The 72,089-nt window shown below is 37.5% G+C and overlaps 1 protein-coding gene, 1 long non-coding RNA gene and 1 other non-coding gene across 4 annotated transcripts; 2 read left to right on the plus strand and 1 right to left on the minus strand.

Annotated features, from left to right (window-relative positions):
* Positions 1-21,430: 21,430 nt before the first annotated feature.
* LOC141707901 (pentatricopeptide repeat-containing protein At3g22150, chloroplastic) lies at positions 21,431-28,135 on the plus strand. Of its 2 annotated transcripts, XM_074511344.1 has the most exons (4): positions 21,431-24,463; positions 24,832-26,990; positions 27,116-27,262; positions 27,508-28,135. In XM_074511344.1, the coding sequence occupies exon 1, from the start codon at positions 21,491-21,493 to the stop codon at positions 23,954-23,956; it is 2,466 nt and encodes an 821-aa protein (XP_074367445.1). In that variant the 5' UTR covers positions 21,431-21,490; the 3' UTR covers positions 23,957-24,463; positions 24,832-26,990; positions 27,116-27,262; positions 27,508-28,135. The 2 variants fall into 2 exon arrangements, with proteins under 2 accessions (XP_074367445.1, XP_074367444.1); XM_074511343.1 differs by having other exon boundaries at positions 24,832-27,262.
* Positions 28,136-29,467: 1,332 nt separating this feature from the next.
* Positions 29,468-29,574, minus strand: LOC141710021 (small nucleolar RNA R71). Its single transcript, XR_012570564.1, has one exon. It is a non-coding gene; the product is annotated as a small nucleolar RNA R71 (small nucleolar RNA).
* A 10,094-nt stretch (positions 29,575-39,668) lies between these two features.
* Positions 39,669-41,032, plus strand: LOC141707902 (uncharacterized). The gene is made up of 2 exons (XR_012569213.1): positions 39,669-40,292; positions 40,777-41,032. It is a non-coding gene; the product is annotated as an uncharacterized LOC141707902 (long non-coding RNA).
* The last annotated feature ends 31,057 nt before the right edge of the window (positions 41,033-72,089 follow it).

Raw genomic sequence — 72,089 nt, forward strand, 5'->3', positions numbered from 1 at the left:
AAACTCTGATGGCTCTGCAATCTGTCTGTTAAGTAGAATATCAATTGAAGAAAGCTGGAATTGGCTCAAGAGACTCTCTCATTTAAATTTCAACAACATAAATGAGCTAGTAAAGAAAGATTTTGTGAGAGGACTGCCAAAATCAGTATTTGCTCCTGATGGCCTCTGTGATTCATGTCAAAAGGCAAAACAAAGAAAATATTCATTCAAGAGCAAAACTGAATCCTCAATTCTTGAGCCTTATCACCTACTACAAGTTGATCTATTTGGTCCAGTCAACGTCATGTCTATTGCAAAGAAGAAATATGCTATGGTTATAGTGGATGAGTTCACAAGATACAGTTGGGTGTATTTCTTACACAAGAAGAATAAAACTACATCTACTCTAACTGATCATGTCAGGCAGCTGGATAAGTTGGTCAATGATTCTGTTAAAATAATAAGAAGTGATAATGGCACTGAGTTCAAGAATTCAATCATGGAATTCTGCAAAGAGCATGGAATTAAGCAGGAATTTTCTGCACCTGGAACTCCACAGCAAAATGGAGTTATAGAAAGAAAGAATAGGACTATCATTGAAGCTGCACGAACTATGCTTGATGAAGCAAAGCTACCAACCTACTTTTGGGTTAAAGTTGTGCAGACTGCTTGTTTTACACAGAATGCTACACTCATAAACAAGCATGGAAAAACACCATATGAGATGGTGAAGAAAATGAAGCCAAATCTGAAATACTTTCATGTATTTGGATGTAAGTGTTTTGTTCTTAAGACTCATCCTGAACAGCTGTCATATTTTGATCTAAAAGCTGATGAAGGAATTTTTGTTGGATATCCACTTTCCACAAAAGCCTTCAGAGTCTACAATTTAAGAACAAGGGCCGTCATGGAATCTATCAATGTATCTTTTGATGATAAGAAGATTACTGGACTTGAAGATTTCAATGATCATGATCAGGTGAGATTTGAAAATAAAGATTTAAATTCTGATTCTATAAATTCTGATGGTTTATATCCTTATCCTGTAAATTCTGACGGGTTAAATTCTGATGTTATTGAAACTGTGGTAACTACTCCAAGGGAAACTGCACCTGTTCAGGGGAAGCAAGCTGAAGATCCTACCATAACTCAAGACTCTCAAGAAGCATCAGAACCTATCACTGGCTCTTCAAGTTCTGATTCATCAAGTTCTGATGAGCCAAATTCTGATAATTCTGGAAACTCTGATTCTTCAAATCCTGAAGGATCCAACTCAAATTATGAAGTCTCAGAGAGCATATCTACAGGGGGAGCATCAGAAAATGCTGATGGAGACAGCATGGATCATGGGGGAGGATCCAGTTCTAGAAATCAACTTCCATTTGCAAGGAAATGGACCAAATCACATACACCTGACTTAATAATTGGAGATCCTGAAGCAGGTGTCAGAACTAGAACTGTAACATCAAATGAATATCTCTATCATTCATTTATATCTCAGACTGAACCAAAGAAAGTGGAAGAAGCTCTTCAAGATGTTGATTGGGTGCAAGCAATGCAGGAAAAATTGAATGAATTTGAAATAAATAAAGTCTGGACCCTAGTGCCAAGACCAACGAATAGATCAATTATTGGCACAAAATGGGTATTCAGAAATAAAACTGACAGTGATGGCATAATTACAAGAAACAAAGCAAGGCTGGTTGCTAAAGGCTACTCTCAACAGGAGGGTATTGATTATGATGAAACATTTGCACTAGTTGCTAGATTGGAAGCCATAAGAATCTTTTTGGCTTATGCTGCTCACAAGAAGTTTAAAGTCTTTCAAATGGATGTGAAAAGTGCTTTTCTCAATAGAGAATTGGAAGAAGAGGTATATGTTGAACAACCTCCAGGATTTGTAGATCCAAAATTTCCAAATCATGTCTACAGACTTGACAAAGCACTTTATGGCCTTAAGCAAGCTCCAAGAGCATGGTATGAGACTTTAACTCAATACCTTCTGGAAAGTGGATTTCACAGAGGTACAACTGATAAAACATTGTTCTACCTCAACCATGGAAAAGACTTACTTTTAGTACAGATATATGTTGATGATATCATATTTGGTTCTACAAATGCCAAACTATATGAAAGGTTTGCAAAGCTAATGCAGTCAAGATATGAAATGAGTATGATGGGAGAACTTAGCTATTTTCTGGGACTTCAAGTCAAGAAAAATGAAGAAGGTACTTTTATAAATCAATCCAAGTACACCAGAAATTTACTCAAGAAAATTGGAATGCAAGACTGTTCAACTGCATCCACTCACATGGCCACTGCAACCAAGTTTGATAAAGATACTGGTTCATCAGTAGATATTACTAATTACGGAGGTATGATTGGCTCTTTACTCTATTTAACTGCAAATAGACCTGATATCATGTATGCTACCTGTCTTTGTGCAAGATTTCAGGCTGATACAAGAGAACCTCATCTAATAGCTGTGAAAAGAATTTTCAAGTACATCAAGGGTACAGCTGATCTAGGATTGTGGTATCTAGGAGAATCAGATTTTAAGCTAATAGGTTACTCAGATGCAAAATTTGCAGGATACAAAATAGACAGGAAGATAACTGAAGAATCCAAGACAACCTCTGACAAAGCTCAAGTTGTTCAGAGTGAAAAACAGCAAGTGTAATAACCCCAAAAATTTTGGACTTTTTGTAACCCTTATGAATAGTGATTTTGCTGATTATGCTGAATAAGAAAACTTTTCATGCCACACTATGTGGCAGTTCTTTTATTGATATTCTGAGATCTTATTAGTACTCTATATGGTATATAAGTGTATGTAAAGATCGTCAGAATCCAAATTCGAACACTTTGATTTTTCCTGAAAATCCACCAGATACCGAAGGAATTGAGTATAAGGTAATGTGATTAAAAGGAATTAAATTCAAGGATTATAAGAGAGGATCATAAAAGGAATATAAAATATTGAGAAAGATTTAAAGGAACCCAAGTAATAAGATCCTGAGTATGATCCCTCAAACTATAAACGAGAACGAAAGTTAAGCGAACCGTATAACAGATAAGCGTTCATTAGCCAAGTAACTAAGGGTTAATCAAAGAGGTTAGTGGATGATGATGTCATCACACCAACAAGGAGATGACATGAGTTAACAAGATGACTTAAGCATGGTGACATAAGCATGACAAATGGAAGGATTGGTTGGTTGATTGTGACCCATGCATTTTTCACCATGGTAAAAATTAATGAACAACAAAAGGGTATCAACGAAGCCAAGGAAAATCATAACATAAAATTGAAGTTGACTTTCATTTTAAGAAGAGAAGCTCTCGGCTTCTTCATCTTTTCAAGGAGAGAAAAATCAAAAACCAAGATCTAAGCCTTGTTAATTTGTAAGGTAATTATCCAAGGTCCCTTATACTTAGATATGGCTATCCTAGGAATCTAAGCTTCCATTTCCTTCACAATCTCTTTCAATAAATCATTGAAGAAGAGAGTGAATAGTGTTTTCAAGAACTTGAAATTTTTGATCTTGTGTTTTTGTTTAGATATAGCTTTTGTAAGGATTTTCAAAGGTGGTTTCAAGCTCCCTAGTTACTTCTGCTCACCAAGGAAGGTTAATCTCTTACTCTAGCCTTACTATTGAATATTTAGAGCTTTTTATGATTGGTATAGTTCATGGGAAGCATGATTCATGTATATTTAGAGTTTGGTTGGATTTGTAGTGAGTTTGAGTTGTAAATCTTGGTTATTGATTAATGAACTTAAGTATAGATAGTAGTTCTTGTTTGAGGTAGTATAAATTAGAAAATCTTTAGATGTTGGGACTGATGTAGTGAGGTTTGGATGGAGTTTGGTTGTAATGTTGGTTGTGAGTTGGTTTATGATTGATTTGAAGTGGTTAAAACTTGGTAATCGCGTAAACATAGCCGTCGTAATGCTCGTTTTTATACAACTGCTTGTTCTAAGTATTCGGTATAGAAAGCTAACTGTTGAATCTGTGACTTTGCCATGGTTAGCTAGATTGTGTCGTAAGCTTTGTTTTGATATGTGGTTCTCTTGAATCCGATGTAAGGTTTAGGAGAAACGACCGTTTTAAGTAACGGCGTTTCGCGAACGAACCATTTCCCCTCGCCTTACTTTGAAACCTTGATTAAGGTCCTTGATTGCTTTTCAGTGGACATAAGGGCTAGATCCCGGACTATTTGGAGTATGAAATAATTATTTAAGGTTAAAGGGTCAGTTGGTAGGGTATTCGCGAAAGTGTCGCCTTAATATTCGTAACAATTAATTTATTAAAAATGGTGGAGCCGAGGGCACTCGAGCGGCTTATGTGAATCGTTTAGCGCAAAAGCGAACGTTAGAGTCTAATTGGTAAAAGTCTAGTTTCTTAAGCGACTGTGGTTTAATTCTAACTTATATGTTGTTTATAGGTTATCAGACTCGTCCCAGGCCTTTTACCACCCCCAGTCGCTCAGGCAAGTTTTCTACCCGTTATACTGTTGTTGTGATGTAATTTATTGATGCATTATCTTAAGATAAGTGCATGGTTATTATTAGAAAAGTCTTGCGATATATTGGAGCATGTGATATGATATTTATATGCATGCCTGTATCGTAATCTTGATATTCTATTGACAATTCAAATGCTTATAAGTTGCATAATACCTATGCTAGAGATAATCAGTAGTTTCGTATACCCTTAATATAGGGGACCCAAAGGTGAACATTTTTCTAAACCGGGAGTCGATGTTCCCGAGTATAATATATATATATATAGATCTATATATATATATATATATATATATATATATATATATTTCTATAACTATTAATCGAATAAGGTATATTCGATAGTTTTTGAATAATAATCAAACTTATTTTCGATTATTCAAATAAAGATCGTACTTTCGTATAAGTATATCTTTGGTTATTTATTATACATTTCAAGTAGGAGTTTTAAAACTTCTACTTCAATTATTATTATAAATATTATCCTTATGGGAATATTATTTAAATAATAATATTCAGATATTTTCTAATATATCAGAATTGATTTATTTTATTAAATCATCATTACTCTAAATATTCTTTAAAATATTTTCGAGTCTCCAAAATGATTTTAAAAGTGAGAGTGGATCCTGATAAGTGGCATTTTATACCACTTAGAACGTCTTAAAATGGCTTAAATTGGTGTCTTGAAATCAAGTATTTTGTGTATTTGAAGCGTTTTTCTAGTGTTTGAGCGTTTCAGGATAATAGTTGCATTTCGGGGGAGTAATCATCAATAATAAGCCTTGGCATGTGTCTAGCATCGCGAGAGGGAAGAAAGGAGCAGATTACAGCGAAGAAACGGAGCAAAAATCAGACATTTTCCAGTAGGGGTCTGAGCGCCCGCTCAGCTATGCTGAGCGGCCGCGCAGGAAGCTGAGTGCCCGCTCAGCTATGCTGAGCGGCCACGCAGGGACGGGAAATTAAAATATTTATTTTAGACTTCTACTTCTGTTTGGTTTCCAATTTCTGTGTAATCTGAGTTTTATGGGACTTCTATATAAGTAGATTCAGAGACGTTTCACGTGTGTTGAATCGTTGTATTAATCGAGGAGCGAAGGAGATAAGGAAGAAGATCGTTTTAGCACACCGCAACGAAGAGGAAGCATATTTTCTTGTGATTCTTTATTTCGTTGTAATGTTGGATGCTAGTTTTCTTTGCTTGAATCTATTTACTCTTGTGACGTACTCTGGTTTAATATAATTAGTTTAGTTATTATTCTCTTGTGTTTATTTATCATGTTTTCATATGAACCCATGATGACGATAAGTGCTATCATGGGTTAATCGTGATCATGGGGTCGTAACGGATTTACTATAGAATTCTTTAGTTAGTTGTTTAATACCTTAGTGTGTGATGATTGTATGATATCTAGTATTGGTTGTGCGTATTCGTCTTATGTGCGTCGCGAACATATAAGATAGGGTGTTAATCTCTTGTGAAGCGACGGTGGATCTCGAGATTTAGAACTTGCCATGCTAGCATAGGTTCATGTATGATGTTGCATGATTAGTGGGTAACTCTTACCGTTTTATTCGCCCTGTGTAATCAAAAGGAATAACTTGTGCTTAAATCATTATGTTGTCAATTTCTGTAGACATATAGGGACTCAATATAATTGATGCATATTCAACTTCTATCTTAATTGTGGATGTTTGGTAGAATGGTATTAGTACAATGAAAGTTGGCTTTTATCAGTTTCGTGTTATTCGATTAATATCATCAGTATTGCATGCTAAGGGTAATAACAATAACTATTGAAGGAAGTAGTAATGAAGTTGTGATCTCATGAGTGTTTTAATATTGTTAATTCGAAGTGTTAATTAAGTGGTTAAATTTAGTAGTTAATTGTTGTTCATAATTAGTTAATATTATTCTAAGTGTTATTGTCTTAACATTGAGAAGTAAACATACATTGGTGAGTGAGTTTAAGTGAACATAATTTGTCCGAGTCTCTGTGGGAACGAACTAGAAAGTACCAGGCAGGAAGGAAGCTAAAGAGCAAGTCAAGGCTATTACCTTAAGGTCTGGGAAAGTTGCTGATGCTGAAAAGGCAAAAGAAGGAGAAGCTGAAGTTGGAGATGAAGAAGCTAAGCAAAAGGAGAAAGCGGCGGAACCAAGGAAGACTACTGTTGAACACACTCTGCCTGAGGGTAATACAGGGGAGAAACAACTCTATCCTCCACCACCTTTCCCTAAGAGATTGCAATAACAAAAGCTGGATAAGCAGTTTGGTAAGTTTCTGGAGGTGTTCAAGAAACTTCACATCAATATACTTTTCGCTGAGGCTCTGGAGCAAATACCTAGTTATGCAAAGTTTATGAAGAGTATTCTTTCAAGGAAGGTGAAACTGGATGACCTTGAGACCATTGCTCTAACGGAAGAATGTAGCGCTGTGCTGCAGCAAAAGTTACCTCCAAAGCTTAAAGATCCAGGTAGCTTCACCATTCCTTGCACCATTGGCAAGTTGTCGTTTGACAAGTGCCTTTGTAATTTGGGAGCAAGCATCAATCTGATGCCGTTGTCGATCTTTAAAAAATTGGATTTGCCTGATCCAAAACCCACCTACATGTCTCTATAGTTGGCTGATCGTTCTATTACTTACCCAAGGGGCATAGTGGAGGATGTGCTAGTCAAGGTGGATAAGCTCTTCTTTCCTGCAGACTTTGTTATTCTGGATTTCGAGGAAGATAAGAAGATTCCCATAATCTTGGGAAGACCTTTCTTGGCTACTGGCCGTACCTTGATAGATGTGCAGAAAGGTGAACTTACTATGCGGGTGCAGGATCAGGATGTGACCTTCAATGTATTCAAAGCAATGAAATTTCCTACAGAAGATGAGGAGTGCTTAAAAGTGGATGTGATTGATTCTGCGGTTACTTCAGAACTCAATCATATGCTAATGTCTGATGCATTAGAAAAGGCCTTAGTGGGGGATTTCGACAGTGATGATGAAGATGGCAACGAGCAATTACAATATCTTAATGCTTCTCCCTGGAGGCGAAAGCTGGACATGCCGTTTGAATCTCTTGGTACTTCTGACCTCAAGAATGCTGAAGGAAAGCTCAAACCATCAATTGAAGAAGCACCTACCTTGGAGCTTAAGCCATTACCTGAACATTTGAGGTATGCTTTTTTAGGTGATGCTTCTACTTTACCTGTTATTATTGCATCTGACCTTTTAGGTATTAAGGAGGACAAGCTCTTAAGGATTTTGAGAGAATTCAAATCAGATATTGGATGGACCATAGCAGACATCAAAGGGATTAGCCCTTCATATTGCATGCATAAGATTCTGCTAGAGGAGGGTAGTAAGCCAACTGTTGAGCAACAGCGCAGACTTAATCCTATCATGAAGGAGGTGGTGAAGAAAGAAATTCTGAAATGGCTGGATGCAGGCATCATTTATCCTATTTCTGACAGTTCTTGGGTGAGCCCCATGCAATGTGTGCCTAAGAAAGGAGGTATCACTGTGGTAGCAAATGAGAAGAATGAGCTCATTCCCACTCGAACAGTTACAGGATGGAGAGTATGCATGGACTACCGAAAGTTGAACAAGGCCACGAGGAAGGATCACTTCCCTCTTCCATTTATTGATCAGATGTTTGACAGGTTGGCTGGTCATGAGTATTATTGTCTTCTGGATGGTTACTCCGGGTATAATCAAATTTGTATTGCACCAGAGGATCAAGAAAAGACTACCTTCACTTGTCCATTTGGCACGTTTGCTTTTCACAGAGTTTCGTTTGGGTTATGTGGTGCACCGGCCACTTTTCAGGGATGTATGATGGCTATATTCTCTGACATGATTGGAAATAATGTTGAGGTGTTCATGGACGACTTCTCCGTCTTTGAATATTCGTATGATGAATGTTTGAATAATCTTCGTGTCGTGCTCAAAAGGTGTGTGGAAACTAATTTGGTGCTCAATTGGGAAAAATGTCATTTTATGGTGCGTGAAGGCATAATTCTTGGGCATAAGGTCTCTAGCAAGGGTCTTGAGGTGGATAAAGCCAAGGTGGGAGTCATTGAAAATCTTCCACCACCTATTTCTGTGAAAGGAATTCATAGTTTTCTTGGTCATGCGGGTTTTTATCGGCGGTTCATCAAGGACTTTTCGAAGATATCTAAGCCGTTGTGCAACTTGCTTGAGAAAGAGGTACCTTTTAAATTTGATGATGAATGTTTGACGGCATTCGAGACTCTTAAGAAGAGTTTAATCACTGCGCCAGTTATTACAGCACCGGATTGAACAGAGCCTTTTGAGATGATGTGTGATGCGAGTGATTATGCGGTAGGTGCAGTTCTTAGGCAACACAAGAATAATCTCTTTCATGTGGTCTACTATGCTAGAAAGACCTTAAATGGGTCCCAAATGAACTACACCACTACTGAGAAGGAGCTCTTAGCTATAGTCTTTGGTTTTGAGAAATTTCGATCTTATCTGCTTGGGACAAAAGTGACAGTATTCACTGATCATGCGGCCGTTCGCTATTTGGTTTCCAAGAAGGATTCGAAGCCGAGACTCATTTATTGGGTGCTCTTACTACAGGAATTTGAGTTATAGATCAAGGATCGGAAAGGTACTGAGAATCAAGTAGCTGACCACCTCTCTAGATTGGAGAATCCCGAGTCTACTTCACAGGATAAGACATTGATCAACGAGTCTTTTCCGGATGAGCAGTTGTACGCAGTTCAGGAGGAAAAGTCATGGTTTGCAGATATTATAAACTATCTTGTCAGCAATATAATGCCTCCTAATTTGACCTCAGCTCAAAAGAAGAAGTTTTTGCATGAGGTGAAGTGGTATATGTGGGATGAACCATATTTGTTTAGACAGGGAGCTGACCAGATCATCAGGAGATGTATCCCGTTCTGTGAGACAGAGGGGATATTACGAGACTGCCGCTCCACAGTTTATGGTGGACACTATGGTGGTGAGAAGACGGCAGCTCGTATTCTGCAAGCAGGTTTTTTCTGGCCTACTTTGTTTAAGGATGCTCATCAATTTGTTTTAAGGTGTGATCGTTGCCAACGAGTGGGAAATTTGATGAGAAAGAATGAGATGCCGTTAAATGTGATGCTTGAAGTCAAGGTCTTTGATGTTTGGGGAATCGATTTCATGGGGCCTTTTGTCTCGTCCTGCAACAATCAGTACATCTTGCTGGCAGTCGATTATGTCTCAAAATAGGTAGAAGTCAAAGCTCTACCGACAAATGATGCAAAGACAGTGTTGAATTTTCTTCATAAGCAGATTTTCACAAGGTTTGGAACGCCTCGGGTAATCATAAGTGATGAAGGGTCGCATTTCTGCAACCGTAAGTTCACTTCTATGATGCAGCATTATAATGTGAATCATCGAGTTACTACTGCCTATCATCCGCAAACAAATGGTCAAGCGGAAGTGTCTAACAGAGAGATCAAGCGCATTCTAGAGAAGGTTGTTTGTCCGTCAAGGAAGGATTGGTCTTTAAAGCTCGATGAAGCTGTTTGGGATTACAGAACAGCATACAAAACTCCACTTGGTATGTCCCCGTTTCAACTGGTGTATGGTAAGGGATGTCATTTACCTGCGGAGCTTGAGCATAAGGCCTATTGGGCGTTGAAAAAGTTGAACCTGGATCTAGATGCAGCAGGAAAGAAGCGAATGCTTCAGCTTAATGAACTTGATGAATTTCGACTCCAAGCGTACGAGAACAACAAAATGTACAAGGAAAAGGTGAAGAGATGGCACGATAGGAAGCTACATCCTATGTTATTCATGTCGGGGTAACAAGTTCTCTTATTCAACTCTCGTCTCTGACTTTTTCCGGGGAAGTTGAAATCAAGGTGGTCTGGACCTTTTATTGTCAAAACTGTGTTTCCACACGGAGCGGTGGAGATTTTTGAGAATGATTCGGACCAAGCATTCAAGGTTAATGGTCAGCGTTTGAAGCACTACTATGGAGACACGGCAAACCGAGAAGTGGTTAGTGCCGTTTTATTGTCAACTTGAGGAAGGTACGCAACGTCAAGCTAATGACGAAAAAGAAGCGCAGCGTGGGAGGCAACCCATGATTTATTGTTACAGGAACCCTTAGAAGTTAATAACCTATCCAAACCACAAAAAAATCAGAAAAACCTGGCTGAATTTTTTTTTTCCAGTGACCCCCTGAGCGCCCTCTCAGCTCTGCTGAGCGACCGCTCAGGGGCCGGCTGAATGAAATTTTTTTTAGTCAAGAAAAATACAAAAAAAAATCAGAAAAATAAAATACAAATTTCAACCCATAAAACCCACGACCTATTCCTCATTTTCCCATGATTTTTACCCATAAACCCACTCCTAATCAAATTCTACCCTAATCCATTCCCTATATATACATACACCTATCACACATATCTCCCACACAACTTCTAGACTCAAACTCTCTCCCAAACACAAAAACACAATTCTCAAGCACTTTTATTCAGATTCAATGGCACCCAAGAGAGCAAGGACTATTGATAGCAGCAGCACTGTGCCTACGACTGATTCTTCGAGGGGTACTACTGTGAGGCCTCGGTTGAATGACAGGGCTACGGAGAAGGAGTACACTAGGCTTTTGGGGAAGCCGATTCTAAAGGAGAGGGGATTTTTACCATCGGGGAGGGATGGTGAGTTGTTACCTATGATTGATGAGAAGGGGTGGATAGCTTTTTGTGAGTCACCTGAAGCAGTGCCGATGGGCGTGGTTCGCGAGTTCTATGCGAACGCGAAGGCCGAGAAGAATGGGTTTTCTGTGGTCCGGGGGATGACGGTTGATTATCACCCAGCGGTGATTCGCCGTGTGATTGGGCAGCGAGAGAGGAAGCCCACGGAGGAGAACTGGAACGAGAAAACTGCTGAGGATTTTGACTTGGATTTGATTTGTGCTACTCTCTGTAGGTCGGGCACAGGTTGGACCTTCAAGACAGGAACTAATGAGTATCGTCACTTTCCGGCAATCGTGATGAACAGGTATGCCCGTGCATGGAATGCATTTATTTATGCTAATATTCTGCCTTCTTCGCATGCACATGAGGTCACAGTTGAGAGAACACAGTTGTTGTGGGGAATTTTGAATGAGGAATACTATGTGGACCTTGGTGAGTTCATCTACCAAGGAATTCCGAAGTTTTTGAGGGGAGCTAAGCACATGAACATCCCGTATGCATCCACTGTTACTAAGATTTGCCGAGCGGCGGGAGTGAACTGGCCGTCTCATGAGCAGTTGTAGTTGTCGGCCACTCCTATTGATTCTGGGACTCTGAATGTGATGCAGGAGTGGACCGGTGGTGAGCCCGAGGAGCATGGGTTGGGTTATCGTCTTCCAGGAGGGCGTCCAGTACGAGGTGCTACTATGGCGAGGCCTAGGCGTGATGAAGCTGGTTCTTCGAGAGCTCAGGAGGGTGTTGGGATGGCTGATGCCCAATATAGGAGGCTATCGCGGAGGAAGGATGCTATGTATGAGACGCAAAGCAGGTTTGCTCAGGAGCTCACCCTTGCGCTAGGGACTGCTTTTCGGGGCCTTGGAGCTGACATCCAGTGGCCAGTTTTTGGTGAGGACTCTGCATATCCGCCTCCTGATACACCACCCACTGAGGGTGATGATGATGATGACTCCGAGTAGGTATACCCTGTGTTCCTTTCTACTACCTTCATTGGGGACAGTGAAGATTTTAAGTTTGGGGGTGGTAGTTAAGGAATATTTTGTGTGTGTGTCATATAGCTACATATTCATGATAGTTAGTTCATATAGTTGCATAATTTTTGCCATATAGTTTTTTTTATATATAGTTTTATTTGTGTATCATATCATGTAGCTCATGCATATACCATGATCCCTTTTGCGATGATTTACCGACTGATTTGTGATGTTGATGCGAGTGTAGTGATAGCATTAAAGTGATGTTGAGTCATGTAGGTTGATATGCATGCTAGAAACACTTGTATTTTCACTAAGTCTTAGAGAATGCTTAAGGACTAGATTGTTGTTATGATCTGATTGTTTTCGAGGTTAATCTATTTATTATGCTTAGAATTTTACAATATGTTCTTAGTGATAAAGGCATGAAAAAGAAAAAAAATGGAGTAAAAAAAATAAATGGAATTTGTTGCTAATTGTGGCTAGGCGTCAATTGGCTAGTAGCCGGCTCGTATGTTTATGCGAGTAGTCTAGGGTTTAGCAAGATGGAGCGAAACGCACTTGCTCAGAAATTTTGAAAAAAAAAGAAAAAAAAAGAAAAAAAAAGAAAAAAAAAAGAGTATGCATAATTGATCACGAGTGGGCTCTTTGGTATTCGAGTTATTAAGTTCTTAGGGGATTTTGTGCCTAGTGACCTAAGGGTTTTAGAGTCTGGGATCCGCTAACCTAACGCTCGCTACATGGATACCATTGTATAAGTCTTTTGTGGACCTCACTCATTGCACGGTCAAATAAGCATTACTGTTAGGAATAAAAAGCATGATTCCGTAATAAGCTCCAGAATTCTTGTAGTGTTATAAGTCACTTTGTGCCTAGAATTTTTATTCTTTGTATAATCATGTGATTGCCTTGATGATAGTTGAGTCATAATAATGGATTTAGTTCCGGAGCATATCTGTTAAGCATCTGCACACACCACATTTCTGGCTGTATGTTAGTTGGCATGGTTTGATTGATCTTTAGTCGCCTAATTGCATTTATTGAGATGTTGTAAGTTGGTTGGTTTGTTCGTAGTAAGGGGGATCGCTGCATTTCATATAGATTGCATTCATGCATGTTTTTATTTGTTTTTGAGTCAGTGACGCTTGAGGACAAGCATCAATTTAAGTTTGGGGGTGTGATAAGTGGCATTTTATACCACTTAGAACGTCTTAAAATGGCTTAAATTGGTGACTTGAAATCAAGTATTTTGTGTATTTGATGTGTTTTTCTAGTGTTTGTGCGTTTCAGGGTAATAGTTGCATTTTGGGGGAGTAATCATCAATAATAAGCCTTGGCATGTGTCTAGCATCGCGAGAGGGAAGAAAGGAGCAGATTACAGCGAAGAAACGGAGCAAAAATCAGACATTTTCCAGTAGGGGTCTGAGCGCCCGCTCAGCTATGCTGAGCGGCCGCGCAGGGACGGGAAATTAAAATATTTATTTTAGACTTCTACTTCTGTTTGGTTTCCAACTTCTGTGTAATCTGAGTTTTATGTGACTTTTATATAAGTAGATTCAGAGATGTTTCACGTGTGTTGAATCGTTGTATTAATCGAGGAGCAAAGGAGATAAAGAAGAAGACCGTTTTAGCACACCGCAACGAAGAGGAAGCATATTTTCTTGTGATTCTTTATTTCGTTGTAACGTTGGATGCTAGTTTTCTTTGCTTGAACCTATTTACTCTTGTGACGTACTCTGGTTTAATATAATTAGTTTAGTTATTATTCTCTTGTGTTTATTTATCATGTTTTCATATGAACCCATGATGACGATAAGTGTTATCATGGGCTAATCGTGATCATGGGGTCGTAACGGATTTACTATGGAATTCTTTAGTTAGTTGTTTAATACCTTAGTGTGTGATGATTGTATGATATCTAGTATTGGTTGTGCGTATTCGTCTTATATGCGTCGCGAACATATAAGATAGGGTGTTAATCTCTTGTGAAGCGACGGTGGATCTCGAGATTTAGAACTTGCCATGCTAGCATAGGTTCATGTATGATGTTGCATGATTAATGGGTAACTCTAACCGTTTTATTCGCCATGTGTAATCAAAAGGAATAACTTATGGTTAAATCATTATGTTGTCAATTTCTGTAGACATATAGGGACTCAACATAATTGATGCATATTCAACTTCTATCTTAATTGTGGATGTTTGGTAGAATGGTATTAGTACAATGAAAGTTGGCTTTTATCAGTTTAATGTTATTCGATTAATATCATCACTATTGCATGCTAAGGGTAATAACAATAACTATTGAAGGAAGTAGTAATGAAGTTGTGATCTCATGAGTGTTTTAATATTGTTAATTCGAAGGGTTAATTAAGTGGTTAAATTTAGTAGTTAATTGTAGTTCATAATTAGTTAATATTATTCTAAGTGTTATTGTCTTAACATTGAGAAGTAAACATACAATGGTGAGTGAGTTTAAGTGAACATAATTAGTCTGAGTCTCTGTGGGAACGAACTAGAAAGTATTCTATATTACTTGCGAACGCGTATACTTGCGTGTGTTATTAGCGCGTGTTTTCGCCCTAACAGGTCCCAAAACTCATTTTTGGATTTAAGATCTTCCTTTCGAATGGGATTTAAATACTCGCTCAAAATCTGAGGGATCCGAATCTGTGGTGTATTTTATATTCACAACGAGGTTGCTGTTTTGAGAAAACATTTTGATTACTTGCCCAACGTTCGGGAAGTAAGTCCATCTATTTGAGTCGGCATAAGCAATATGGGCTCAGTGGACGTCCATGATACTAAAATGATATAAGTATAGTGAAGTAATTAGTAACTTCATCTACCTTTAAGCTTATATCCAGTAAGTAATTATCTTACGCATAATAAGAATTTCCAGTAAGTTATCTAGTTAGATACTTGCTTTATTGATTATACTATATATTATCTTGCGAGCTATAATGCTCACTCTTGCTTCATTTCTTTATCACACAACAGTTAGGAAGGATGGCCAGACTCAAGCAGACCCAGCACAAGAGCGTGTGAAGTGTCCCGGGTCTTCCCGTTGATATCGTAGCTGCTATAGCTGCAGAGGTAGATCTATTTGTAGATCAGGCATTCTACTTTTGGGAATCAATTATGTATAATTATAACTTATGGCGGATAATGGCAATTAACTGTAAACTTATTAAGTAATCACTTTGGGTTGTAATAACTTTTAAATTGTGGATTCAAGGACTTGTACTTATTTCAATTTCATCTCTGAGACTATAACGTGTTGTGGTGTGTGTTAGTGTGGGGTCACAGCATGAGGTTATTTATTATTAATTAATTTAAGTGATTATAGAAAGAAAGACCGTGACGACCCAGATCCCCAACCCCGGATCTGGGGGTGTTACAGCAAGCTACAGAAGAAACAACAAATTTTGATCAAGTCATCAAGAAATCAACCTCTGACAGTGCTCAAGTTGATTTAGACAAGATGAAAGTTGCTGATAAGAAGAAAATTCTATGGAAAAATGTCAAACCATCAGATCCAAAGAAAAGCCAATTGTTATCTAATTTCATGACTGTTGGATTGAAAGCCAGAGAAGCAAGGGACAGAGCTGGACTAGGCTGATGAAGCTAAGATCAAGACAGGAGTTGAAGTTGCTACTAGAGATCCATTTTTGTTAACTGACAGACCTCTTGAAGATGTTACACAGAAACACCTTGATAAGGTTATCTATGTTCAAGTGGTACTGGATGCTCATGATAAACATAATGTCAAAGAAAATCTGATTCCATTTCCTGAAGATGGAAGAACATATCAAATGTCAGAATCAGATGTGCTGAACAAATCTCTGAAAGAACTTCAATTCTTTCATTATCTTTTAGAGATAAAGTCTGATATTACCGGGAGATGGTCAAATTTCATATTGAAGACCATAAGAGATAAAGCAAGAATTTCTGGTTCAAGGGTTACATAATTCATTCCTAACATAGTTGAAGATGATGGAAGTGAAATTCCAATGAAAAAGGATTCTGCTAAACTTAAAGTTTTTTTAAAGAGAAATGTATGTGCTACAATGAAGATTCTTCTCATCCAAGGGTAATAAGATTGGGTGATGGTTTAGAAAGAAACCATATATCTGCTCTAAGGACTGCAATCTACCAAATTGGAAGTCAAGATGAAGAGATGAAGCAAGTCAAGACTACAATAGCTCAAGTCCCAAGGAATAAAGAAGAAAAGCTGATACCAAACTTTGTCAAGAATCACTTTGGATTCAGATTGACTTAGTGAGATTGGTAAAAGCTACAAAGACTGTAAGTTGTACTTAGTTGTCTTATTAAACTCTTATTGCATTTGTACTTAAAATGTTTTTGACATCATCAAATCTACTAACTTGTATATTTTGCATAATTTACAAGTTGGGGGAGATTGTTAGATATATTTGAGATGTCATGTCTAATATGATTTGCGTTTAGTTTTCAGAACTTAACAACATGACATATCAGGACTTACTGAAATCAGAACTTACTGAAGTCAGAACTTAATATCAGAACATAAGGTGTCAGAAGATACATATCAGTACTTAAGTGCGGAAAGACTTTGAGATAGGGAATGCGGCTGATTTACAGGAGAAGATCTGGACTAAAACAAAAGAAGATATGCATGAAGAGTTAGAGGACTAGAAGACTTGTAGAAGATATCTGATTGATATATTTTAGGAGATAAAATTATATTCCATATCAATTAGAATATATCTTGTAAATGTGTACTATATAAACACAGTTTAGGGTTTACACGTTATGTGTTATCATTGTCGAGAATATTATTCTTAATAACCTAACAGCTCTTAGTGATATTTGTTCATCACTGAGAGAGAACAACAGTTCATATTGTAACAGAGTTTATTGAATATACTTGATCTTTGTTACATACTTGTGTTCAAATCGATTTGATTGTATAAACACTGTATTCAACCCCCTTCTACAGTGCTTCTACAGTGTTGTGTGACCTAACAAGTTCAACTCAACTCCATGCAAAATCCTGATGACATAGTAAATCGGTTTCTGAATTTTATCCTCCTCCTTCACCAATACAGCACTCAAGGAGCTTTTAGAAACAACCAAGTACAAATACAAAGTTTCATTCAAAATTGGTTTGGTCAACAACGGGGCTTGAATCATATATTTTTTTAATTCTTCGAATGCCATTTGGCTCTCAAAAGTTCAAGCAAAATCTTTCACCTTCTTCAAAGTCTTAAAAAATGGTAGGCACTTGTCTCCAAACTTTGAGATGAACCTCCCCAAAACAACTATTCTTCCAGTGAGTTTTTGAACATCCTTTATGAAACTTAGAGGTTTCATATCCAGAATGGCCTTTACTTTGTCAGGATTGGCCTCAATTCCTATCTTGGAGACCATCAATCTTAAAAAAAATTGAATCCTACACCGAAAACACTTTTGATCTTCCTTTACAAGGTTCTTGACTAACATGTCACCTACATAGACCTACATGGTATTCCCAATAAGATTCTTAAAATCTTATTTACCAATCTTTGGTACGTGGTTTCTACATTCTTGAGACCAAATGTCATAACAAGATAAAAAAAACCAAAGTCAGTGTAAATGATACCTTTGGGATGTTATCTTAATGCATCTTGATCTGATTGAAGCCGCTAAATCCATCCATGAAACTCAGCATCTCATGCCCCACAATGGCGTCTATCTTAGTAACTATCCTTGGCAGAGGAAAAAAATTCTTCGAGCATGCATCATTCAGATCGGTGAAGTCAGCACACATCCTCTACTTTTCATTTGCCTTCTTTACCATTACGGGGTTTGCCAACCATTTAGGGAATTGTGTCTCCTCTATAAAACCAAACTCTAAGAGCTTTTCTACTTCTTGTTTTATGGCTTCCTGCCTCTCACGGGCAAAGCTCCTCTTCTTTTGCTTTACCGTCTTTCGATTTAGATCGACATTTAACTTATAAGTTATCAATTCAGGAATACCTGACATATCAGCGGCTGACCATGCAAAGATATCGCTATTTTCTTGTAAAAATCTTATCAGGTTTCCTTTGAGGGGTTCCTCCAATGATGCTCCATTAAAAGTCGTCTTTTCAGTATCTTCAGGAGCCAAAGGAATTGTGAATAAATTCTCCACTGGTTTCCCTTATTTCACGTCATTCTCGCGGATTTCCATATCTTTAATGGGCAGAACTTGCCTCCACCTCCATCTCCCCTTAATGAGGCTACATAATAGCTTCTTGCCATCTTCTGGTCTCCTCTTTCTTCCCCTACCTTGTTCCTTAGTCGAAAATTTGATTACGGAATGGTAGGATGAAGGCACTGCCATAAAGGCGTGTATTCCTGTCCCTCCCATGATTACATTATAAGTTGATTCAGCCTTAACCACCACAAAGTTTAACATCTGAGTAGCTTGCCTTGGCTCCTGACCCATTATCAATGAAAGTTTGTTTAATTATTCCTTCAATGGGGCATTCGACTCTAGAGAATCCATAGATTGGCATATCTGTCAGAGTCAATTGTGAATCGGTGTATCCTATCGTAATAAAGGTATCGTAAATAAGAATATCCACCAATGCTCTATTATCTACAAGGACTCTTTTTACAGGGTTGGTCCCTATGATAGACATTATGACTAGAGGATCATCGTGAGAAAACTTCACCCCTTCTAAATCAAAGTCATCGAACGTCATTGATACTCCAGTCTTTTCTCGTTTTAGGGCTTCTCCAACTATGTGCATGACTTCTTGAGCATAAGCCTTCTTTGAATTTTAGGAAGGGCCAATAACAGTTGGTCTTCCAGAAATTATATTGATCACCCGTCCTCTCGGTTGGGGATTTCATCCCTAATCATCTTGATCTCTCCTTCGGTCATCATAGTCTCTCCTTCTATCTTCATAATCTCTCCTTCCATTATTATTCATCTCGCCTTCTCTGGTGTATTTGCTCAATCTCCCCTTTCGGATCAGGAATTCGATCTCATCTTTCAGTTGTCAGAATTCATCAGTATCATGGCCAACATCCTTGTCAAATCGATAATACTTGCTCTTATCAAACTTGGAAGGATCATCCTTTAGAGTCTTTGGCCAACGAACGTCTCTATCCTTCTCAATTTCCATCAAGATTTGGCTCATGAGAGCATTTAATCTCGCATATTCAGTAAATTTTTTCCCAGGTCCACTCTTCTTCGGAGGTGAATCAGAATTTTTGTTTACTCGAGGATACTTTTCCTTGGTATCATATTCTTGATCCATTTTCCGCTTCTTGCCGTCAACAGGTTCATTGTCTACCACCATCTTCTTCATACTTTCTTCGACCTGGATATACTTTCCGGCTCTGCTTTATAGCTGTAACATGTTCTATGGTGGGCGCTTAGCTAGAGATATTTTGAAGAACTCGTCCTTAGTCTCTTACTATAGAGAAATCATGGCCACCTTATCATCAAGATCTGGGGCCTTCAAAGGCTCCATTGTGAAGCGATTCAGGTAGTCTTTGAGAGACTCATTTGCTCCTTGCTCATAAGGGAAGCTGACCTTTTCTCATGCACTTTATCACTGATAAACTATTTGATGAAAACATGGCTTAAATCCCTAAAGGATCCAATCGAATTAGGGGGTAGACGGCTGTACCACCTTTGAGCCATCCCTGACAAGGTTTGAGGGAAGCCTCGACATTTGATAGCATCATTCACGGGCTGAGGCAATAATGCATCGGAGAAAGTCCTCACCGGATTTTCCGGATCTCCAATTCTATCATATTCTTTTATGGTGGGCATCTTGAACTTCTTTATGATATGAGTATTCATTATTTTTGTTGTGAAGGGCGGAGTCGGATCATCTGGATCTCCAAGGGGAAATAATTTAAAAGGGTTTTCCCAGGGAACATCCATAGTTCCCCTTCTCGGAGTCCCTCTAAATTGATGACTTGAGGAGCTCCCCTAACTAGTCTAGCTTTGTTAGGCCTTGATGGCCGCCTAGCCTGACTAACCTCCATGTCTTTTTTAATCCTTAAGATCTCTACTTCATAGGCGCGTATCCTTTCCTCAAAAGTTTGGGACTCCATCCCTTGAGTTTCCTGAAGATTGGGGTGTTTCCTTTTGATGGGTTCCTTATCTCTACGTCTCATCCTATGATGAGCATCCTCGTTGGTTGATTCACTGCTCTCCTCAGTGATATGGGGATCAAAGGCGGTGAGGGAAGCCTACTTCCTCCAACCTCATCGTACAATGGCATCCTATAGGTGGGGTTTACTAGCCTATAGTGCACCACAATTGACATCTCATAGATTGTGTTCCCAAAGGAACGTTCAGAGTCGAGTTTAGAGGATTCGTCCCTAGTGTCGGGATTGGCTGAAATCCAGGTGATGGGATGACGGGGTTATTCATCCCTTGAGTATTATAAGTCGAGTGAGGTGGAATCTCAACTGTAGATGAGATTGTTTGAGTAGTTTCAGCTGATGTTCCGTCAGGATCGTTGTTTCCGATTCGTGTGGTTACTATGGTTGATGTCTTCCCACAAGCGATGCCAAATATTATGGGTAGAAAACTAGGGGTATTTTAATACTATGGTTTGTGATCTGAAAGCCGTATTTGAATGTTCTCATATTTCGTGACTGAAATCTCCCTTCACAAGATGCTTTCGTACCTTGCTTTCTGCCCAGGATCAAGTCAAAAAACGTAGTTCTGATTTGTGGGATGAGACCCCTTATACAGGTGTGGATAACCATAGGTTAGGTTAGGGTTAGGAGATTTGGTGGATAAGTTTACTTAGATTGAATTTTGGAGTTCTAGAATGTTGAAAATTGATTTCTTATTCGTTCGGGTTTCTTGGAGATCACTCTCAAGAAATTATATCTATCCCCTATAGAATAATATCTGCAGGTATTATTCTACCCATGTTTATTAAAAATAAAATTAATAAATATTTTGCATTTTGGATCTCATTAATTGGATTTTTCATTTGGAACAAATCATGTATAATTAATACGATATTTATTACACAATTAGGGTTATTTTTATTCACTGTCAATGACTTTCATATAAAATAATTAAATTTAAACTTTAGAGATATAATGTTTACTTTCTAATATTTAATATTTTATAAATGTTAAATATTATTATTAACATTTTATTAAGATTAAGTTAATTAGGAGTTAATTAATTTTTTCAAAAAGTAAAATTTCACGGTTACAGAAATAGGAGCGTCTCGGGAGGAACAGAGTCAAATTTCCCTCTTTGAACCACTATCCACATACTTGCAGAAATTCAGCTAATCACTTGAAAACAACATGAATAAAATGTCATCATCTTCATCACTCCCTGTCCCAATTTCAATTTCATCTAACTCTAACACTCTCCATGCCCACATAAACTCTTCCTCTACTTCATTACAACCAACCCAAGCTCCATCTCAAACCAAAACAATTCGATATCGCCTCAGCCAATTATGCAGAGAAGGCCAACCCCATGTTGCACACCAACTGTTTGATAAAATTCCCCGCCCAACTACTGTGCTTTGGAATACGATAATTATTGGGTTTATTTGTAATAACATGTCTGATGAAGCTATATTATTGTATGCCCGAATGCTTAATTCTTCGAGTTCATTGCCTGATCCTTATACTTACTCTTCTACTCTTAAAGCTTGTGCAGAAACTCGACAGCTTCGGATTGGTAGAGCTGTACATTGTCATATTTTACGGTCCCGTTGTGAGTACCCGAACCCGCCAAGTAGAATTGTTTGTAATTCTTTGTTGAATATGTATGTAAGTTGTTGTAGTTTTTATGGTAGTTCTAGGTATGATTCTTTAGTGTGTAATGTGTTTGATACGATTCGGAAGAAGCAAAATGTGGTTGCGTGGAATATTATTATTTCGTGGTATGTTAGAAGGGAGAGATTTTTTGAAGCCTTTCGGCATTTTGTTATGTTGATTAAAACGGGGTTGAAGCCTACTGTGGTAAGTTTTGTAAATGTGTTTCCGGCTATAAGGGATGTTTGTGATGCTAATGTTCTTTATGGAATGCTTATTAAAATGGGTGGCGAGTATGTTTATGATATGTTTGCAGTCAGTTCTGCCGTCTTTGTTTATTCTGAGCTTGGTGAACTAGATTCTGCTAGGAAGGTGTTTGATCAGTGTTTGGAAAGGAATACCGAGGTTTGGAACACTATGATCAGTGGGTATGTTCAGAATAATCGTCCACTTGAAGCACTAGAGCTTTTTATGGAGATTGCTGTGAAGTCAGAGAAGCATAATGTTGTTATGGTAGATGACGTGTCGTTCCTCTCAGCCCTGACTGCAGCCTCCCAGTTGCAGCAGCTGAATTTTGCTAAAAGATTACATGCATATTCTATCAAGAATTTATCTGATTTATCTACCATGATATTAAATGCAGTTGTTGTAATGTACTCAAGGTGCAATTCTGTTCAGACATCCTTTAAGATATTCAATATTATGCATGAAAGAGATAATGTTAGTTGGAATACTATGATTTCTAGTTTGGTGCAGAATGGTTTGGACGAGGAAGGATTGATGCTTGTTCAAGAGATGCAGAAGCAAGGGTTTGTGATTGATTATGTAACTATAACTTCTTTGCTTTCAGCATCATCAAATTTAAGAAACCAGGAAGCTGGTAAACAAACTCATGGGTATCTTCTTAGGCATGAGATTCAATTCGAAGGAATGGAAAGTTATCTCATTGACATGTATTCTAAATCTGGATTAGTTGAAGCTGCAAGAGTACTTTTCGAAACCAGCTGCACACAAGATCGAGATCTAGCCACGTGGAACGCTATGATTGCTGGGAATACTCAAAATGGATTGATTGAGCAGGCTTTCATTGTGTTCAGGCAGATGCTTGATCAAACTGTTGCCCCGAATGCTGTGACCTTAGCATCGATTTTGCCTGCCTGCAATCCTTTGGGAAGTTTGGGTCTAGGTAAGCAACTACATGCATATTCTATTCGCAGCTGCTTAAACCACAATGTTTTTGTGGACTCTGCTCTAGTAGACATGTACTCTAAACTAGGATCAATCCATTATGCTGAAGACGTCTTTGCTAATTCTCCTGAGAGAAATTCTGTTACATACACGAACATGATCTTGGGTTATGGTCAACATGGACTGGGTGAGAAAGCTCTTAATTTATTTTACTCGATGAGGGAATATGACATAAGTCCTGACCCGATAACCATGGTTGCAGTATTGTCTGCCTGCAGTTATACTGGGTTGGTTGATGAAGGTCTTCGAATATTTGAGTCAATGGAGAGAGACTACGGTATTCGTCCATCATCTGAACACTACTGCTGCATCACAGACATGTTAGGGAGAGTAGGTAGGGTAGTTGAAGCCTACAATTTTGTCAAAAATTTGGGTGAAAAGGGTAATGTTTTGGGAATCTGGGGATCTCTGCTTGCAGCTTGCAGAACTCATGGAGAATTTCAATTAGGTAGAATTGTTGCCAAAAAGTTCAATGAAATGGAGAAATTGAATAACATATCAGGTTATAATGTTCTGCTCTCCAACATGTATGCAGAAGAAGGGAACTGGGAGTCTGTTAATAGAGTTAGAGAAGGAATGCAGGAAAATGGTTCGAGTAAGGAGGTTGGCTGTAGCTGGATTGATGTTGCAGGTTACGTAAACTATTTTGCTTCTAGAGATCAAAAGCACCCTCAATCCAATAATATATATTCGTCGCTGGAAGAATTAGGTACAAATATGAAGGATGCTGGCTATAGGTCCTGTACTGAATTATAGAGTAGAAATCTGAGTCCAAGGAATGAACATACATAATGGACTCATTAATATGCATTTAGGAATCAGATTACCCTGATTTAATTGGTAGTTGATTCTTGATTCCCTCTGTTGCTTATTGTTATTCAAGTAGTCATCTTGGCACTATTGTTAGCAGAGCAATGTGGTTGATGTATTGCCTAAAATCTAAACTTGTGGTTAATTGAAATATTATTGGGAACCACGTTGCTTATAATAGTTCGCAATGGCCATGGTGGTTATTATGATTCAAGAAGCCGTCTTGGCATCATGGATAGAGGCGTCTTGTGGTAGGTATATTGACTACATGCTCAGTTTCTCACTTACCGTGATTTGATGGGAGCCCATGTGCACGTGGTATGTTTCATTAATGATTAAAATTAACTGATGTTCATATCAGTTCCATATGGGTTAAGACAGCGGGGTTTAAATTGATTTATCTTCCAGAAGACGAGTTAAAACAGTGATCAAAGTTTACTCCTATTTCATCAGGTCAGTTTTTACGAAACTAGCATAACATGTTGACATTTATCATTTGCATGTTAGTTAACAGATATCCGACAAAAAGGTTATAGTCCTTTTCCTAATTATGTCTCTCCATTAATGCTTTCTTTTGATAGTTTCAGCCTAATATAAACCGGGCCTCTATATATGATCCTGAAGTGAACTTAATAGTTGGTTGTTGTATATCTACTCGTTAGACTTCAAGTTTCAATCTGAACTCATATTTTCAATAGTTGAACCTGTTAAAATTTGACTGATTCATGTTTTATTAGCTAAACACCTGCTTTTCGAGTTTATTTTTCTTGTCTTTTCTAAAATTCTAACCTTTGGTTGCATGTTTTATGTACTATATGTAGCTTCTGAGGACCTCTGCTGAGATGGAGCAAGAGAGTTAGTTATAGTGGTCCACTGCTATATGGAAGAATAAAAAGTAGTTTTGTAGACATGTCTGATATTTTATGAAAGAGAGCAAGTCTTTCCAACTTTCAGAGAAGCTTTGCCCAGACCTTAAATACGTCCCTTGTTTTAGTTAAAAAGTTTTACACAGTTTGCATTATTCTTCGGTTCAATCCAATGGTTTTAAGTTTAAGCTAGTGGACAAGTGGATAACAGGTAGTTTGTCATTACTATTACACCTGTTGGACATTAGCTTCGGGTTATTAATTATGGATTTTTCTAGTGTGTGCTTATATGCAAATGCTAAGAGTTAGTATTTGATGAGGTGTCCAAAAAATATTGGTGGAGAGCTCATTAATAATGATGGACTCCTTTGCATGCACAAAAATCTCCACAATTTTTACAACTCATCAATCATACTTTCTTAGCATGTGTTCATGGGCACACACTAGACAAACCATATTATTATTGATATATATTTAAATTAAAGTAATGCGTTTGGTATCAATTAGATATTTTTTAAGCATTCACATCTTGGCTTAATGTACTATTCTCTTTTCTTACCACCCTTATTGCTTCTCGATAAACTTATATTTTCTAGATTATAGATTTGTTACCTAATTACTTATTGGAGTATGTAATTTTACACAATCAGGATTTGGTTTATACAATCAGGATTTGATGACACCGTCAGGAACTGATGATGACATCAAATCATGATCCAGTTAAATCCTGATCCATTGAAATGACAAATCCTGATCCAGCTAAATGATAAAATGACAGCTAAGTTAAATCCTGATCCACTGAAATGACAAATCCTGTTCCAGCTAAATGACAAAATGACAGCTAAGATCCAGCTATAAGTTAGTTACAAAATCGTTATATATAGCAGTTTTACATTCTCTCTTGTAACTTTTCTTTCTCTTATTCTATAATTCCAAAATATGTAAACAGAAACTATGAAATTCATCAATGCTGTTTCATACAAGTTTTATGATAATCTTGCATAATGTTGACTTATCTTGCTATATGAGTTGATATTCATCAACTAACATGGTATCACAGCCTTCAACGATCTAAATTTCCACACAATTGATCTCGGATCTAAATTCATCAAATCAGGTGTTATTTTTTCTTGTTCTTAGTAATCTCATCATAAGATCTGTATTGTTTCTTGCAATTCTTATGCGAATTTATTGAAATTGTTATCAATTTTCAATAATTGATCATTTCTTAATAGTATAAACAACTTTTTCAATCTCTTTGATTGTTTATTCATTCTCGCCGAGATTTATAGTTTTTCTAGTAAAATCTTATGGCTACTCGTGTGATACAAGATCCATCAAACTTTTATTTGATTCATCCTTCTGATTCAAGCACTAATTAATTGGTCTCTGTGAAATTTAATGGAGAAGGTTACAATAACTGTAAATGTAGCATGATGCTCACTTTGTATGCTAAGAACAAACTAGGTTTTGTTAATGGAACAATTGATACTCCTGATGTTAACTCTCCAGATTATAAGCTATGGGAGAGATGTAATGATTTTGTCATCTCATGGTTATTGTTCAATTTAGATGAGAATATTGCTCGAAGTGTGTTATTTCTGAAAACAGCAAGATCAATTTGGCTAGATCTTGAAAATCATTTTGGATATACTTTTGGTACACATATTTTTTCCTTAAAACAACATCTTGTAGAGATGAAACAAGGAAACAAGTCTGTTTCTGGATTCTATACTCAAATAAGAACAGTTTGGGATTCCATGGATGATGCAGATTCATTACCACATTGTACTTGTGATAAATGTACCTGTTTGCTGAGTGGAAGAATTAAGCAAGTGCAGCAGAATTTCAGAGTGTTACAATTCCTGATGAAACTCAATGATCAATTTTTTATGAGCAGGGCTAATATCCTTATGATGATACCTCTACCTGATCTAACTCAAGTTTACAGGATGGTGGCACAAGAAGAAAGTCACAAGGAATTTTATCAACAGCTAAGTCAGAATGACAATTTGGCTTTTATTGCAGACAAAAGAAGATTTGTTGCTTTTTCTTCTCATTTAATTCTGGAATCTCTCAGAAACAAACTCCTACTGGATTGATTAAGAGGAATGGTAAAAATCTTCCTATTTTTGTACTCACTGTAAAATTGCAGGACACGGTAATGATAGGTGTTTTAAAATTTATGGATTTCCACCTGGATTTAAGAGTAACAAAGAAAGAAAATTTGTTGTTGCAGTATCAAGTGAAGTTGATAATCAGTAAGAAATGGCTCCAGTTTCAATACAACAGCATAATCATTTATTGGAATTCATCAACAAGAACTCAATTTATTCTCCTGATCTACACACGAAGAATGAAATTGTTGGCCATGCTATGCTTGCAGGTAAAATATGTCTCATGTCATATTTTTTCTGATCAGTTGCTTTTGGACAGTGGAGCCACATATCACATTACTAATTTTATATCAGACTTTCAGCATTGTACTTTGGTTCCTGATGTTGATAGTCATATCACTATTTGGTAAATGGATTTTATATCTACTTGGAACGCTTCATTATAAGCTTAAGTTGGTTTTTTGGACTCAAGTTATTGGTATATTTGATGTGTTTTTGTATTTTTGCATTGCAGGCATTAATTAGATGAATAAATGAGCCTTTCAAAGAAATATATTGAAAAGAGATCAGAATTTTAAACCCAAGTTCATATTGAAGAGCATCTCGATAATTTCGCGTGGACTGTTGATTCGCTGAAATCTGACGAACGGAACTCAAATCACAGCAAAAACAAGAAAATGAAGTAAAGTTCAGAGGCACGGCGCGCCCGCGAGGGAGAGCCGGGTGGCCGCGCCGGTTTGGCAGAATGTGCGCGCGCCCGCGCGGGAAGCGGGGCGGCCGGGCGGGTTGCCTGGGCCAGAATCCTGTTTTGAGTACGATTTTGAGAGTTTGAAAACTCAGGTCGTCTAGAAGCCTATATAAACCAAAAAAAGACGTTTTTAACAAGGAGCCGAGGGAGAGCATTGAGAAGACCTAGAGAGCACAAGACGGCTACGGAGAAGAAGACTTTTGTATTGTTCAATATAGTTGATACTTTGGATGCTTGTTTTCGATTTGTCTTTGAACCCTAGTACTCTTATATTGTTTATTATCATATTTTCATTGAAACCCATGGTGACGATGAGTTCGATTATGAACTAATCGTTGTCATGGGGTTCTAACGGATTTATTTATAGATTTCAATAGTTAATTGTTTTAAATCCCTTGTGTGTGATGATTTATGATTTCCTAGTTTGTTTGTACTTATTCGTCTTTGATGCGTAGCTAACATCTAAGATTGTTTGTTAATCTCTATTGAAGCGGCAGTGAATATAGAGGTTTAGAACTTGCCATGCTAGCATAGGTTTATGTATGAGATGACATGCAAAATTCGTGGGTAATTTTAACCATCTTATTCACCCTATGTAATCACGATAGATAACTTGCTCTTAAACCATTATATTTTCAATCTTTATAGACATATAGGGACTAAGCATAATTGGTGTATATTCAACTTCTATCTTAATTGTGGATGTTCGATAGTAGGGTATACGTATAACGAAAGTTAGTGTATACTAATTTTGTGTTATCTGATTAGTTGTCATCACCATCACATGCTAAGGTTAAAGACACAAACTTTGAATGAAGTATTTAATGAAGTTAAAATCCCATGTTTATTCTCATATAAGTAATTCAATCATAATTCTCTTAGTTAATGTTATTTAGTATAATCTCTTAGTTTAATTAAAACTCAAACTTGTTACTTGTTTTAGCTGTGAACGATAATCATACATTGTTGCATAAGTGCATAAACCGAGCTTAACCTAAACCAGTCCCTGTGGGAAGAACTTGACTTACATCTTATACTATATGTGATCGCGTACGCTTGCATGTATTTTCGCGTTTGAATTACAGCGAACAAGTTTTTGGCGCCGCTGCCGAGGATATCGGTGTTAAATTTAGTTTATGTGCTTGACATCAGTAGTCGTTAAAGTTCACTGAATCAGATATTTTACTTAGTTGTTTACTTTGTTTGTGTTTCAGGTACTCTACAGAGCGTGTATGCGAATGCGTTCTCAATCTCGTAAGGAAACATTTGACGAAGTTGAAATAGTTGAAGAAGTTTTTGAAGAAGTTGAGAAAGTTGAAGAAGAAGTTTTTATTACAATGGGAGAACCAGCAGCAAATCCGAAAGTTTTGATGGATTATTCTCAACCAAAGATCAATGACATTCAGTCTAGCATTGTTAGACCAGCCATTGCGGCTAATACCTTTGAAATCAAGTCTAACACGATTCAAATGGTGCCAATTAAGTCCAGTTTGGGGGTTCTCCAACGGAAGATCCCAACATGCACATTAGAGATTTCATTGAGATCTGCGACACTTTCAAGTTCAACAATGTTTCTGAAGATGCTGTGAAGCTGAGGCTTTTCCCATTCTCTCTGAGGGATAAAGCTAAGTGTTGGTTACATTCTCTACCAGCAGGTTTCATCACTACTTGGGAGGATCTTGCTCAGAAGTTTCTTACTAAATTTTTTCCTATGGCGAAGACAATTGCAATCAGGAACACTCTTACTTAATTTGCGCAGCAATCGGGAGAATCTTTGTGTGAAGCTTGGGAGCGCTACAAGGAGAAGCTTAGGTAGTCTCCTCATCATGGCATGCCTGATTGGATGATCATCAATTGTTTTTATAATGGTTTGGGAGCACAATCCAGACCCATGCTCGATGCAGCATCAGGTGAAGCCTTATGGGCTAAGAGCTATAATGAAGTTTATGAGCTAATTGAATTGATGGCTGCTAATGAATATCAGAAGCCAACTCAGAGACTACCTCAAGGCAAGTTAACAGGAATTCTAGAGGTGGATACAACTACGGCTATAGCTGCTCAGCTAAAGGCGTTAACGATGAAAGTGGATTTTTTGGATAATTATGGAGTTAATCAGATCACTAGTGTCTGTGAGCTTTGTGCGGGTGCGCATGAGACGGAGTAATATGCTATATCTAGTGAGTCAGCTCAGTTTGTGAGCAACTTTCTAAGGTCGCAGTAACCAGTTTCTACCACTTATCATCCTAACAACCGCAACCATCCTAACTTCAGTTGGTGAAATAATCAGGGTGGTGCGCAACAACCTTATCAGTAGTTTGGAGCAAAATAATTTAATCCTCCTGGTTTTCAACAATAGTATGCACCAAGACAACAACTCCAACTTCAGAAACAACCGCATGAAAGTGTCGGTCAATCTACTAATAAAAAATCTGAATTGGAGGAGTTAAGGCGGATGTGCAAAAGCCAAGCAGTTTCTATCAAGACTCTGGAGAATCAAATAGGGCAAATTGCCAATGCTTGTTGAACCGTCAACCAGGAACTCTTCCTAGTGATACAGAAGTTAATCCAGGCAAGAGGGAAGTCGAGGAGCAGTTGAAGGCAATCACATTGAGATCAGGAAAGGTCGCAAGCCCCCAAATTCAGCAAGAAAAAGATTCTGAAAACTCTGTCCAGAACGCAGGTGCATCTGCACCTTTGCCAATTCCAGAAAATGAGATTGTAGCTGAAAAAGTGGTGCAGAAGGATGCCGAGGTGGAACCGAAGAAGAAAGCTATTGAAAGCAATCCTCATGAGGGTAATACAGAGGATAAACAGGTTTACCCACCTCCGCCATATCCTAAAAGACTTCAAAAGCAAAAGTTTGATAAGCAATTTGCCAAGTTTTTGGAGGTTTTCAAGAAGTTGCACATTAACATACCTTTTGCTGAAACTCTAGAACAGATGTTGCTAAGTTCATGAAGGGTATTCTATCTCGGAAGCTAAAACTTGAGGAATTAGAAACCGGTGCTCTAACGGAAGAGTGCAGTGCTGTGTTGTAACAGAAACTATCTCCTAAGATTAAAGATCCAGGAAGCTTCACGATACCTTACACTATTGGCAATCTGTCGTTCGATAAGTATTTGTGTGACTTGGGAGCTAGCATCAATCTGATGCCCTTTTCCGTTTTCAAGAAACTTGGACTACCTGATCCAAAACATGTGAACATGTCTTTGCAACTGGCTGACTATTCCATCACTTATCCGCGATGAGTAGTGGAGGATCTCTTGGTTAAGGTGGATAAACTCATCTTCCCTGATGATTTCGTCATTTTAGACTTTGAGGAGGATAATAAGATTCCCATTATCTTGGGAAGACCATTCTTAGCTACAGGCCGAACTTTAATCGATATGCAAAAGGGTGAACTAACCATGAGAGTCCAAGATCAGGATGACACGTTCAATATCTTCAATGCAATGAAATTCCTCACTGATGAAGATGAGTGCTTTAAAGTGGAGTTGGTCGACTCCGTAGTGACTTCGGAGCTTGATCACTTGCTAAGGACTGACGCCTTCGAAAGAGCCTTAACGGGGGATTTTGATAGTGAAGATGAAGAAGGGGAAGAGCAGATGCAGTATTTGAATGCATTCCCATGGAAGAGGAAGTTGGATTAGCCGTTTGAGTCTCTTGGATTGGAAGAGCTAAAAAATTCTCCAAAATGTCTCAAGCCATCTATTGAAGAAGATCCTACACTTGAGCTCAAACCACTGCCTGATCACTTGAGGTATGCATTTTTAGGTCATGCATCTACCTTGCCTGTTATTATTGCATCTGACCTTTCAGGAAGTGATGAAGACAAGCTCTTGAGAATTCTGAGAGAGTTTAAATCAACAATTGGATGGACTATAGCAGATATCAAGGGAATCAACCCTTCTTATTGCATGCATAAAAAATTTCTTGAGGAAGGAAGAAAGCCAACTGTTGAGCAACAAAGGAGGCTAAATCCTATCATGAAGGAGGTTGTGAAGAAAGAAATTCTTAAATGGCTAGATGCAGGAATCATTTATCCTAGATCTGATAGTTCGTGGGTGAGACCAGTGCAGTGTGTGCCTAAAAAAGGAGGCATTATAGTTGTAGCTAATGAGAAGAATGAGCTCATACCAACTCGGACAGTTACGGGATGGAGAGTGTGCATGGATAATCGAAAGATGAATGAATCCACAAGGAAAGATCATTTTACGCTTCCATTCATTGATCAGATGCTTGACAGGTTGGTTGGACATGAGTACTATTATCTTCTGGATGGATATTCGGGATATAATCATATTTGAATTGCTCCAGAAGATCAGGAGAAAACCACGTTTACTTGTCCATTTGGCACGTTCGCTTTCCGTCGAGTCTCTTTCAGACTTTATGGTGTGCCTGCTACTTTTCAGAGATGCATGATGGCAATTTTCTCAGATATGATTCACATTAATATGGAGGTGTTCATGGATGAATTTTTCGTGTTCGGGACTTCTTATGACGAATGCTTGCACAATCTAGGGTTGGTGCTGAAAAGATGTGTTGAGACCAATCTGGTGCTCAATTGGGAAAAATGTCACTTCATGGTGCAACAGGGTATCATTCTTGGGAACAAGGTATCTAGCAAGGGTCTTGAGGTGGATAAGGCCAAGGTGGGGGTCATTGAAAATCTTCCTCTGCCAATCTCAGTTAAAGGAGTCCACAGTTTTCTTGGTCATGCGGGTTTCTATCGGCGATTCATCAAAGATTTCTCCAAAATCTCTAAGCCTTTGTGCAATCTACTGGAAAAGGATGTTCCCTTCAAATTCGATGAAGAATGTCTAGCTGCTTTTGAAAGCATGAAAAAGAGTTTGACTACAGCACATGTGATTACTGCACCTGATTGGAATGAGCCCTTCGAGATAATATGTGATGCTAGTGACTATGCAGTTGGAGCAGTTCTTGGCCAGAGGAAGCAGAACATTTTCCATGTGGTTTACTATACTAGTAAGACCCTAAATGGTGCTCAACGGAATTACACTACTACAGAGAAGGAGTTGCTGGCAATTGTCTATAATTTTGAGAAATTTCGATCTTATTTTCCTGGGACAAAGGTGACAGTTTACACTGATCAAACGGCTATTCGATATCTGGTCTCAAAGAAAGATTCAAAACCTCGGTTGATTCGATGGATTCTCTTACTTCAGGAATTCGAGCTAGAAATCAAGGATCGAAAAGGTATAGAGAATCAGGTTGCTGATCATCTATCACGCTTGGAAGATCAAGACAAGGCTTTACAGGACAAGACATTGATCAATAAATCTTTTCCCGATGAGCAACTTTTTGGGTGCAAGAAGAAGAGCCATGGTTTGCAGATATTGTGAACTATCTGGTAAGTAATGTTATTCCCCCAGAACTCTCTTATGCTCAAAGGAAGAAGTTTCTACATGAGATGAAGTGGTATCGATGGGATGAGACGTTCTTGTTTGGACATGGAGCAGATCATATTATCCAGCGATGCATTCCGTATAGTGTGACAGAGGAAATCTTGTGCGACTGCCATTCTACAGTGTATGGTGGATATTATGGTGGAGAGAAGACAACAGCCCGTATCTTTCAAGCAGGATTCTTGTGGCCTATATTGTTTAAGGATGCTCAACAGTTCGTTTCGAGATGTGATCGCTGCCAATGAGTTGGTAATATATCCAAGAGAGATGAGATGCCTCTAATGTGATGCTCGAAGTTGAGATTTTTGATGTTTGGGGAATCGACTTCTTGGGACCATTTGTCTCGTCATGTAATAATCAGTATATTCTGTTGCCGGTTGATTGTGTGTCCAAATGGGTCGAGGTTAAAGCGTTACCAACCAATGATGCTAAGGTGGTGATCAAATTCCTTCATAAGCATATATTCACGCGTTTCGGCACTCCAAGAGTCATAATCAGTGACGAGGAATCGTATTTCTGCAATCGCAAGTTCATTGCATTGATGGAGACGTATCATGTGAATCATCGTATTGCCACAACCTACCATCCTCAAACTAATGGGCAAGCTGAAGTGTCTAATCGGGAGATTAAACGTATCTTGGAGAAGGTGGTGAGTCCATCAAGAAAAGATTGGTCTTTGAAACTAGATGAAGCTGTTTGGGCATATAGAACAGCATTCAAGACTCCTCTTGGTATGTCTCCTTTCCAGTTGATGTATGGGAAGGCGTGTCATTTGCATGCGGCATTACTTGGCTTTGAAGAAGCAAAATCTTGACATAGAAGCTGCTGGAGAGAAAATAATGTTTCAACTAAATGAGCTCGAGGAGTTTCGACTACAAGCTTATGAGAATAACAAAGTGTACAAGGAGAAAGTCAAGAGATGGCATGATAGGAGATTAGTGCGCAAGTCTTTTGTGCCTGGTCAGAAGGTTCTATTATGCAACTCTCGTTTCCGACTTTTTCCAGGAAAACTTAAGTCGAGGTGGTCAGGGCCATTCACGGTCAAAACTGTGTTTCCACATGGAGCTGTGGAGATTTTTGATACACATCTGGATCAAGTGTTCAAGGTGAATGGGCAGAGATTAAAGCATTACTATGGAAATACGGCGAACCGCGAGGTGGTGAGCGTCGTTCTTTCAACAACTTGATTCGAAGATTCACGTCAAGCTAGTGACGTAAACCAAGCGCTTCGTGGGAGGAAACCCATGTTTGTTGTATAGTAGGTTCGATATATAAAAAAAAGCAGAAAAAATATTTTTTTCAGGAGCACGGCGCTCCCGCGCCAGAAGCGGGGCGGCCGCGCGGAAGTGGCAGAAACACAGTGCCCGCGCGGGAGAGCGGGGTGGCCGCGCGGAAGGTCTGGAAAAAAAGAAGAAAAAGAAGGAAAAATTAGAAAAAAATAAAACAAAACAACCCCATCCCTAATTTAACCCTTTTTCTACCCTAATCCAACCCTAGTTCCTATTCCTACACACTCCTAACCCAAACCCATATATATCCTATATATACATACATCCTTCATACAAATCTCTCCCACATCTATTCTAATTTCAAAACCCTGGCTTCTCCTATACACTACTTACATGCAACATCTCTCTCTATTATTCTAATGGCACCCAAAAGAGCAAGAACCGCTGAGAATAGTAGCAGTCATCCCTCGGCTACCAAGGATTCTAGCATGGGTGGTGCAGTGGCTAGATTTTATTCTCCGGAGGCACAAGCTGAGTTTACGAGATTGATGTGCAAATCAATTGCTAAGGAGAGGGGTTTCTTACCCACGACGAAAGATGGAAAGCTCTTGGAGATGGTTACGGAGTTGGGATGGCAAACTTTCTGCGAGGTACCTGCTGCTGTCCCGATGAGCATTGTTCGGGAGTTTTATACAAAGGCAAGGGCGGATAAGCATGGGTTTTCTGTGGTTCGTGGATTGACGGTGGATTACACACCGGAGGCTATTCGTAGGGTTATTATTCAACCCCCGAGAAAGCCGACACAAGAGGATTGGGTCCCAAAGTCAAGGGAGGATTTTAATCTTAATTATATTGTGGTTGAGTTGTGTGTTCCGGGAACACAGTGGAAGTGTAAGAAGGGCACGGATGAGCCGCTCACTTTTTCGGCTACATGCATGAACAGGTATGCTCGGGCATGGAATGCTTTTGTGTGTGCCAATATTATGCCTTCTTCACATCAGCATGATATTTGATCGTGCTATTTTACTTTGGGGGATCTTGAATGAGGAGTATGTGGATCTCGGCCATGTGAAATATCAGAATATGATGCGGTTTTTGCAGAGCAGGACATCAGGGGTGATTCCTGATGCCTCTATTGTGATGAAGCCTTGTGTTTCGGTTGGTGTTTGTTGTCTCGAGTTCGAGCAGTTGCAGATGCCGAGCGCTCCTATTGATAGCTCGATGATCTCTGTCATGCAAGAATGGTATGGTGGAAAGGCTGATGAGAAAGGTTGGGGTTACACTTATGACCATCTGCTAGAAAGCCGGCCAGCCGACCAGACTTATGCTGGTGGTTCTTCTCCGACTAGGCGTTCATCTTGGAGAGCCGTTTGTGGAGAGGCTAGTTCTTCGCGTGCTCAGCAGGTGGCAGGGGATGATCTGGGCTTGGCGATGCGCAATTTCGGAGATTGTCCAGATGCATGGATACGATGCACGACATGTACAGTCGTTTTGCGGCCGACTTGACACGGGCTTTGGACACTGCTTTCCGAGCCACTGGTGTCGAGGTTGATTGGCCGGTGTTTGGTGCTGATTCTGTGTATCCTCAACCTGATACTCCACCCGAGGAGGGTGATCTTTCTGACGACTAGGTATGCCTGAAATCCTTATTATTACCTTTCAATGAGGACATTGAAAATTTTAAGTTTGGGGTGATAATGTAAGGATTAGTTTGTGTGTTTCCATATAGATTCATATAGATCCATGTTGCATGTTTAGTTGTATTTCATTCGTATTTTTGCATGATTGTTCATATTGGACATATTTGTTTGTGTTTTTATGTGAGTACATATAGTTGCATGTGCATGCATGTAGCATGATCCCTTAGGTTGAGCTATTTCTGATTGATAAGTTGATATTAATTTGAGTGTGGTGATGACGAATAGAGGGATGTTCAAGTCTTAATGAATCGATTTGCATGCCCAGAAAATTTATTCACAAGTCTTATAGGATTGCTTTTGAGCTAGATCATGATCATACTTGTTTATTTGTTGAGATTTAATCACTTGTTTATATCTAGAATTTTTGGTATTCTCTTAATGTCAAAAGAACACTGAATTTTAAAACTGGAGAAAAACTTAGATTTCATTGCTTGTTGTGAATAAGGCCAGACGTCAAATGGCTAGTAGCCGGCTCATATTTTTATGAGTAGTCTAGGGTTGAATGAGATGGAGCGAAACACACTCATTCAAAAATTGTTCAAAAAAAAGAAAAAAAAAGAAAAAAAAAAGAAAAAAGAGAGTATGTGTTTATGCATAATTGATCAAGGGTGAGCTCTTTAATACTCGAGTTATTAAGTTCTAGGGGACTTTGTGCCTAGTGACATAAGGCTTTGATAGTCTGGGATCTTCTAACCTAACGCTCGCTACATGAGTATTATTGTATAAGTCTTTTAGGACCTCATTCATTGCACGGTCAAGTAAGCATTCTTGTTATTTGTTCAATAATAGTGTGAATCCTTGTATAACTCTAGTAAAAATGAGGTGTTGTGAGTCATTATGCTTTTAACGTCTATTCTGTTTATAAACTTATGATTGTTTTGATGATAGATAAGTTATGGTTATTGATCTAGTATCGAGAGTATATTTGTTAGGTATCCACACACACACGTTTTCAGTTTGTGAGTTGGTTTGTGGGGTTTATTCGAACTCTGTTAAAAGTCATTGCATTCTTAGAGGCATTAGCTTGTTGGTTGGTTATGGTTATTCTGAGGGGATCGATTACACTAGCATTTAGTTGCATTCATGTAGTTGCATTCATGCATTAGGTTGTTTTATAGCTATGAGTCTGTTTATGCTTGAGGACAAACATCGATTCAAGTTTGGGGGTGTGATAAGTGGATTTTATATCTACTTGGAACGTTTCATTACAAGCTTAAGTTGGTGTTTTGGACTCAAGTTATTGGTATTTTGATGTATTTTTTGTGTTTTTGTGTTTTTGCATTGCAGGCGTTAATTGGATGAATAAATGAGCCTTTCAAAGAAATATACTGAAAAGAGATCAGAATTGGAAGCCTAGGCCATGTTCATGTTAAAGAGCATCTCGATAGCTTCACGTGGACTGTTGATTCGCTGAAATCTGACGAACGGAACTCAGGTTACAGCAAAAACAAGAAAATGAAGAAATGTTCAAAGGCACACTGCGCCCACACGGAAAAGCGGGGCGGCCGCGCCGGTTTGGCAGAATGTGTGGGGCGGCCGGGAGGGTTGCCTGGGCCAGAATCCTGTTTTGAGTACGATTTTTAGAGTTTGAAAACCCAGGTCGTCCAGAAGCCTATATAAACCAATAAAAAGACATTTTTAACAACAAGGGGCCAAGGGAGAGCATTGAGAAGACCTGGAGAGCACAAGACGGCTACGGAAAAGAAGACTTTTATATTCTTAAATATAGTTGATACTTTGGATGCTTGTTTTTTATTTATCTTTGAACCCTAGTATTCTTATATTATTTATTATCATATTTTCATTGGAAACCATGGTGACAATGAGTTCGATTATGAACTAATTATTGTCATGGGGTTCTAACGGATTTATTTATAGATTTTAATAGTTAATTGTTTTAAATCCTTTTGTGTGGTGATTTATGATTTCCTAGTTTGGTTGTGCTTCTTCGTCTTTGATGCGTAGCTAACATCTATGATTGTTTGTTAATCTCTATTGAAGCGATAGTGAATATAGATGTTTAGAACTTGCCATGCTAGCATAAGTTTATGTATGAATTGACATGCATAATTCATGGGTAATTTTAACCATCTTCTTCACCCTATGTAATCATGATAGATAACTTGCTATTAAACCATTATATTTTCAATCTTTATAGACATATAAGGACTAAGCATAATTGGCGTTTATTCAACTTCTATCTTAATTGTGGATGTTTAATAGTAGGAATACTAGTTTCGTGTTATCAGATTAGTTGTCATCACCATCACATGCTAAGGTTAAAGACATAAATTTTGAATGAAGTATTTAATGATGTTAGAATAACATGTTTATTCTCATATAAGTAATTCAATCGTAATTCTCTTAGTTAATGTTATTTAGTATAAGCTCTTAGTTAAATTAGAACTCAAACTTGTTACTCGTCTTAGCTGTGAACGGTAATCATACATTGTTGCATAAGTGCATAATCTGAGTTTAACCTAAAGCAGTCCCCATGTGAACGAACTTGACTTCGATCTTATACTACTTGTGATCGCGTACACTTACGTGTATTTTCACATTTGAATTACAGTGAACACTATTCCAGATGGTAGAAAAATTCAAGTTACACATACTGGTAAAGTGAAACTAAGTGATACAATAACACTAAACAATATGTTGTTAGTTCCAGAATTCAAATATAGGTTGATATCAGTTCACAAATTGTGTAAGGATATGCAATCTAATTTGTGCTTTTCTGATTCACACTATTATCTTCAGGACCATTCTCAGAGTTAACATCTACTTCATCTTGGTAGTCTGCATAATGGATTGTACACTGTTCCTGATGTAACACCCCAGTCCCACATCGAGGAGATTGGGACTTCTTTTTAGTTTATAAGACAAAGTACTACTACTACTTGTACCAATAAATCATGATCTTTTGGGAGCCTGTGGTAGGCTAGTCGTTACCCAAGTTGGCTGTATTTGGGACAATAGGCTTCAGATAATTTCAGACTCAGAATCGGGACTTGACCCGATTTTCGAAAAAGACTCGGGATTTGACCCGGGTTGTCAAATATGGTATTAGAGCCGACTCTCGAAAGCTTGATACGTCAAGTTGCCGGAGGTGGGGACACGAAGGCTGGTGGTATTATCCCACAATGGCAAGAGGCCCGGAGGTGGGGACACGAAACCAGCTGGTATTATCCTACAATGGCTATAGAGGCAAAGATCCGGACCTATGGGCTGTCTGTTCTGGCCTGACGAGGACGTCAGGAGTTTAAGTGGGGGAGTTTGTAACACCCCAGTCCCACATCGAGGATATTTGGGACTTTTCTTTAGTTTATAAGACAAAGTACTACTACTACTTGCACCAATAAATCATGATCTTTTGGGGGCCCGTGGTGGGCTAGTCGTTACCCATGTTGGCTGCATTTGGGATAATAGGCTTCGGTTAATTTCGGACTCGGAATCGGGACTTGACTCGGTTTTCGAAAAAGACTCGGGATTTGACCCAGTTTTTCACATATTCTTTAGCCAAGTAAGTCGGGCATTGAGTTACAGCTATCGGTTTTGAGGTACTCTTAAGGGTCGTCACACCTGATGCTAGTAAATCCACATCTCCTGATGTTACTAAATCCACATCTCAATTTTTTTAGTCCAAGACAGCCTGCCCCCTATCTTAGATGAAGCTAAATTGTGGCATTTAAGACTAGGGCATTTGTCTTTTCAGCAACTTAAACTAGTTCAACCAAGTTGTATGGTTAAGGATTGTATGGAGATAGAATCTTTTTGTCATGTCTGTCCTCTGGCTAAACAATCTAGAAAATCTTTTTCAAATAGTTCTATCAAAACTACTGCAGTATTTCAATTGATTCATGTTGAGATTTGGGGACAATGTAAGGTCACAAATCATAATGGATCTACTCAGTTTGTGCAATTGTCGATGATTTCAGCTGATACACTTGGGTTCATCTGATTAAGTGTAAATCTGATATTGTGAATGTTCTAAGCCAATTCTTTACTTATGTTGAGAATCAGTTTCATACTATAGTGGCTTGTGTTCGATCAGATAATGCTAAGGAATTAGGTGAAGGTGATATCAAACTTCTTTATCAGAAAAAGGGAATAGTACATCATACTAGCTGCAACTATACCCCATAGCAGAATGAAATAGTGGAACACAAGCACAAACATCTTCTAGACACTGCCAGGTCTATTGCTTTTCAGTCTCATTTACCTGATGTTTATTGGGGGAAATGCATTTTATGTTCTTATTATTTGATTAATCGTATGCCATTAAAAAGCATTAGTAATCAGACTCCATTTAAGAAGCTCCATAATAAGCCATTGGTGTTGGATAATCTTAGAGTATTTGGTAGCCTCTGTTATGCATCAAATTTAACTCATCATAAACCTAAATTTGCCCTAAAGCCTCTCCATGTATTTTCATTGGGTATCCACCATCCACCAAGGCTTATAAGGTTATGAATTTAGCAACCAAACAGATTTTCCTTTCCAGAGATGTTTCATTCTATGAAAATCATTTTCCTTATCATATTTTACAATCAAATTCTATAAATTCTGCATATAACTATGCAACCTTTATGCCTCTTATGACTGCATCTTCTTATGATTTTGATTTACAATTTCTTATTCATCATTCTCAATCTAATTTCTATCCTGATTTTTCATCAGGATTTGATAATCCTTCATCAAGATCTGATGATTCTCAATCAGGATTTGATGACCCACAATCAGGATTTGATGATCATCAATCAGGATCTGATAGTCCTAATAATATTGATGATGATACTTCAAATTCTTCCACTAGTCAATCTGTAGCACTAATAAGGCAGTCTACTAGATGCAAGAAATCACCTTCACATTTGTCTTCATATTATTGTAATACTTCACAATCTGGCAAGTTACATGTAACTCCTCACTGGTGTAATTTAGTGTGTTATGATGCTTTTCCTTCATCTCACAAAGCTTTATTATCACTTTCTTCTGTTACTTCTGAACCAAAGAGTTATGAAGAGGCATCTAAACATCCTCTATGGCTTGAAGTTATAAATAAAGAACTCAAAGCGTTAAGTGAAAATCAAACTTGGGATTTAGTGGATCTGCCATCTGGTAAGAAGGCTATAGGAAACAAATGAGTGTTTAAGATTAAACTAAAAACTGATGGTTCACTAGAGCGTTGCAAAGCTCGCCTGATTGCAAAGGGTTTTGATCATAAATATGGTATCGATTATGAGGAGACTTTCTCTCCAGTTGTAAAAATGACAACAGTACGTTGTTTACTTGCTTTGGCTGCAAGCAGAAACTGGAAATTATATCAGTTAGACATTAATTACGCCTTCTTACATGGTGATTTGAAAGAAGAAGTTTTTATGCAAGTACCAGTGGGTGTGCATCATTAACCGAATCAGGTTTGTCTTTTGAGAAAATCTTTATACGGCCTTAAACAAACTTCTCGTGAATGGTTTGCCAAATTGTTATTGGAATTAGTATATTTAGGCTAAACCCAATCAAAAATGACTACAACTTGTTCACTAAAACATTGGTCATCGTACCGTATCTGTGGATGATATTATTGTTACGGGGAATGATTTGGTCCAGATTCATGCACTTAAGTCTCATCTTGATCACACTTTCAGTATCAAAGACTTAGAAATATTGAACTATTTCTTAGGTATTGAGTTGGGTATGTTCCTGAAGGAATCATTACGTCACAAAAGAAGTTTACTACAGAGTTACTTCAAGACTGTTCTCTTGATGTATCTAAATCTGCTGTTACACCACTTTCTTTGAATCTTAAACTAAATATGACCGATGGTTTATTGCTTCAGAACCCAGAATCCTATCGTTCTTTAGTAGGTTAACTCAATTATCTTACTAATACGAGGCCTGATCTTTCTTATGATGTACAAACTCTAAGTCAGTTCATGTAATCTCCCAGAATTCCTCATCTACAAGCTTTTAATTATACTCTTCGCTATGTTGCTTCTACAATTAGTCAGGGTATCTAACTTAAAGCTTCAAACAAGCTCATTGTTTAGGCTTCTGATTTTAGTTGGGCTTCTTCTCCTGACTCGAGTCGATCGATCAATGGTTACATTGTTTTGTTTGGTAATTCTCCAGTTTCTTGGAAGTCCAAGAAGCAAAACACAGTGTCTCATTCTTCTTCGGAAGTATAATATCGTGTCATGGCTTCTACAGCTTCTAAAGTCATTCGGTTAGTTCGTCTCTTAGCAGACCTTGGTGTACATGATCTAACTCCAATTACACTACAATGTGATAATCGGTCTACACTTTATATTGCTAAGAATCCAGTGTTTCACGAACGAACAAAACACATCGATCTCAATTGTCATTTTACTCGAGACAAAGTCCTTGAAGGACTTCTCCAACTTTCTTATTTACCAACTCAGCATCAACTAGCTAATGTCTTGACAAATAATTTACCATCTACTCGTTTCAAAGAATTACTTGGCAAGTTGGGCATGTCTTTACTTCCATCCTCCAACTTGAGGGGGGATATTGGAGTATGTGATGTTACACAATCAGGATTTTGAATATGTGATGTTACACAATCAGGATTTGGTGACACTGTCAGGAACTGATGATGAAACCAAATCCTGATCCAATGAAATGACAAATTTGTTGAAAAACTCACTAACAAGTATAGCAACATAGAGGCAAGTGTATAAAGAATTTAACAAGTTTAGGCCAAGACCACAGTTAACAAAACAAAACATGCAGGTAAACAAAATCAGTAACTGAAATAACGAAGAGAGAAAGAAAGATGTACCCGAAACCATAGCTTTCAACAGTGACTGAAATAAAGGTTTACAGATACAAAATGCCAAGAAAATAATCACAGCTGAGTCACCAGGCCTTGCTCGAAGTCCTGGCTGCTCTTGAAGAGATTATTGCCCCCTACCTGCTGTGTTTGGGATGTGCGCAATATCTCCACCAGGATAAAACAGCTCGGAGTTTATGTTAACAGCAGCAACAAAACCTCCACTTCGACCAGCACCTCAGTCGCCGGAAAATATCAGCACTTCAGGACTTATGGGAGAGAAATGCAGAGAGGTTGAAGAGAAGAGATGAGAATGTAGTGTGTTCTATTCATTCAGTTTAGCCTCTATTTATAGGAGAGGAAAATGAAACTGTCCACACACTTAATGTCTGAATTAAACTGCTCCATTAATGAAAAAATCAAAAACTGATCAGATTTTGAATTCATAAATGAAAAAATCAAAACTGAACAGCTTTTGAATTTAAATTATTTGTAACAGCTTTTCACATTAACACCCACATTATTATCAGAACTTAAGTTAAATTCTGATTTGACTCATCAGTACTTAAGTTCTGATTCGACTCATCAGTACTTAAGTTCTGATTCTGATATCAGAACTTGTTAAGTTCTGATTTTATTCATCAGTTCTTAAGTTCTGATTCTTATATCAGAACTTGTTACAGATCAGATTATTTGCAGGTTCAATATCTTTAGACTACTTAGCCTATTTCAGAACCCAGCCCAATAATCCAATCACCGATAAATAAATTCGAATTAAAATAATTCTCAAATAAATAAAATCCTCGCCCAGGTCGCCTCGCGTACGCGAGACGCCGAGACATTCGCCCAAATCGCCCTTCGACCCGACCCGGTCCGGTGCGGTGCGGTGCGGTGCGTGGCGGGGCGGGGCGCGCGTGTGTGTGTGTGTGTGCGCGTGAAGCACACAACAACACAATGGACCATCACACACCTTAGTAGTTGTATACTACTCATGTGGGTAATACCATATAAAGCACACAACCCCCTTTATTTATTTCAATGTGGGACAAACATTCTCAAATTTTCCAAGCTTTTCCAAGCTACTTTCATCTCTCATTTCATATGGATTTCATTAAGAAAATTCTTAAAACCATACATGAAAATTTAAGTTCAAATATCATTGAACAATTTCCAATCATTAGATTTTAGGATTAACATCAAGAACATAATTAAATTAAGCTCTAAAATCCTAATTTTCTAACAATCCCCCACAAATCCATACAGAAATGTGATCAATTTCCCATCATGACTTGTTTTTCAGAGTCGGTACCCTTCCGGGTTTGAACCCTCCTAATTCCTCTACTTCAATGGCTATCAGACTCAGATGGAATGTTTCACCTTGAATCTTAATCCGTTTAGTATAACCATATTCCATAGACGACGACAAGTCAAAGGTTATGGTGCCAATCTACGGCTTTGAGACATTAATGGTCATGTCTCGATCCTGTTCGTCGAATGCTTCAAGGATTAACCCTATCCTCTAATTGCGACCACACAATTACATTCGCTTAGCTGGGCATCTCCAGAGATATACTGCCTCTATCTCGTCAAATGACTTGATCCCATTCAGAGTTTCAACACTCTTGCTTTTCTGGCAGTGTCAGTACCTTCTAGGTTTACAAGGGATAGATTCAGATACTGTAGTATCATCTATGTAGCAAAGGTACTACCAACTCATCCTTACAGCTTGTTATTACCCATTGAATACACTTCAAGGGATCTCCTCTCATGTGTATTGGGTTCCCACTGTTGATGAATTATGATGGGTTGACAATCCCATCCCCAACCTTGACTTAAGGACCACTGCAGGTTCCAGTCCTTTAGTAAGAGGATCAGCTATATTATTCTGAGTTCCTATGAACTCTATAGCTATGATCCTATCAGTCACTAAACCCCTTATAGACTTGAGTCTAACTTGGATGTGTCTCTTAGTTTTAGCATTATGCTTTTTACTGCTAATCTTGTCGATAGTTGTTCGACTATCGCAGTGAATAGCAATAGCAGGAAGCGGTCTGCTTACTACAGGTATTGCAGACATAAGTCCGTGTAACCATTCAGCCTCCGTCCCTGTGGCATCAAGTGCACACAACTCAGCCTCAAAAGTAGACCGAGTAACTATAGTCTGTCTGCTTGACTTCCAGGATATTGCTCCACCAGCCAAGGTGAACACGTATCCAGTCACTCCATTGGAACCAGACTTCTTAGCTATCCAACTTGCATCACTGTACCCTTCAAGCACACCAGGAAATCTCCTGTAGTGTAAACTAAGGTACATTGTGCCTTTTAGATATCTAAGTACTCTATCAAGAGCATCCCAATGAGTTCTGTTTGGACAGCTTGTATATCTCGCCAATTTAGACACAGAATATGAAATATCTGGTCTAGTACAGTTAGCAAGATACTGCAAGCTCCCAATAATCTGAGAATACCTTAACTGAGACACAGGCACTCCTGAAGTATTCTTGACAAGGGCAACTTTCGAATCATAAGGTGTACTAGCGATTCTACACTGTGAATAACCATATTTCTCAAGTATAGATTTCTCTATATAATGAGATTGAGTCAAGGTTATTCCTTCAGTGGACTGAATCAATTTGATTCCAAGAATCACACTTGCCTCACCCATATCCTTCATTTCAAAATGCCTTTTCAAGAATTCTTTAGTCTCGTTAATAATCTCAATATTGGTTCCAAACAATAAAATATCATCCACATATAGGCACAAGATAACACACTCATTACCTTTAACTTTAGTGTAGACACACTTATCACTTTCATTAATCTTATAACTGAAAGGCAATATAGTTTCATCAAACTTTTTATGCCAATCTCTGGGAGCTTGTTTCAAGCCATAGATGGACTTGATCAACTTACATACTTTTCTTTCATTGCCTGATGCAACAAATCCATCAGGCTGATCCATATAAATCTCTTCCTCAAGTTCACCATGAAGAAAAGCTGTCTTTACATCCATCTGATGAATGATAAGACCATGGACTGAAGCCAATGCTATAAGCATTCGGATTGTTACCATTCTTGCAACCGGAGAGTATGTATCAAAATAATCAATTCCTTCCTTTTGCTTAAAACCCTTAGCTACCAGTCTAGCTTTGTACTTATCTATTGAGCCGTCAGGGTTCAACTTCCTTTTAAAGACCCATTTGCACCCAATAGTAGAACACCCAGGAGGGAGATCAACCAACTCCCATGTTCCATTAGAAACAATAGAGTCAATTTCACTCTTGATAGCGCCCTTCCAGTGCCTTGACTCAGAAGAATCCATAGCTTGCCGGAAAGTTAAAGGTTCGTCCTCGATATTGTAAGTGATGAAATCACCTCCAAAATCCTTGACTATTTTTGCACGCTTACTTCTCCTTGGTTCCTCTAATTCCTTAGGAATAGAGCTACTACTAGGTTCCGCCCCCACATTTGTCATCTTTTCCACATGATCAGGAATAGAACTTGATGTGTGAGTAGGATCTTCCTCAGAAGTCGTTTCAGGTATTCCAATCTTCATAGGGTAGACATCCTCAAAGAATGTCGCATCTCGAAATTCAACTATCGTGTTTGCCACTATACCATCTATGTCAGATTTTAACACTAAAAATCTCATAGCTGTAGTGGTTTCAAGATAGCCCAGAAAGATACAGTCAACAGTCTTTGGACCTAGTTTCTTTCTCTTGTGTTCAGGAACAAGCACCTTAGCAAGGCACCCCCACACACGAAGATACTTAAGACTAGTCATCCTGCCTTTCCATAACTCCAAGGGTGTTTTATCCATGTGTTTCAGAGGGACTCTATTCAAAATATGGCAAGCCGTATTTAGAGCCTCTCCCCACATGTATTTAGGCAACCCAGAGTTAATAAGCATACTATTAATCATATCTTTAAATGTTCTGTTCTTTCGCTCAGCAACCCCATTAGACTCAGGTGTGTATGGTGGAGTAACTTCATGAACTATACCATTGTTTGCACAAAATTCATTAAAAGCATTACTCGTATACTCACCACCTCTATCAGATCTCAATCTTTTAAGTAACTTACTAGTTTGTTTTTCTACTTCAGTTTTATATATAATGAATTTACTAAGTGCTTCATCCTTATGTCTAAGTAAATAAACATAACAATATCTACTACTATCATCTATAAAAGTAATGAAGTATCTAAACTGGTCCTTGGTCAACACACCACCAAATTCACAAATATCAGTGTGTACTAAATCTAACAAGTCTGAATCCCTAACAACGTTATGAAAAGGTTTCCTTATCTGTTTAGCAGACACACATACTTGACATTAGAATTCTTTTCTATGGTATATTTTGGAATCAACTCTAAGTTCATCATGTTCTTAAGAGCACCAAAGTTTAAATGACCTAGTCTAGCATGCCATATATTTGAGGATTCAATACAATTAACAGTAGGAATAACATTATTATTCAAACTTCCCAAAACGGGATCCGCATTAATAACAAATAAACCATTTGACAAGTAACCCTTGCCAAAGAATGTACCAGTGTGAATAAGAACTACTTTATTACACTTGAACGAAATTTCAAAACCACTAGAAACTAAACAGCTTCCACTTATTATATTTCTACGCATGTCGGGAACATGATGCACTCTCGTCAGAGATAGAATACGTCCTGAAGGGAACTTCAGATCCACGTTTCCAACTCCATGTACTTGAGCAACACTAGCATTCCCCATCTTCACAGTCAGGCTATGACTCTGTTGATAAGATACAAATAAACTAATATCAGCACAAATATGTACATTAGCTCCAGTATCTATCAACCATTCATTTGACAGATAGGTAGAAAATATCACAGGGTTGTAGGATACATACCGGTTAACGTTGGTTTCAGAAGCCGTAGCCTCACCAACAACCATGTTCACTACAGGCCCACTTGCGGTTCCAAGCACAACATTTGCTTGTGCTACCTCGGTTTTCTTCGCTTTCTTCGTAGGGCAGTCCTTACTCCAGTGCCCAACCTGCCCACAAGACCAGCATGGTTTGTTTGCCTTGGGTTTCTTGGCCTTGTCCTTGTCACTCTTAGGTTTATTACTATTAGCTTTCTTAGCAAAAGCCTTCCTCTTTTGTCCTACAGTTGCTATGTTTACCTTCGAGGTACCGTGTTCAGTTGGCATCACATGTCCCTGTTTGGACTTGTGTTGTTCTTGCACTGAGATGTCCAGCATAAGGTTGGTCCAGGTGATCTCTCCTTTCTGTCTTTTCAGGGAGAGAGAGAACTCTTCCCAAGACTTAGGGAGCTTTTCAATCACACTCATCACCTTGAACTTCTCCGGGAGATTCATTCCAGACTCCTTCAAAGCATGCACTATCATCTCGAACTCATGCACCTGCTCAGTCATGGACTTATTGTCCATCAGCTTGAACTCGAGGAACCTTGCCACAGAATACTTTTCTAGACCTTGTGAGTCAGTATTATGTGTCTGGTCCAGCTTCTCCCATAAGAGTTTTGCAGAGTAGGCATCAGAAGAATAGACATCAAACAAAGTGTTTGTTAGAGCCGCCAGAATGGCCGCTCTAGCCACTCCATCCTTCTCAGCCCACTTCGCAAAAGCCTTAACTGTGTCAGCCTTCTCTTGATCCACTACTGGTTTCTCATATTCCACAACCGGCCACAGACCCTTTATAGTCAACCACAGCTTCATCCTTTTCTGCCAACGAGAAAAGCCAATGCCACCGTTGAATTTCTCCGGTAAACCGGTTAGTTCAACAGCCTGTGGGAAACTATAGGTGGTCCAATCAATGGCCCCAGCAGTTACACCCGAACTGCTACCACCACCAACGATAACCTCACTTTCGTTAACCATTATGCTAAATTCTAAATAACTAATAATCTCTTCAAGAATGTTGAAAAACTCACTAACAAGTATAGCAACATAGAGGCAAGTGTATAAAGAATTTAACAAGTTTAGGCCAAGACCACAGTTAACAAAACAAAAATGCAGGTAAACAAAATCAGTAACTGAAATAACGAAGAGAGAAAGAAAGATGTACCCGAAACCATAGCTTTCAACAGTGACTGAAATAAAGGTTTACAGATACAAAATGCCAAGAAAATAATCACAGCTGAGTCACCAGGCCTTGCTCGAAGTCCTGGCTGCTCTTGAAGAGATTATTGCCCCCTACCTGCTGCGTTTGGGATGTGCGCAATATCTCCACCAGGATAAAACAGCTCGGAGTTTATGTTAACAGCAGCAACAAAACCTCCACTTCGACCAGCACCTCAGTCGCCGGAAAATATCAGCACTTCAGGACTTATGGGAGAGAAATGCAGAGAGGTTGAAGAGAAGAGATGAGAATGTAGTGTGTTCTATTCATTCAGTTTAGCCTCTATTTATAGGAGAGGAAAATGAAACTGTCCACACACTTAATGTCTGAATTAAACTGCTCCATTAATGAAAAAATCAAAAACTGATCAGATTTTGAATTCATAAATGAAAAAATCAAAACTGAACAGCTTTTGAATTTAAATTATTTGTAACAGCTTTTCACATTAACACCCACATTATTATCAGAACTTAAGTTAAATTCTGATTTGACTCATCAGCACTTAAGTTCTGATTCGACTCATCAGTACTTAAGTTCTGATTCTGATATCAGAACTTGTTAAGTTCTGATTTTATTCATCAGTTCTTAAGTTCTGATTCTTATATCAGAACTTGTTACAGATCAGATTATTTGCAGGTTCAATATCTTTAGACTACTTAGCCTATTTCAGAACCCAGCCCAATAATCCAATCACCGATAAATAAATTCGAATTAAAATAATTCTCAAATAAATAAAATCCTCGCCCAGGTCGCCTCGCGTACGCGAGACGCCGAGACATTCGCCCAAATCGCCCTTCGACCCGACCCGGCCCGGTCCGGTGCGGTGCGGTGCGTGGCGGGGCGCGTGTGTGTGTGTGTGCGCGTGAAGCACACAACACCGATAAATAAATTCGAATTAAAATAATTCTCAAATAAATAAAATCCTCGCCCAGGTCGCCTCGCGTACGCGAGACGCCGAGACATTCGCCCAAATCGCCCTTCGACCCGACCCGGTGCGGTGCGTGGCGGGGCGGGGCGCGCGTGAAGCACACAACAACACAATGGACCATCACACACCTTAGTAGTTGTATACTACTCATGTGGGTAATACCATATAAAGCACACAACCCCCTTTATTTATTTCAATGTGGGACAAACATTCTCAAATTTTCCAAGCTTTTCCAAGCTACTTTCATCTCTCATTTCATATGGATTTCATTAAGAAAATTCTTAAAACCATACATGAAAATTTAAGTTCAAATATCATTGAACAATTTCCAATCATTAGATTTTAGGATTAACATCAAGAACATAATTAAATTAAGCTCTAAAATCCTAATTTTCTAACAAAATTCTGACCCATCTAAATGTCAAAATGATAGTAAAGATCCAGCTACATGCCAGCTAAGAAGTTAGTTACAAAATCGTTATATATAGCAGTTTTACATTCTCTCTCTTGTAACTTTTCTTTCTTTTCTTTTATAATTCCAAAATATGTAAACAGAAACTATGAAATTCATCAATGGTGTTTCATACAAGTTTTATGATAATCTTGCATAATGTTGATGTTTCTTGCTATATGAGTTGATATTCATCAACTAACAATACTCAAAACAGATTTTTTAGGTTGTTGTTCGGGAAGCTTCCTTGTCAACTTGTTTTTAAATTTTTAAATTTGGTTAGATAGTCCCCTTGGCATCTAATAAATTTCCAAGAGTGATTGTGAGGGGTGCACATACCGACTTATTATGTGTGAGTTACATTACTAAGTTGTAACCTTGTGTTGGAAGGATATGAATCACTTTACTGCTAGCTTTGTCCGTCTAATGGCTTTGCAATATGCATTCTGGATGACTAATTTTTAACAATTTACTTAACATAAAAATCTAAGCTCCTTTCTGTTATCATCATTTTATAATTGATAGAATCAATATTGACATGATAGACTGCAGATTAATAAAGTTCAAGCTGCACTTATAAGTGTTACTTATATGTATAGAGCAGTCCGGTGCCTTTGTTTTTTCTAATTACTATTGAAGTCTGATAAATTTATCTTTCAAAGTCAGCACGAGGCATGGTTTCATCAGATTTTAGGGTTTTGAGAGATTTTGACGAGGTGTTTTAAAGCATTGATGCATGTTCCGATCGAGGAAGATTTTAAGGGATTCTTCTGTTGTATGGTTGGTTGGCTCCAGGGAATACATTGTCAAGTGGCTTGCGATTTTAGTTTTGCTGCTTAGGCTTATGTTATCTGGCAGAAGAGGAACGATAGCAGGTTTGAACAGCGGAGGTATCCACTATCCACACATACATATCTTGCCATTGGCACAGTTTGTGATGTTCTCTCCCAGCGCTACCGATCTCCTTTTATCTCTGTAGTTACTGTTAGGACGTATTTGGAAGATAGCTTGGTAGTTTTTGCCTTGGCAGTGCATATCCTTTTCTTTTATTGCAATTGACCATTGCAAAAAGATATAGTTGTCTGGTTGTGTATGGAATTTTTTTTGTCTAATTACAGATCATTATACTGGTAATAAGCCACAAATTTGTCTACAAAATTAGGCTTTTACCTACTTTTTCCTGACCAGTACTTCTTATGTCATACTTAACTTGAGGCCTATAAACTCTGTTTTAATTCCTCTATTCAGATTGACTAATCTTGAACCAGTGACTCATTTAATATAGTAGTGATGATTTTCCGACGAAGACCTTAATCAAAATACTTTCATGGCTTCAGGTGAAATTGTTGCTCTACTTTAGGTGTACAGCAAATCCACTTTTTTATATAAGTTTATCAAAACTTACCTTGGCTGCAGCCGCTTTGCTGAGAAGATAAGCAATCAGGAAGAAAACAATTTAAGCCCAGTTTATTTTTCCTTCACTTTTTGTAAATTATTTTGACATTCTTATCACTGGAAAAAAGGAAAATGTATATGGTTGTGAGTTTTAACCATTTATGTTGGTATTCATATGAATAAGTGTCTTGGCAAATTTGTTTGTGTAATCTTTGTACTTGTTTTCAGCAGCTTCATTTTTTTCAAAAAATGTGCTTTTACTTTTACATCATTGTGATTATGTTATACGTCCTATTAGTATCTTTTCAATCTGTATATTTTATATTGATATTCTTGAGTCATTTACTTGTAGCTTGCAGGAAATCGTCAATGAAGAAATGTTTTTGTTAAATCTCCTAAGTTTTTGCACACTCTCACATTCTTTTAATCTATTGCAGGATCTGTACGGGGTAGTGATAGCCAAGCAGAAATGCTGCAAATGTCTTATGACTGGACCAACTGTTATTTTTGATTGTTTTGTGTGTACATAAGACGAAGGAATCCTGTTCCATGACAATCATGTGTCAGAAAACTTTTATCCAATATACTGCTAATCCAACGACCAGGATTTTAAAAAAAAATATTAATCGTTCCGCGAATATGTGCATAATATTCGCGGAAAGGATAGCTTCCACGTATATTATGCGCGGAACGGGTAATGATAAAAATGCCCTTAAATTGCATTCGCGCTTATTATCCGCGGAAGGCCTGGAGAATGAATTAAACCCTATTTTGAACCCGTTATCTACTTACAGTTATATATACAAAGAAAAACTCAACCGTGTTACGTGTCTCGCGATTGCTGGCGATTTCTTGGCCTTCTTCACCCTTTCCACTTACGTTTCTGCAAAATGTTAGATTCTTGGTTCTCAACCTATCCGTAATTCGAGTTTTTAGGGTTAGATTCAGGTTTTCAGGGCCTAAATATTGTTATAATAGGCCCAAAAATGTTACATTAAATCTATTGTAACACCAAGGGGCGTTAAGTTTACGAGCATTACAATAGACACCCTAAAATGCCCAAATGTAACGCAAAATGAGTGATACATTAGGTTACATAGAAGAAAACGTTACAATAGGAAACTAATATAACACTAAAATGCCCAAATGTAACGCAAAATGAGTGATACATTAGGTTGATCAATATTGCATAAGTGGGATCCACCCGTGGGCCCATATAACATATTGTAATAGTATATTTTATCTATTGCAACACCAATTTTTTGTAATTAAACAATATTAGCATTTGTAATGTAATACTATATTTAAACATACAATATAATAGGATAAACAAATGTAAGGATTAATTTTAAATATTTTGACATACATGTTATTTTTAAACAACATTCCCAAAAATAATGTAACATCAAAAAAACAATACATAACAGTCTCATCTTCAAACCAGGTGTAAATGATAACTCTACTAGATTACTACAAGTACATTGACAACCATAACTTTGAGCGATGTACCAATGTAAAATAATATGCAATATCTAATAAGTTGGCCGCCTTGAGTGACACGGTTGTTATTATCGTCTTGATCACTTAAATTGGATAAAGAGTAATCACTAAGAGATGCGTTTTTTGAGGTACCTACAAGATGGGATAAACGATTAAAACAAATATATAAATCTCAGATCAAAACTTCCAGACACTAGGAGATTACACAGTTCTCGACCAAGTGGAGAATAATATTAAAGTAAATGCAAAAGAATAAAAGAATTATGTAAATTGCTCATGTACTTGTTGAGTTCCATATATTATAAAATAACAAAGGAATGTACAATATTATGAACATTTTAACTACTAATACTAATTAAACATCTATCAAATACTCATGTAAACTTTAATTAATCAGTTCTAAACCAAGTGAGTACAACTAAAAAACTTTAACATAAGTATTATAATTAGTATATCAAATGTGTTTATGAGTACTATCACAAGTGCAAAAAGTAGCAATTAACCATAGACCTCCACTTAAGCGCATAACTTATCATGGAGGTTGTGATCACGATTCACTAATTCTCAGCAATTCTCATCTCTATCAAAGAATTAAGTTGCTTAACTTATACAAGAAAGCCCAGATTCTGCCAAATTTTATTGTAAATTGTGACAATATATGAACTGTAGACAAGAGTTAAAGAAAAGCCAAGAACAAAACATGTGTATCCAGTTCTTAGACAATGTAAAACCAGATTGCAGATCAACATGATCTTGACCCAAGATTGAGCAATCAGATATAAAAAGCTGTTTTAACAATTAAGAAATGACATTGCTGCAAACATCAACCATATAAGAAAATAGGTAACTTATTATCAAGTGGATAGAAGGATACACTTTTAACACATCCAGTTCTCCTAGGTGACTTCTGATCAGGAATTTATAATCAAAAGTCATAAGAGATGAGAAGTATTTATGGTCAACCAATGTCATAGGGCGTAATAGATTTTGTTATTACTTTGTTGTATACCAGAAGTCTGTGATCTTCCTATAAGAAGTAACCAATTAATTTCACAAGATTAGGAAGGCGCAGACCCAAGATAGTTGATTTTTGCCTGTACATCGAAGGATATAACAGCATATTACAACTGTTTCTATAAGCACTAGATAAAAGAAGTTCTACTTTAACAGTTCTTACTTACCAGCCATTCTTTGTGCCCCTGGAGCCCATCTTGATTAAGCCTTTTACAGCTACAACAATCCCAATTCCAGGCCTTGATGCCGCAAGTGAGTGTTCATCAACCCATCCTTTAAAAACAAAACTGAACCCTCCTTCCCCTAATACACTATCAGGATGAAAGTTCCTTGTTGAATTTTTGAGTTTGTTATATGTGAAGTTTTTCAAATTGCCAGACTGCAAAATCTCACCCTCGCTCCTAGATGTTGCAGGTGCAGATGTTGATGATCCCTTGTTATTCGAGTATCCAATATTACTCCCATCTTTGCTTACATACTTAGAATCCTCTCCTAAAAATATATTTATTTAATCATGTAATTATATGCTGACCAATAATAGTAGAAATGTGACGGACCCACACTACTAACTAGCAGAAATATGCATAATATTAATTAAACAGTAAAGTACTACAAAATATAGAATATCAAAGCGACAACCCTTAACCATAATCCCCGAATACACAGGAATGAGTTTGAACAACATCTAACATCTTTATCATGACACACCAAAAATATCTTAAGTCAAATTTCTACCAAATTTTAAACCCAAAGTTTATAATCTTTTGGGAACTACTAGTTCCCTACCTGCACCAACATCTGACGATAGGCATACCCCGAGTCCCCAGAAGTCTTACGCGCGGTTTTCTTGAAATGAACCATCTTCGGGTTTCACTTAAGGGATAACATCAATAACAATATTAATGAGTGTTAGATATATTTGATAATATCATGTGTAATATGATTTGTGTTTAGTTTTCAGATCTTACCTAACAGGACAAATCAGTACTTAACTGGAAATCAGCACTTATACTGAAGATAAAACTTAAGATATCAGAACTTAAGTTATCAGAACTTAATTTATCAGAAGATATTTATCAGGAGATAATATCTGGACTTAAGATGACTTTTAGATAAGGCAGACGGCTGATTGAAAGGAAAGAAGATCGAGACTAAGACAGAAAGAAATATGCATGAAGAAGGAATTCTATGAAGAATAAAATACTTGGAAGAAAAGATAACTAGTTGATATATTTTAGGAAGCAGAATTATATTCCATATCAATTAGAACATTATCTTGTAACTGTGTAGTATATAAACACAGGAATAGGGTTTACACTATAAGTGTTATCATTATCGAAGTTATTATTCATCTTAACCCTAACAGCTCTCGTGATAATTTGTTCATCACTGAGAGAAGACAGTTCCATATTGTAACAGAGTTTATTGTGTTGAATAAAATCTGTTTTCTGTTACTTGAGTTCTTATATTCGATTTGTTTGTAGTAAACACTGTATTCAACCCCCTTCTACAGTGTGTGTGACCTAACAAGTGGTATCAGAGCTGTCTGTTAACACACAAATAGTTTAAGATCCATAAACAATCATGTCTGAAGAAAAAACTCCAACCAAGCCCCCCAAAACTGAAGAACCTCCAAAAACCATAACCCATAGTCGATATGAGACTATAAGAGTTCCCATGTTGAAACCTTCTGAGTATTCCATATGGAAAGTGAAGATGACTATGTTTCTGGAAGTTACAGATCCAGGATATCTCGACAGGATTAATGAAGGACCACATATGCCAACCAAACTCTCTGTGGAAGTTGCAGGTCAGCCAACAAAGTCTGTACCAAAGGAGAAAAGTGATTACACTGCTGAAGATATCTCATCGATTGCAAATGATGCAAAGGTAAGACACTTGATGCATAGTGCCATTGATAATGTCATGTCAAACAAGGTAATTCAATGCAAGACTGCAAAAGAGATATGGGATGCTTTGGAAACAAGGTGTCAGGGAACTGATTCAATCAAGAAGAACATGAAGAATATACTCACTCAAGAGTATGAGCACTTTGACTCAAAGCCTAATGAGTCATTAACTGATTTATATGACAGATTTGTCAAACTATTGAATGATTTGTCACTAGTTGACAAAGAGTATGATATTGAAAATTCAAATCTTAAATTCCTGTTAGCTCTTCCTGAAAGATGGGATTTGAAGGCCACAATAATAAGAGACAACTATAATCTTGATGAAACAACTCTTGATGAAATTTATGGGATGCTCAAGACTCATTAACTTGAGATGGAACAAAGAAGCAAGAGGAATGGAAGAAAGTCAAGGACAGTTGCCTTTGTGGCTGAGGACGAAAGTCCCAAAGTTGCTGCCTCAAGGAAAGGCAAGGGAAAAACTCTAATCACAAAGTCTGATACTGAGTCATCAAGTTCTGATACTGATGATGACTCAGAAACTGAAAGTATACCTGAGATGGACCCTGATGAAGAGATGATGAAGCTATGTGCTCTTATGGTGAAAGGAATCATAAAGATCGCATATAGGAAATTCAGGAGAGGAAAGAAGTTTTTCAGGAAAGGTGCAAGTTATGATAAGAAAGGTCTCAGAAAATCTGAAGGCAAAGGAGGAAAGTCTGACAGAGGAGATTACTCAAATGTTAAATGCTACAACTGTGGTGAGAAATGCCACATATCTCCTTATTGCAGAAAAGGGAAAAGTGACAAAGGCAAGGCTCTTGTCACAAAGAAGAAAAGCTGGTCAGTTGCTTCAGATTTTGAGGATGAGGAAAACTATTCCTTGATGGAAAATGCTAATAGCAGTTCTGATACTGCTGACTTAAAGGTACCTCAAACTACTTATGCCTTTCATACTGATGATATTACTGAGTTGAGAAGATATCTTAAAACCATGTTCATTAGTTATAAAGATCAAACTTTAACATGTGAAAGATTAACTTCTGAAAATCTTGCTTATAAAAAGAGGAATGATTATTTAGAAAAAGAGTTAGTCATGTTCCATCAAACTCATAAAGATAGAGATGATGCCTTTTATGTTAGGGATGAAGTGCTAAAAATGAATGAATCTCTAAAAACTGAGTTAGAAAAGGAAAGAGAGATTATCAGGACTTGGACTAACTCTGGTAGAGCAACTCAGGATATTCTTAATAGTGGAAACTGGAAAGAGGGCTTAGGTTATGGAGATGATAAGAACAGTAGGGGAACTGTAGAAACTGAGCCTATAGTTGTTAAACAACAACCAAAGGTAAATCCTGTTAAGTTTGTAACTACAAAGTCTGATATTGAGAAATCAGAAGTTAAGGAGAAAGTAACTTCTGACAAACCTAAACAGGATAAGCCAACTGAAGTTAACATAGGCTTAATGACCAAGAAACAACTTAAGCATAAGCTGAAACAGGTTAAAAATGTAAACAAGGTAAAGCCACCTAGGAAAAATAGGAATGGAAAGGAAGGTGTGAATAAAAGTAATAATTATAAGCCTGTTCCTAATGCTCCTAGAAAAACATGTCATAACTGTGGAAATTCTAACCATCTGGCTTCTTTTTGCAGGAAGAATAAAAATATAAACTCCTTACCTTCAAAGTCAGGAGTTAAGAGTCAGTCTGTTAGATATAAGCCACAAAATCCTTGTTTTTATTGTGGTAGTTTATGGCATTCCATTTATACTTGTAAGGAATATCATAGTTTGTACTATGATTATTATCAAATAAAACCTTATTTTAAAGAAAGTTAGCATTATTCCTTCTAATGTAAGTTCTGATGCAAAGTCTTATATTGCAAATTCTGATAAGAAAATTGTTAACATAAACTCTGATGCTAAATCCGCTGCAAATGTTAATAAACTTGATAAGGCCAAAGGATCCAAGCAAGTCTGGGTCCTTAACACTAATCATTAGTGGTCTTTGTAATTGCAGGGCAACAGGAAGAACATCCTAGTTCTGGATAGTAGATGTTCAGGACATATGACTAGAAATAAAGCCCTGCTATCAAACTTTATGGAGAAAGCTGGCCCAGGTGTTTCTTATGGAGACGGCAACATTGGAAAAACTCTGGGATATGGCAATATCAATCTTGGGAATGTCATCATTGAAAAAGTAGCTCTGGTCTCAGGACTTAAACACAATCTGCTGAGTGTGAGTCAAATCTGTGACTGAGGTTATCATGTGGATTTCTTTGAAGAACACTGTGAAGTTGTAAGCAAATCTACAGGAAAAGTTGTTCTGAAAGGATACAGGCATGGTAACATTTATGAAGCCAAGCTTTTAACAAGTTCTGATGGTTCTGCAATCTGTCTGCTAAATAGAGCTTCAATTTAAGAAAGCTGGGATTGACACAAGAAACTCTCTCATTTAAATTTCAGCACTATAAATGAACTAGCCAAGAAAGATCTTGTGAGAGGAATGCCAAAATCAGTATTAGCTCCTGATGGCCTTTGTGATTCATGTCAAAAGGCAAAACAAAGAAAATCTTCATTCAAGAGCAAGACTGAATCATCAATTCTTGAGCCTTATCAACTACTACATGTTGATCTATTTGGTCCAGTTAATGTCATGTCTATTGTAAAGAAGAAATATGCTATGATCATAGTGGATGAGTTCACCAGATACACATGGGTGTATTTCTTGCACATAAAAAGTGAAACTGCATCTGTCTTGATTGATCATGTCAAGCAACTGGATAAATTGGTCAAAGACTCTGTGAAAATCATAAGAAGTGATAATGGTACTGAGTTCAAGAATTTGATCATGGAAGAGTTCTGCAAAGACCATGGAATAAAGCAGGAATTTTCTGCTCCTAGAATTCCACAGCAAAATGGAGTTGTTGAAAGAAAGAATAGAACTCTTATTGAAGCTGCACAAACTATACTTGATGAAACAAAGTTACCAACCTACTTCTGGGCTGAAGCTGTGCAGACTGCTTATTTTACTCAGAATCCTACACTCATTAACAAGCATGGAAAAACACCATATGAGATGGTGAAGAAAAAGAAGCTAAATATGAAGTATTTTCATGTATTTGGATGCAAGTGTTTTGTTCTTAAGACTCATCCCGAACAGCTATCCAAATTTGATCTAAAAGCTGATGAAGGAATTTTTGTTGGATATCCACTTTCCACAAAAGCCTTCAGAGTCTACAATTTAAGAACAAGGGTTGTCATGAAATCTATCAATGTCTCTTTTGATTATAAGAAGATTACTGGACTTGAAGATTTCAATGATCATGATCAGCTGAGATTTGAAAATAAAGTTTTAAATTCTGATTCTGTAAATCCTGACAGTCTAAATCCTAATACTGCAAACTCTGATGGATTGAACTATGATGTTATTGAAACTGTGGTGGCTATGCCTAAGGAAAATGCACCTGTGTAGGGGGAGCATAATGAAGATCCAACCACATCTCAAGAAGCATCAGAATCTACAACAGGCTCTTCAAGTTCTGATTCGTCAAGTTCTGATGGGCCAAGTTCTGATAATTCTGGAAACTCATGTTCTGATATTTCTGGAAACTCAAAATCTGAAGGATTCAACTCAGAGAGCATAATTTCAGGGGGAGCATCAGAAAATGTTGATGGAGACATCATGGATTATGGGGGAGCATCCAGTTATAGAGATAACCTTCCATCTGCAAGGAAGTGGACTAAAGCACATACATCTGACTTGATTATTGGAGATCCTGAAGCAGGTATTAGAACTAGAACAACAACATCAAATGAATGTCTCTATCATTCTTTTCTTTCTCAGGCTGAACCAAAGAAAGTGGAAGAAGCTCTTCAAGATGCTGATTGGGTGCAAGCAATGCAAGAAGAGTTAAATAAATTTGAAAGAAATAAAGTCTGGACCCTAGTGCCAAGACCAAAGAACATGTCTGTTGTTGGTACAAAATGGGTGTTCAGAAACAAAACTGATAGTGATGGCATAATTACAAGAAATAAAGCAAGGCTGGTTGCAAAAGGATACTCTCAACAGGAGGGAATTGATTATGATGAAACATTTGCACCAGTTGCTAGATTGGAAGCCATAAGGATATTTTTGGCTTATGCTGCTCACAAAAAGTTTACAGTCTTTCAAATGGATGTAAAAAGTGCTTTTCTTAATGGAGAATTGGAAGAAGAAGTATATGTTGAACAATCTCCAGGTTTTGTAGATTCAAAATTTCCTCATCATATCTACAGACTTGATAAAGCACTTTATAGCCTTAAGCAAGCTCCAAGAGCAGGGTATGAGACATTAGCTCAGTTTCTTCTGGAAAGTGGATTTAACAGAGGGACAATTGAAAAAACTTTATTCTATCTCAACCATGGAAATGACTTACTTTTGGTACAGATATATGTTGATGATATTATCTCAAGAAGAATGAAGAAGGAACTTTTATTTGTTAATCTAAGTACACCAGAAATTTGTTGAAGAAATTTGGAATGCAAGACTGTTCAGGTGCATCCACTCCTATGGCCACTGCAACAAAATTGGATAAGGATACTGGTACATCAGTAGATATTACTAATAATTACAGAGGTATGATTGACTCACTACTCTATCTAACTGCAAGTAGATCTGATATCATGTATGCTACCTGTCTTTGTGCAAGATTTCAAGCAGATCCAAGAGAACCTCACTTAACAGTTGTGAAAAGAATTTTCAAGTACCTTAAGGGTACAACTGATTTGGGATTGTGGTATCCTAGGGAATCACACTTTAATCTAATAGGTTACACAGATGCAGATTTTACAGGGTGCAAAATTGACAGGAAAAGCACAAGTGGAAGCTACCAATTTCTAGGAGGCGGATTAGTTTCTTGGTTTAACAAGAAACAAAAGTCAATTTCCACATCAACTGCAGAGGCAGAGTACATTGCTGCAGGAAGCTGTTGTGCACAAATTCTTTGGATGAAGAATCAGTTACTGGATTATGGGTTAGAATTTTCTAAAATCCCTATTTACTGTGATAATCAAAGTGCTATTGCTATGACAGGTAATCCAGTTCAGCACTCTATGACAAAGCACATCAGCATTAGGTACCACTTCATAAGGGAACATGTGATGAAAGGTACTGTGGAATTGCAATTTGTTCCAACATATCAATAACTAGTAGATATCTCCACAAAACCACTATGTAAAGCTACATTTACAAGATTGGTAAATGAACTTGGAATGGTTTCGGGTTCTTTCTCTAAATCTGCTTAGTTTATGTTCTGATACATCAGACTTTTATGATCAGTATTTACAGATACTACTATCTTTATCAAATATGTGCTTAAATTGATATTTACTTAAGTGCTGATTGTTGTCTGATGTGAATTTCTAAACTCTGATAGTGATATGAATGTGTCTGTGACTATTCAATCCAATAAGGATAACTGTGCTAGATGCTGACCTAGTAGTCTTTAATATACTAAAGATCCCATGTTTGAAGTAATTGTTTATGTGGAAATCTTTTAACACAAGCAAATTCTGATATTGAGCTTGGTTAGGTTTACTTTGTGTATCTTATTACTAAGTCAAAAACTAGAATGGTGCTTCTTATCTGTTAAGTTCTGATGTTTGTAAATCTGATAGATGTACTAAGTGCTGATAAGCCTCACTTATCAAAAGAAAGAGAAAAGAAAAGAAATAAATATCAGGTACTCCTTTGAGATCTAGAGAAAAATATATGTGGAAGGGAAGACCGAAGTGCATTGCTGGTATTAAGTAATATGCATTAGAAAAGCAAAATAAAATTTTCTTGGTGACTTTTCACATTCTCTGATTACTGGAGAAATACTCTAATAACAACATAAATTCTGATAAGCAGTCGTGACTCACTTACATTGGGAAGCCACTGTAAAAAGGAATTTCAAAAGATGCATAAAATGAGCACAAAACAGTTGAGGTGGACTCATGCATGAACTCATTCTATAGTAGACTTCAGACTAATGACAGATTTTGAGCAAAGTTCTTAGTTATGCCTTATTTCTAAGATGTACTGAAGTGAATCAGACTTTACTCTTTTTCTGATATTTAGCTTAAAGCACACACTTACACTCCATTGAATGATGAAACTTACTGTGGAAATCAATGTTGTTTTAGATTAACAGTTTAAATGTTAGTTGCATAAATTCTGAGGACAAGTTCTGATGGAAGTTCTGATGATTAAGTTCTGAGGAAACCATATCAGTGTTTGTGTGAAGAATTATAGAAATAAACATTCACTTTTGAGTAAAGGAGCAATATTCTGATGACTTTTAAATTCTGATAAAAATTAAGTTCTGATGCTGACGTGGAAGTATTTATTTACTTGATTTATTTTTGGTCAATAGTTAAACGGTTATATTTTATCAGAATATTGGTTTAAGTGAGATAAAGACAGTAATAATCATTTGTTTATTGGGAACAGTTTTTTTGGAAAACTGCATGTGCATAGTAATCATTACTTATTTCCCGTGCCCATTAACTTTTGTCTTAACTACTGAATGGCTGATAGGTGTAACGTCTGTTCCACTACTCAATAACTGTTGTCAAGTGGAGTGTACAAGTAAAAGAGATAAAATATTTTAAAATATTTTATTTACATTTCTTTATATCCTCTCTCTCTTTTATCTTTATCTCTCTCTAACGGTTTTCTATACAGACATTTTATCAAACACCTTTCAGGCACGCTAACTTCTCACTTATTTTCGATGGCACCCAAGGATTTAATCGTTAATGGAGCAAAGTTCGTACCAAACAACTATTCTGCAATCCTTAACAAGGATGATGCTCCGTTAAATCTGCACTTTGTACAAGATTTCTTAGCTCGCAGTGAGATTGGGTACGCTCTGACTCAACCTCAATCTATTTTTGGCAAACAAGTGCTGACGTTCTGGCGAACTGGGTTATATAATGATGGTGGTGCTGCTGGTTCTCCAAGCATAATTTTCACATCAGGAGATGTCGAGTACATGGTTACTAAATCGACTGTTCGTAAAGCTCTCCATTTACCTGAAGACTGTACATTGTCAACAGTGGAGGAGCCTGTTTTAAAGTAGCTTATGGCCAGTCTGGGCTATGAGCAAAGCTTGGGAAAGCTAGGTCAACTGAAAAGACCATATATCAGAAAGGAATGGAGTTATTTCTTTGACTGCATCACCAAGGCATTCGCAAATAAATGCTCCAACTTTGATGCTATTCCCATTCTGAGTCAGCAAATTGGGTATACTCTTATAAATCAAACTCATTTTGATTATGCAAGTGCCGTGCTAGGTTTTATAGGGGATATGATGACAGAAGATAGGAATGTAGTATATTTTGCTAGATTCTGTCAGCTTATATATAGTTTATGTTGTGCTGATGAACCCCAACTAGCCAGTGATTCAATTTCACCCTTTAAGCTTGCAAAAAGGGCCTTTAATGACCTGTTAAATACTGATAACAAGAAAAATGTGTTGAGACCTTTACAAATCCCTCAATCAGTAAAACAAGTATTGGTAAATGCTGATCCAGAAACCTATACACCTTTATATCCTCATGTCCAACCCACCAACACACAACAACCATCATAATCCAACACTAATCAACCACAGCAACCTCAGTCATCGGCACCTACTCATGTGAAGCCTTCTTCTTCTAGAGCAAAGAGGACAAAGACTTTACCTCAGACACAACAAAAGAGAAGGAAGATGATTCTGAGAGATGAATCTGATGATGCGGCACAGGTTCAACCATCAGAACCTATTATTAAAGTAGCTGAGGAAGTGTCTCCTCAGAAAACAAAGGAAACTGGGAGTTCTAGGCCCCTCAAAAGGCTTAAAAAGATAAATTCTAATGACAAAGCTCCCAAAGTCTCTCCATCCTTGAAGAGATTGAAGAAACAAAGAGCTAACAGGGACATAGCTGAGTTAGATTCAGAGGATGTGGAAGCAGCAGCTAAGGAAGGGATCAGGAATCTCTGATCCCAAAGGAGCCAATTGTGATTGAATCCCTTCCATCTACACAACCAGAATTTGCTGAAGCCACTGAATCTACACCTCCACAATCTCCAATTCAAGAGCCAGAGACTGCTACATCACCAATGCCTACACCTCCTGTGTCTCCTATCATTGATTAAGTACATGTTGATAATCAAGGTATAAGTGCTGAAATAGATATTCACAACTTGAATGTGCCTGCAGTTCTGTACTTGGAAGCTCCAACCATTCTTCAACATACTCCACCAACAACACCAATTTTAGATGCTGATTTCAATGCAGATATTCCAACAACACCTCTTCTGAATCTAGATGATGAAGATCAGATATTAGGTGAGCATCAGAATTTGGATGTTGATCAGAATTTAGAGGATGATTTTGAAACCTCTATAGCCTCACACACTATCATTTTATCAGAGGAAGTTGATTCTGCAGGCTCTGTAAGTTCTGATGCTGCAAATATTGACACTACTGGTGAAGCTGCTACAAATGCAAATGCTGATGCAGCGGGTCCTTCAGGACATGCACCTCTACAAACAGGTAATAAATCTGATTTGATTAAAAATTTTGTGAGAGAGGATGCACCAGTACCTTGGAGTGAAACTCCAAGAGGAAAAGAATGGATCAAAGAGTGGAACAAAGTTGATTTTGTTCCTACTGCAAATATTCTTGCTGAGCACCTGGCTAAAGCTGATGAGATGCTGGTAAATGATGACTTCAAAGCATAGCTCAGAGATACTGCATTGAGTACAAGGAACCTTCAAGGTCAACACTCAATAACTCAAGCCAAGGTGAACAAAATTCAAGAAACACCGATTCAGCAAGACATGAATGTTAAACTGGATAAGAACAGGTTTTTCAAGCCTACCTTTAACAGAGTTGAGGCTATTGAGAAAGCTCAGGAGAAACAACAAGCTCGGATTGCTGAAGTACTAAAGAATCAAGCTTCTCAACAAGTTCAACTAAATGAAATCCAATTTTCAGTGGAATTGCTTCTCTCTCTCCTACTACCTGATGATGCCAAAAAGGGGGAGAAAGTGATTAAGTCTAAATGCAAAACTGATCAACTACTGAAGGGTAAGGATGATGATAATGAAGACCAGGGAAACTTTGAAAGGGGTAGAGGTCATGATCCAGGCAAAGGCTCTTCATCCACGAAAGCAGGAACTTCTACACAGAGATCAAGCTGTGATGCTGATAGAAGAATAAGTTCTGATAAACAAGTTCTGACTAAGCCTGATGTTCTGATACAGGGTGAAAGTCAAGAATCATAGAAGTTTATGCAGACACTGAAGCTTAAGAGAAAGGAAACAACAGTCTACTATCAAGACCCCGAGATACAGAAGCTGGATGAAGAAATTTCTAAAAGACTATTTCTCAAAGACAATCCAGGAATGAACTTTGAAAGTCTGAAGGAAGAAGAAGCCAGACCTAAAGCAGAAAATGTCAAATCCAAGTCTAAAGCTTCTATTACTGCAAAGAAACCTCCAAAGCCTAAGGGCATTGTGACTAAAGAGAAGACAAACTCTGAGGCAACCAAATCCGAATCCAAAGCCAAATCACAAATATAGGTAGATCCAAGGTTCAAAGGCAAAGCTAAAGTTGATGATTCTGTAAAAATCTATCTGCCAATTATGGATGAACAAGTAAATTCTGATGAAGATACTAGTCTAATTTTGAAGAAGAAGAAGAATATTCAAACAACCTCTGACAGAGCTCATGTTGTTCAAGATCAGGACTTAGTAAATTCTGATATGACAATGAAGCAAGGAACCTCTGACAGAGCTCAAGTTGTCTTGATATCAGAAGATAAAGGAAATGAAACCTCTAACATTGCTCATGTTAAACCTTCAAAAATTCTAATACCTGGGTTTACTAAAGCTCAACAATCTGCTCAACCTTTGAAGACTACATCAAGTGATTTTGAAGCAAGAGTTATTCGAGGAAAGGAAGCTAGAGACAAATCAGGATTGGGTAGTTATGAAGAAAAGAGAGTAAATAGTACTACCTCTGATCCAACCTCTTTGAGTGAACCAGGAGTGGGAACAACTCCTGAAAGATTGAATCAACTGGAGTCTGTACAAATGGTCTACCACTCTGTATTGAAAGAAGATATCATGTTATATTTCATGACAGATGGGAGGGTATTCCAGATTAGAAAGAATGTTATTCATTTGAAGTACTTTGAAGAATTGCAACATGTGTTATTTCTACTTCAATTGAAAAAAAGATCAACAGATGGTGCTGCCAGTTACTTAAAATCTGATATTCAAATGCATAAGAAACTTTACTCTGTAAAGTCTGACAGGCCATATTATCCTAAGTACAGAGCTTACAATGGTGATATAGTTGAGATGAAGCCTAATACCGCCAAAATCACTACATTTCTTGGTATTAAGGGTCTTGAATTCAATCTAGAGTCTGATAAAGCCTATGTCATCAGACTGGATCAGGAGATAAGGAAAGCAAAAATAAATGATCTCAGGGCTGCTATCTTTCAGACAGGAGAAGATACAGCTAAACTTAAAGATGCAAAAAGGAGGATGCAGAATGAACTTGAATATGCTGAGAGGAGTCTGTTGAAGAACTATCTCAGAACAGCTCCTGATATTAGAGAGATCACACACTGAAGCCAAGTCAAGAACTACAACTGTTAAATTCTGAAGGATATACAGGCTAAATCTGATATCAGACTTTAAGGATGGTAAAAGCTACAAGGACTGTGAGTTGTAGTTATCTACTCAAATTCTTCTATGCATTTGTACTTAATGTTTTTGACATCATCAAATATCTATTGAACTTGTATATTATGCTAATTTACAAGTTGGGGGAGATTGTTAGATATATTTGTGATGTCATGTCTAATAGTGATTTGTGTTTAGTTTTCAGATCTTGACTAACAGGACAAATCAGGACTTAACTGGAAATCAGTATTTATACTGAAGTCAGAGCTTAAGTTATCAGAACTTAAGATATCAGAAGATATTTATCAGGAGATAATATCAGGACTTAAGAAGACATTCAGATAAGGAAGGCGACTGATTGGAAGGAAAGAAGATCAAGACTAAAATAAGAAGAGATATGCATGGAGAAGAATTCTATGAAGAATAGAATACTTGGAAGAAAAGATAACTAATTGATATATTTTAGGATACAGAATCATATTCGATATCAATGAGAAGATTATCTTGTAACTGTGTGTCTATATAAACACAGCATAGGGTTTACACTACATGTGTTATCTTAATCGATAATATTATTCATTATAACCTTAACAGCTCTCGTGATATTTGTTCATCACTGAGAGAGAACGGTTTCATTGTAATACTGTTTTATTAATAAGATTATTCTGTGTTTTATACTTATGTTCTCAATTCGATTTGATGGTAGTATACACTGTATTCAACACCCTTCTACAGTGTGTGTGACCTAACAGGGTTTTTAACCACTAGCAACAGAATTATAGAGGTAAGTTGAGAGTTCACTTGCCTGGACTACGCTTACTGAGTTCTTGAATTGAATCATCTATGGGCTCCTTTCCTGGCCTCCTACTTGAACCTATGATAAATAGTATCGTCATTACAACTCTTGCTAACTACCCTTTCGCGTATACTATAAATACATATATATACACATATACACATATGCACACATATATATACTCTTAATTTCTACTAATTATAAGTAATATATGCATCACATAACTCATATAACACATAGCAAGAAGTGGCATGGCAATTTTATCACTTAATTAATAGACTTAATTAATAGTGCACATCTAGACTATATTTACGACCTTAGTCACTTAGGCATTTAATCACATACATACAATTATCATGACCAATACTCCTAATCCTCCTTAATAGACCTCAACTCAACCTAAATATAGTAAAGCACACTTATGCGTCACCTCAAATGACTCACAAATGCAATGCACACAATTTGACTTACCGAATGCACACATTGGCACCAATTGTGTGCCTTGGCAAATATATGAAGTTCTACCTTACGCCTTTGCTATATTCTGACTCCTATGACTTCTTATGGCTTTAATCTAACTTTAGAAATTGGTTTGACATCAAGGACTCACTTAAAAGATACACAAATGCAATACACCTTTCTAAAGTTTCTAAAGACACCTCTAATGGTGACTCTCGGGTGTTTTGGTGGAAATAAGGTATCTCCGCCTTGGGCCTTCACTCCAACAAACTCTCAAAGGTTACTAAGAATCTAAAATGAATCTCAAATTTGTAATGACTCAAAGGCCTCACTCAGGCCTCCCTAGGCCTTAAGTGGAAGTTGTCACAAAACTGTCTTCCCTGATTTCCAAACTGCCCTGATTTTACCAACTTAAAATTCATTTATCTAGTTCATTTATTGATTTTAAAGGCTTTTTAAGCTTCCTAAGACTTCATTATACCTATTTAGACCAAGGGCCTATGAAGGCCCAACCTATGACATGATGATAATCAACCAAAAGTCAAGTTTACCCAAATCTGCCATGTTTTGAGTTGCTCTCGGGTTTGTGTGTGCCCCTAACCAAATGCAAGATTTTATGAAATCTAAAGCTATTGGACTCAATTATGAACCAAGTCCCAATTCCCTTGAGCTCAGACCTATCAAGGACTTGCTAAAACTCACCTAAAGTGACCTAAACTTCTAGTACAAAAATCTGCCCAACAAAGATCAATGCGACTCCTTCCACCTTAACTCCCTTTACTACACCAAATAACATTCAACAACCAACCAAGGAAAGTCCTAACATACACTAATAACTAATGAATATCAACATATAAGGCCCATTTGCAATTTTATTTAGCATGAAAATCTCTTATAAAAACAAGTAAGGTAACACATCATAAGACAAGCCATCACCTAGCATTTTTAAGCAAGAATTCAAAGTATGCATGCATGGTAACTTCATGAAACCTACTGACCTTAAGCTCATTTCATCATATATAAATTAAACTAGCAATTTATCAAAGTGATCATAACATGCAACTCACAAAAATAAAGTATCAAGAGGTTAAAAGAACAACTATAATAGTAATACCATGACCTCGAGTTTTTAAGAAAAATTCGAACTATAACCCCAAAATAATCACTTGATATCTACTGAATATAATAACTTATCATTTTGGAATACTTTATCTAGCATTTTATAACCAAAAACCAAAGCATGCAATCTCTTACAAGTCAAGTATCAAGGCACAAAATCAACAAGTATGGTCTCTACTTTGAAAATCACTTTTGAGTCGACATGCAAGTACTAAACTTAAGATATCTTGAAGGAAAAATAGCATGCAAGGGTTTAGACTTAACAAAACAACATTTATAAAGAGCAAGACTTCAAAAATCAACATGCATGGTCCTTTTTCATAAAAAAACTTCTCAAAATCAACACTTTACATCTGGCTCTTAAGAAATCATTGCCAAATGTTTATGAACAATGAGTATGACTTGGTAAATTAGAAGTGTAACACCTCCCCAATATCATATCTTGTTCATTCTATAGGCCACCATGGTTGCAACCTTAAGTTCATAAGAACCAAGGTCTCAACCTCGGCTTCTTCAACATGCAAGAATAAAACTCACCTCAAAATGATGCTTTAAGTTCTTGGCTTGACTAACTTGAAAGTGAAAGAAGATGAAGAAGAATGAAGAAAATGGCTAGAATGGGGGTGGGGATGGGCTTCGGCCGAGAGAGAGTTAAGAGAGGAGAGGAGAGGGTGTTTGAGTGGGTGTGTTGATGAAAATAAGGGCACTCACTTGGTTTTTGTCTTTTTAATTTGACTTGAAAGGTAGTGGAATGAGGAATATACAATAATTTCCTTTTTGTTAATAGTGACAAAAATGCATGCAAGGTTAAAGATGTAATCTTGCAAGTTAGTGGGGTTGGAATGGACAATACTAGCCTTGAACTCTCTTATAAGCTTAAATGCATGCAAGGGTATGCTAGTAATTAAATAATTAATAAAAGTATGATTAAAAAGAATGGATTTTAATAAATAAAATACAACTCCATAAATCACAAAATTAATACCATAAATACTATGAGATTTTACAAGTTTTATAAATTTGTTTTCAACAATTTTGAATAATAATATATTTTAAAAGAATTTTCTAAGAACAATTTCCTATTAAACAAGCCACAATAAATATAATTAAAAATTCTAAGTCACATAGGAAAATTGCAAGTAATTTGATTCTAAGTCGAATAATAATCTATCGCTTAATCGCAACTACAGTAACTCAAATATTATTTACTCGCGTAACGAAATTTGCTTACGTTCATTTAATTATACGCTTATAAATAATCTAACAATATTCACAATGCCACACAACGAAGAACATATACGAACACATTGAATTCACATAATTCCTGACATCCAATACACAAAAATATATAGCACAAAACAGAATAATATATTACATTCATATCAAATATTCACAGGCGTTACAACCTTCCCCCCTTAAAGGATTCTGTCCCCAGAATCTAAGCAAACATGTGAGGATACTTATCTAATATATCACTTTCTAATTCCCATGTTGACTCTTCAACTTTGGGATTTCTCCACAAAACTTTCACTAAAGGAATAACTCTATTCCTTAGCACTTTATCATTTCTATCTAAAATGCTAACCGACTGCTTGCCATAAGACAAATATGGCTCAATCTCTACTGGTTCATTCTTTATGATACATTTGGCATCGGGGTTGAACTTCTTAAGCAATGATACGTGAAAAATGTTGCGAATGTGCTGCATTTGAGGCGGTAAGGCCAACTCGTACGCCACTTTTCCAACTTTACCCAAAATCTCAAAAGGTCCAACAAATCTTGGACTCAACTTTCCTTTCTTGCCCAATCTAGCTATCCCTTTCTAGGGTGACACTTTCAACAAAATGATTTCTCCTATTTCATACTCTACATCCTTTCTGCGTAGATCAGCATACTTTCGTTGTCTATCCTGAGCCGCGATCAATCGATTTCGAATAAAATCTACCACTTCTTTCATTTGTTAAATCAGTTCGGGGCCAATTACCTTTCGCTCTCCAACTTCATCCCAACAAATAGGTGATCTACACTTCCTTCCATAAAGTTCTTCGTACAGGGGCATTCCAATACTGGCATGAAAGCTATTGTTATACGAAAACTCTATCAGGGGAAATGTTCATCCCAAGTTCCTTTGAAGTCCAAAGCACAAGAACTCAGCATGTCTTCTATGGTCTGAATCGTGCACTCACTTTGTCCATCTATCTGTGGGTGATAGGCAGTGCTCATCTTGAGTCGAGTTCCCAAATGTTCTTGAAATTGCTTCCGAAATCTGGAGTTGAAACAAGGGTCTCTATCTGACACAATAGATACTAGAACCCCATGACGAGTGACAATTTCCTGTAGGTACATATGAATCAGCTTATCCATTGAAAATCTCTCGTTGATCGGTATGAAATAAGCCGACTTAGTCAATCGATCGATTATTACCCAAATAGTATCGTGATTAGATTTTGTCCTTGGTAATCCAACTATGAAGTCCATCGTAATGTGCTCCCACTTCCATTCAGGTATCTCTAAAGGTTGAATTAGTCCACTCAGTTTTTGGTGTTCGGCTTTTACCCTTTGGAAAGTGTAACATCTACTAATCCATGTGCAATATCCTTCTTCATATTTGGCCACCAAAAGTTATGTTTCGAGTCTTGGTACATTTGTTTGCTTCCCGGGTGAATAGAAAATTTTGAGTTGTGAGCGTCCTTCAAAATCTCATTCTTCAATTCTTCCACATTCGGTATCCAAATTCTTGAGGAGAATCTTAGAATTCCTTGGTTGTATTTTTGAGTGCAAATCTCTTCTTCGGTCAACTCGTTCAT

Source organism: Apium graveolens, chromosome 2 (assembly GCF_009905375.1).
Source record: "Apium graveolens cultivar Ventura chromosome 2, ASM990537v1, whole genome shotgun sequence".
NCBI classification, from domain to species: Eukaryota; Viridiplantae; Streptophyta; class Magnoliopsida; order Apiales; family Apiaceae; genus Apium; species Apium graveolens.

Excerpts from the sequence above, each read along its gene's own strand:
- LOC141707901 (XM_074511343.1), top strand. The coding sequence starts at position 21,491 with ATGAATAAAATGTCATCATCTTCATCACTCCCTGTCCCAATTTCAATT.